Raw genomic sequence first — 72,089 nt, 5'->3', positions numbered from 1 at the left:
AAGACATGGAATGTATATCTGCATCTCCTGAGAATCCAACTTGACTGAAATATCCAAACACAGTCTAAGCTGGACAAGAAAAAACATTGAATAGTACTGAATTGTAATTCACACATCATGTGTGCTGTAGAAACAAAACCAGACACTTATCTTTGCTGATTTGGCAGCAGGGCAGGAGGAACCAGACAGAGATGCAAAATCTCCAAATCTCTTTTTGCTGACCGCATAAGTCCTCTTCCTATTTTCTGCTATTAATTAGTGGGCCTCTTTTTGCTAAATCTAGTTCATTCTTACGTTTGTCTTTTCTTCTTACCTCACCGTTATTATTTGTTGGGGGCTTGTATAATAACTTTGGGGTCTTTTCTCTGGAGGCAAGTGAGGTCTTATTTTCTCTGAAAGGGTTAGTTAGTTCTCCGGCTGGTGCGAGACGTCTAGAATCAACGTAGGTACGTTCCCCGGCTACTTCTAGTTGTTGTGGCAGGATCAGATATGCGGTCAGCCAAGTTACCACTTCCCTATGAGCTGGTTTTTGTGTTTGCGGACTTAGCTGGAACTCCTGAGATCCTCTACCACTAGGATCATAACAGTATTCCAGGACAAAAAAGAGAATATTTAATGCATTGCTGAAGCGGGATTAAAAGAAAAAAAAGTTCTGAGGTTTTTTTTTTCTCCTTCCCCTTTTTCTCTGAGTGGCTTGAAGCCCTGCTGCAGACATGAATGTTCAGACTCTGATTACTAGTGTGGATCAGCTTGCTGCAAGAGTGCAGGGCATTCAGGATTTTGTTACTTGTAGTCCTATGTCAGAGCCTAAGATACCTATTCCTGAGCTGTTCTCTGGAGATCGATTTAAATTTAGGAATTTTAGAAATAATTGTAAATTGTTTCTATCTTTGAGACCTCGTTCGTCTGGAGACTCAGCTCAGCAAGTTAAAATTGTTATCTCCTTCTTGCGTGGCGACCCTCAGGATTGGGCCTTCTCATTGGCGCCAGGAGATCCTGCATTGGCAAATATTGATGCATTTTTTCTGGTGCTCGGATTGCTTTATGAGGAGCCTAATCTTGAAATTCAGGCAGAAAAAGCGTTGCTGGCTATCTCTCAGGGCCAGGATGAAGCTGAAGTGTATTGCCAAAGATTTCGGAAATGGTCCGTGCTTACTCAATGGAATGAGTGTGCTCTAGCCGCAAATTTCAGAGATAGTCTTTCTGAGGCCATTAAGAATGTGATGGTGGGGTTTCCCATCCCTACAAGTCTGAATGATTCTATGACTCTTGCCATTCAGATTGATCGGTGTTTGCGGGAGCGCAAATCTGCTAATTCTCTGGCAGTATTGTCTGAACGGACACCTGACTCAATGCAATATTATAGAATTCAGACTAAAACTGAACGACAAAATCATAGACGTCAGAATGGGTTGTGTTTTTACTGCGGTGACTCTACACATGTTATCTCAGCATGCTCTAAACGCCTAACAAAGGTTGTTAGTCCTGTCGCCATTGGTAATTTGCAGCCTAAGTTTATTTTGTCTGTGACTTTAATTTGCTCATTGTCTTCCTACCCTGTTATGGCATTTGTGGATTCTGGTGCTGCCCTGAGTCTTATGGACTTGTCGTTTGCAAAGCGCTGTGGTTTTGTCCTGGAGCCTTTGGAAAATCCTATTCCTCTTAGAGGAATTGATGCTATGCCATTGGCGGAGAATAAACTGCAGTATTGGACACAAGTGACCATGTGTATGACTCCTGAACATCGGGAGGTGATTCGTTTTCTTGTTCTGCATAAAATGCATGATTTGGTCGTTTTGGGTCTGCCATGGTTACAGACCCATAATCCAGTTTTGGATTGGAAGGCTATGTCTGTGTCAAGTTGGGGTTGTCAGGGAATTCATTGCGATTCCCCGCCGGTCTCTACTGCCTCTTCTACTCCTTCTGAAGTTCCGGAGTATTTATTGGACTATCAGGATGTATTCAGTGAGTCCAGGTCCAGTGCCCTTCCTCCTCATAAGGACTGTGACTGCGCTATAGATTTGATTCCTGGTAGTAAATTTCCTAAGGGACGATTATTTAATCTATCTGTACCTGAGCATGCCGCAATGCGTTCTTATATAAAGGAGTCTTTGGAGAAGGGACATATTCGTCCATCTTCTTCCCCTCTTGGTGCGGGATTCTTTTTTGTGGCCAAGAAAGACGGGTCTTTGAGACCTTGTATAGACTATCGGCTTCTGAATAATATCACTGTCAAATTTCAGTATCCTTTGCCACTATTGTCGGACTTGTTTGCTCGGATTAAGGGTGCCAGTTGGTTCACCAAGATAGATCTTTGTGGTGCGTACAACCTTGTGCGCATTAAGCAGGGAGATGAATGGAAAACTGCGTTCAATACGCCCGAAGGTCATTTTGAGTACTTGGTGATGCCTTTTGGGCTCTCTAATGCTCCTTCAGTGTTTCAGTCCTTTATGCATGACATCTTCCGGAAGTATCTAGATAAATTTATGATTGTTTATCTGGATGATATTCTGTTTTTTTCTGATGATTGGGATTCTCATGTAAAGCAGGTCAGAATGGTGTTTCAGGTTTTGCGTGATAATGCTTTGTTTGTGAAGGGCTCAAAGTGTCTCTTTGGAGTGCAGAAGGTTTCCTTCTTGGGTTTTATTTTCTCCCCTTCTACTGTGGAGATGGACCCAGTCAAGGTCCGAGCTATTCATGATTGGACTCAACCCACGTCTGTTAAGAGTCTTCAGAAGTTCTTGGGTTTTGCTAATTTCTACCATCGTTTTATTGCTAATTTTTCTAGCGTTAAACCTTTGACGGATATGACCAAGAAAGGTTCTGATGTTGCTAATTGGGCTCCGGCAGCCGTGGAGGCTTTTCGGGAGCTGAAGCGCCGGTTTACTTCGGCGCCTGTTTTGTGCCAGCCTGATGTCTCACTTCCCTTTCAGGTTGAAGTGGATGCTTCTGAGATCGGTGCCGGAGCTGTTTTGTCGCAGAAAGGCCCTGGTTTGCTCTGTGATGAGACCATGTGCTTTTTCCTCTAGGAAATTTTCGCCTGCTGAGCGGAACTATGATGTTGGTAATCGGGAGTTATTGGCCATGAAGTGGGCATTTGAGGAGTGGCGTCATTGGCTCGAGGGAGCTAAGCATCGTGTGGTGGTCTTGACTGATCACAAAAATCTGATGTATCTCGAGTCTGCTAAGCGCCTGAATCCTAGACAGGCTCGTTGGTCATTGTTTTTCTCCCGTTTTGACTTTGTGGTCTCGTACCTGCCTGGTTCAAAGAATGTGAAGGCTGATGCTCTTTCTAGGAGCTTTGTGCCTGACTCTCCCGGCGTCTCAGAGCCAGTATTCTTAAAGGGGGAGTAATCTTGTCGGCCATTTCTCCTGATTTGCGACGTGTGTTGCAGAGATTTCAGGCTGGTAGACCTGACCCTTGCCCACCTGATAGATTGTTTGTTCCTGATAAATCGACCAGCAGAGTTATCTCTGAGGTTCATTCCTCGGTGCTGGCAGGGCATCCTGGGATTTTTGGTACCAGAGATTTGGTGGCTAGGACCTTTTGGTGGCCTTCCCTGTCACGGGATGTGCGTTCTTTTGTGCAGTCCTGTGGGATTTGTGCTCGGGCTAAGCCTTGCTGTTCTCGTGCCAGCGGGTTGCTTTTGCCCTTGCCCGTCCCGAAGAGGCCTTGGACGCACATTTCCATGGATTTCATTTCAGATCTTCCGGTGTCTCAAGGAATGTCTGTCATCTGGGTGGTGTGTGATCGTTTTTCCAAGATGGTCCATTTGGTGCCCTTGCCTAAGTTGCCTTCCTCTTCCGATCTGGTTCCTTTGTTCTTTCAGAATGTGGTTCGTTTGCACGGCATTCCTGAGAATATCGTGTCTGACAGAGGATCCCAGTTTGTGTCCAGATTCTGGCGATCTTTTTGTGCTAAGATGGGCATTGATTTGTCATTTTCATCTGCCTTTCATCCTCAGACTAATGGCCAAACGGAGCGAACTAATCAGACGCTGGAGGCTTATTTGAGATGTTTTGTTTCTGCGGATCAGGATGATTGGGTGACCTTCTTGCCATTGGCTGAGTTTGCCCTCAATAATCGGGCTAGTTCCGCTACTTTGGTTTCGCCATTTTTCTGCAACTCTGGTTTTCATCCACGTTTTTCCTCGGGTCATGTTGAACCTTCTGACTGTCCTGGGGTGGATTCCGTGGTGGATAGGTTGCAGCGGATTTGGAATCATGTGGTGGACAACTTAAAGTTGTCACAGGAGAAGGCTCAGCGTTTTGCCAACCGCCGCCGCGGTGTGGGTCCCCGACTTCGTATTGGGGATTTGGTTTGGTTGTCTTCTCGGTTTGTCCCTCTGAAGGTTTTCTCTCCTAAGTTTAAGCCTCGCTTTATTGCTCCTTATAAAATTTTGGAAGTCCTTAATCCGGTGTCTTTTCGTTTGGATCTTCCTGTGTCGTTTGCCATTCACAATGTGTTCCATAGGTCTTTGTTGCGGCGGTACGTTGTGTCTATGGTTCCTGCTGTTGAGCCTCCTGCTCCGGTGATGGTTGAGGGCAAGTTGGAGTACGTGGTGGAGAAGATCTTAGATTCTCGTCTCTCTAGATGGAGGCTTCAGTATCTGGTCAAATGGAAGGGCTATGGTCAGGAGGATAATTCCTGGGTGGCCGCCTCTGATGTTCATGCGGCCGATTTGGTTCGTGCCTTTCACGCTGCTCATCCTGATCGCCCTGGTGGTCTTGGTGAGGGTTCGGTGACCCCTCCTTAAAGGGGGGGTACTGTTGTGAACTATATTTGTTGGCTCCCTCTTGTGGTCACTAGCGGTATGGCACTTGGATTATCCTTCCCCAGGTTGGTACCCACCTGGTTCGTTAGGCCTTGGGTGTTCCTATTTAGATTTCCTGGAATCTCAGTCTAGTGCCTGGAATCGATGTAATCAGTCTATGTCTGTTTTCCTCCTGACTCCTGGTCCCTGAGTTTTGCAAGATAAGCTAAGTTCTGCTTTCTTATTTTTGTCCTTTTGCATTTGCTCTTATTTTGTTCCAGCTTGTCAAAATGTGATTTCTGTTTTTGCTGGAAGCTCTGGGGGGCTGATATTCTCCCCCCACACCGTTAGTCGGTGCGGGGGTTCTTGGATCTTCAGCGTGGATATTTTTATAGGGTTTTTTGCTGACCGCATAAGTCCTCTTCCTATTTTCTGCTATTAATTAGTGGGCCTCTCTTTGCTAAATCTAGTTCATTCTTACGTTTGTCTTTTCTTCTTACCTCACCGTTATTATTTGTTGGGGGCTTGTATAATAACTTTGGGGTCTTTTCTCTGGAGGCAAGTGAGGTCTTATTTTCTCTGAAAGGGTTAGTTAGTTCTCCGGCTGGTGCGAGACGTCTAGAATCAACGTAGGTACGTTCCCCAGCTACTTCTAGTTGTTGTGCCAGGATCAGATATGCGGTCAGCCAAGTTACCACTTCCCTATGAGCTGGTTTTTGTGTTTGCGGACTTAGCTGGAACTCCTGAGATCCTCTACCACTAGGATCATAACAGGGTGGGATCAGTGAGGCGCTTCAGTGTGGCCATGTTAAATACCACTAAAAGCGGCATTTAACATGTCAACAGCAGTGAGGGGATAGCGATTCCATCCTCAGCTGTTAGGGAGTTTTTTTATTATCCATAGCTGTTTATTATTTTTTGGGAAAAAAACAGAATGTTTGTAAATTTGGTAAATGCACTAAGGTACACCATAACAAATTATGTGAACTGAGCAAGCTGCACTAGATCACTCAGTGTACGTAGGCTGACATAATTCTTTACAGTTAGAGTCCTGTTAACACAGGATGATGCACTGCCACAAATTATAATAAAAATGGTTGCTGTCTGCAGAACCTGCAGGGTACACATCAGATTATCTAAAGATGACAATGAATTTAGGTTTGCAAGTGATGTCAAAAGCAATAAGAAATGATTTTGGGAGTATGTCAAATGTAAAAGAAAAGTCCAAGATGCTATAGGATTTTTACAGGAAGAAAATGGTTAAGAGGTAAAAAATTATGTTGAGAAGACCAAACTTTAAAATTCCTGTTTTGCGTCTGTGTTCTCTCAGAAAGTAAATGTAACATCAACTGATTTTCACTGTATTACTGAAGGAATTGAAATATCTACACTATCTGTAAACAGAGAGATATTGACGGAATACCTGACTAACATAAATTAATTACAGTCATGGGGCTGGCAATGCTTTGGTCCCAGGTGATCACTATGGGTAAGAGCAGAAGTTAGCTTTATTTGTGCAGTTCTTGCTTCCCTTAAAGGGATATACACCGCATTACTTAATTAGTGATTATATCCTTCTGATATCCTTGGTATGCAAACAATCAATTGAAGTAAAACCCGCTTTATCTCTAACTTGGAAATGAAAACTGTACTAGCACTTTATTAAAATTCCTTTGACTACTTCATAATCTTTCCCTACCCACTACATTATACTGGGGCCATTGCACTTTACATCTTGTGTAAATCATCTATTCACTTTGTCATTTATGTGATGTTTGATATCTGATTTTGTATGTAATATTTTGATAAATAAATTTTACATATATTTTTATGGGAAATATTTTGCTCTTTTTTCTTTAACGTTTTCACTATTTGGTATGGGATTTGATTATTTGATCAAAACTGTGTTCTGTTGTAAGGATTTTGATTATACCTAGATGAGAATGAAGTGGTTAACCAGAGCCAGCATGGGTTTGAAAGACTAACTTGTCAGACTAACTTAATTTTCTTCTTCACTGACTGAGTGGATGATGGAAATGCTGTAGATATAGTATATCTTGACTTTAGCAAAACATTTAACAAAGTATTTCATACCATCCTTACTGAACAAATTACCAAATATGGGATGGACAACACAACTGTTAGGTGGATTCATAACTGGATTAGTGATCGGACGCAAAGAGTGGTCATAAATGACAGCACATCCAGTTGGAAAAATTTCTCAAGTGGGGTACCACAGGGATCCATCCTGGGCCCTGTATTGTTCAACATCTTTATCAATAATTTAGATAAAGGAATTGAGGGTAAACTGAGTAAATATGCTGATGACACAAAATTAGGAGGGATAGCTAATACTAGAGAAGAGAGAAAGAGGATTCAAAAAGATCTAAACAAACTGGAACTGTGGGCAACTAAAAGAATGATTTTTAACAGGGAAAAAATCTGACATCTGGGCAAGAAAAATGAAAAAAGCATATACATATATGGGAGGAATAGGGTTAAGCAACAGCACATGTGAAATACTTGGGTATACTAATAGATCACAGACTGAACACTGTGGAAACTGTTTGGGTAAGAATACAAGGAGAGAACAACAAAAAGGACACCATTGTAGAAATTTACTACAGGCCGCCTGTGCAAACTGAAGATATGGATGAACTCTTAATTAGAGATGAGCCACCTCCCTAGTGTTCGGGTTCGGTTCGGTTCGTCGAACAGGGAGGTGTACAACGAACTGTTCGTCGAATGTTCGCCGAACACCGTCGAATTCCATTGAAACCAATGGAAGGCAAACACAAACACATGCAAACACATGGAAAACACCTTAAAAGGTGTCCAAAAGCTGACAAACTGCTCAGAAGACACAACAAACACATGGAAAAGTCACAACTACATACAGTCATGCGAAAAGAAAAGAGGTGGAGGAGTAAAAGGAGGAGGAGACACAGATATATGCATGTCATGCCCTTCTAAAATCAAGAAAGGCTGGAGTTAAAATCTAAACTCACTCTACCAACACCCAGACGTCTTGACAAAAAAAATAAAAAAATAAATATCTTTAGGTAGAATGGCGACGGGTCCATTCAGAACACTTTCCTTAGAAGACGTAGTGGTAACCCCGTTGGGAGTTGTGCCACAAAATGAACCCAATACATTCAGACTAATCCACCATTTGTCATATCCAAGGGACAGGTCAGTAAACGACAACATCAACGTGGAACCAAGTACAGTACTATGTACTGTACCTCCTTTGACGAGGCAATCAGGAGGGTCAAGAAGTTGGTAAGGGGCACCCTAATGGCCAAAACAGACATTGAGGGGGCGTTCCAGTTACTACCTGTGCCTCCGAATAGTGTCCTCTCATTGGGCTGCTTCTGTGAAGGAGCATACTACATAGATCGCTGTTTGCCCATGGGGTGCTCCATATCCTGCTCACTATTTGAGGTGTTTAGTTGCTTCCTCGAATGTGTCGTCATGGATGTTTGTATGGCGGCACATATTATCCATTACCTCGACGACTTCTTATGCCTGGGCCCAAAAGATTCGACACAGTGTGAAAACACGCGGTTGTCCACCTGTGAGAAGGAGAGAGCTGGAGGGAGAGTGGACACCCGAGAGCCGAGGTGTTAGATTGAGAAAGAAAGAAGGCGGAGTAGCTTGCTTCATGGGTGGGGTACTCTGCTGAGTAGCAGAAATTGCTACTAGGCCCAAAAGGATTTCCTGGGCCAGATGTTGTTACAAAATAGTAGTTAGGTAAACAGGCAGTGTAGCTTGCTTCATGGGTGGGGTAAGCTGCTGAGTAGCACCAAATTCTACTAGGCCCAAAAGGATTTCCTGTGCTAGATGCCGTTAAAAAATAGTACTTAGGTAAACAGGCGGTGCAGCTTGCTTCATGGGTGGGGTACACTGCTGAGTAGCACCAAATTCTACTAGGCCCAAATGGATTTCCTGGGTCAAATGCCATTACAAAATAGTAGTTAGGTAAGCAGGCGGTGTAGCTTGCTTCATGGGTGAAGTACGCTGGTGAGTAGCAGCAAATTCTACTAGGCCCAAAAGGATTTCCTGGGCCAGATGCCGTTAAAAAATTGTAGTTAGGTAAACAGGCGGTGTAGCTTGCTTCATGGGTGGGGTACGCTGCTGAGTAGCACTAAATTCTACTAGGCCCAAAAGGATTTCTTGGGCCAGATGCCGTTAAAAATAGTACTTAGGTAAACAGACGGTGGTTGACCCGGCCCACTAGGCCGCATTGTAGCACAGTGAGCTTTCCACTGCAACTTATGCCTCATATCCATGTGACGGTTCATGAATGAAGTACTCAAGCTAGTGATTTTTTGGCCTCTACTGAGATTTTGTTGACAAATCTTACAGACAACATGAGTTGGGTCATCCTTTGCGATGTCAAAAAATGCCCAGGCTATGCAAGGCTTAGAGCCCATGCGACCTGAAGAGCCACCACGACTTCTGGTCTGAGGCACAGTTGGGGTTGAGGATGCAGTTGTTGACGTGCTTCCAGTACTCCGTCTCTGTCCAGGAAGGCCCACCATTACCTCGTCGTCAGACTCGTAACTAGCATCCTCCTCCACCTCCTCTGCTGACCTCATGGACTGGCGGACTGGGGGTTGACAGTAAGTGGGGTCTACAACCTCGTCATCATTATCCTGTGTGTTCTCACACCCGTCATCCTCAGAGCCAACCTCTTCCTGCCTCGACCGAAAAGTCAAGTTTTCGTTCCAATCAGGTATCTCAGTCTCATCATCATCTTCCTCATTGTCTCCGCCAACAGGAGTTACAGTTTGGGAATGAGGGTCTACATTATTCTCAGAACCTTCTGCATCTGGGCCTGGATCCGACTCACAAAGATTCTGGGCATCAGTGCAGATCATTTCCTCGTCTGGATTCACAGAAGCTCTGGAGCAGACCTCTGATTCCCAGGATATAGTATGCGTAAACAGCTCTACAGACTCAACCATGTGTGTTACCCCATGCTCAGATGGGCATCTGGAGACTTGGGAGCTGTGAGGAAGCAAGTGCGATTGGGGTAACAACTCTGAGGACTGGAGTAGTTGTGATGTTGATGTTGACATGGAGGAGAGCCCACTTGAACGAGCACTTGATATCCGTTCAAGCACCTGCTGTTTTTATGCCTCATCTGGAATTTTTGGCGATGCTTGTAGCGATGGTCGTAAGAAAGGGATCATATCAGATTGTCCATGAAAAGAAGTAGACATCTTACTTTGGCTGGAAGATGGTCTTTCTTCTGCAGATGTTACTGTTGCTTTACCACCTACCCCACGGACACAACCTTTTTTCCCTTTCCAACACGCCTATTCTGCTTTCGACCAGTAGCAGGTCTTTTGCCACTCATTTTAGTGCTTAACTAATTGGCAACTCTGTATCTGTAGTTGATGAAAACCAAGCAGAACTGAGTGGCCAAACTGTGGTACTAGGCCCAAAACTATTAACTGGATTAGATGCAGTGAAAATTGAGATACACAGGCAGTATAGTTTGTTTCACAGGCTGGCTACTCTGCTGACGTGCAGACACTGCTCCCAGGCCCAAAACTATTAACTGGATTAGATGCAGTGAAAATTGAGATACACAGGCGGTATAATTTGTTTCACAAGCGGTCTACTCTGCTGACGTGCAGACACTGCTCCTAACCCCAAAACTATTAACTGGATTAGATGCAGTAAAAATTGAGATACACAGGCGGTATAGTTTGTTTCACAGGCTGGCTACTCTGCTGACGTGCAGACACTGCTCCTAGGCCCAAAACTATTAACTGGATTAGATGCAGTGAAAATTGAGATACACAGGCAGTATAGTTTGTTTCACAGGCTGGCTACTCTGCAGACATGCAGACACTGCTCCTAGGCCCTAAACTATTAACTGGATTGGATGCAGTAAAAATTGAGATACACAGGCAGTATAGTTTGTTTCACAGGCTGGCTACTCTGCTAATGTGCAGACACTGCTCCTAGGCCCAAAACTATTAACTGGATTAGATGCAGTGAAAATTGAGATACACAGGCGGTATAGTTTGTTTCACAGGCGGGCTACTCTGCTGATGTGCAGACACTGCTCCTGGGCCCTAAAGCATTAACTGGATTAGATGCAGTAAAAATTGAGATACACAGGCGGTATAGTTTGTTTCACAGGCTGGCTTCTCTGCTGACGTGCAGACACTGCTCCTAGGCTCAAAACTATTAACTGGATTAGATGCAGTAAAAATTGAGATACACAGGCGGTATAGTTTGTTTCACAGGCGGGCTACTCTGCTGATGTGCAGACACTGCTCCTAGGCCCTAAACTATTAACTGGATTAGATGCAGTAAAAATTGAGATACACAGGCGGTATAGTTTGTTTCACAGGCGGGCTACTCTGCTGATGTGCAGACACTGCTCCTAGGCCCTAAACTATTCACTGTATTAGATGCAGTAACAATTGAGATACACAGGCGGTATAGTTTGTTTCACAGGCTGGCTTCTCTGCTGACGTGCAGACACTGCTCCTAGGCTCAAAACTATTAACTGGATTAGATGCATTAAAAATTGAGATACACAGGCGGTATAGTTTGTTTCACAGGCGGGCTACTCTGCTGACATGCAGACACTGCTCCTAGGCCCTAAACTATTAACTGGATTAGACTAGTTTCACATTAGCATTTAAATCCGCAGCGTTTAAAACGCATCCGCAAGTGGTAGAAAAAACGCATATAAATGCGTACAAATGCGGTGTTTTTTAGACGCATGCGGTTAAAAAAAGCCGCGTTTGTATGCGTTTATATGCGGTTTTTTCTGCGTTTGCGTTTTTGGGAAATTTCACAAAAGAAAAATCAAGATAACCAGATACCGCCAATGGGACTACAGAGGGCGTGTATTATGGAATCTCTATACACTGTGTTCCAAATTATTATGCAAATAATATTTTCTCATATTTTTTCTAAATTACCTATCTGAATTGCAGTCATTGTTATTTTCCAGTCATCTACTATTCTAGTATAATTGCAATGTTTTGGAACAAACTGCCTATGAAAACAGTATCTTTTTTAAAAAAAATAAACACTCAAAATGCATGTTCCAAATTATTATGCACAGCAGAGTTTTTAACCTTTTTTTTTATTTTGAACAAAAAAATGGTCAATTGTGAAGTTATAAGCATTAACAGCTTATTACAAAATGAAATCAAACAGTTTTCATGTGAAAACTTTATTCTAGGTGATGTTACATTAGCACATAGGACCCCTTGTTGGAAAGAAGCTTCTGAACTCTCTCGTCCATTGAATTTGTCAGTTTTTGGATGGTTTCTGCTTCAATTGTTTTGCATGTGGACAGAATACCCTCCCAGAGCTGTTGCTTAGATGTGAACTGCCTCCCGCCATCATAGACACTCCTTTTGATGATGCTCCAGAGGTTCTCAATGGGGTTGAGGTAAGGGGAAGATGGTGGCCATGGAGCGCCCCCACACCACCGCAGGGCCGAGGGGATACCCGGAGCCGGGCCTCTGGGTCTCAGTCTCGGGGTTGTCACGGTGGCTAGACCCGGTCCGTGGCCCTGTCCGTCAGTGGGGGACGTCCGGTGTAATAGGTGGTAGTAATGGTAGCGATGTAGCGGTGCGGTTATGGGGTGTAAGTCGCGGTAAATAACGAGGACACCAGGTTGCAGTCTCTTTACCTCTTTACTGGAGATCTCTGAGTCCTCAGTCCAGAATACGGTTCACCAGGCTACGCAAGTCCGGCCGGTCCAATGGCACCTCCAGAGTTCTCCTCTCAGGTGGAAATCTGTGCCTTCCTTCTTAGCGCTATGTGTTGTAGTCCTTCCCTGCTGTGCTCACGGAAAGTGACCCCACAACGGTTGTGTCTGTTTCTTAAGTTCCCTCACAACTCGATTTGATGTTCCTCTGTAATCCACCCCTTCCCTGTATTCAGGTTGGAATGGCACCCGTTTGTCAGGTAGGCCTGGAGTTCTTCCGGGACCCTAGAGACGCCCCTCTCCCGCAATTGCCCCCCAAGACTTCATAGGTGATATGTGGTAGACAGCCTGCCTGAGACCGACTGTCCTGCCGCTGTTTGGAGTATGGCTTGAAGCTGTATTCTAATCCACTCCCTCGGCGTTCCGGCCACCGGTATTGCGCCTCAGCAAGGTGCTGCCTCTTTCAGCACAACCCCTGCTGGTATTCTCCTTCTGCTTGATCTCGTTTCTCACTCAGCACAATCTGTCTCGCTTCTAGTCCTTTCCTTGAGTCCCGCCGCTTCCAGGAGCCTGCGCGGACCCGTTACGTTCTTTCAATGCCAAGCCTCTGCCAGGATCCCACCCCTGGCAGAGACCCTACAGTCTCTCCCTTCACAACACCCCCTGCCACAGGGTGTTGCTCCGTTCAATCCCGTCAGCGTTCTCTCTAACTTTCTGCCTGACCCCCAGTTTACCCACTATGGTGGGGAGTGGCCTAATGAATAGCACCCTTAGCTCCCCCCGGAGGCCCTGCTGTGAAACATATTGGTGTCTGTGATACCTGATTGGAGGAACTCCTTCAGTGCCATCGAACGTACCATGGCTCCCCTTAGTGGCAGAGCCACAGTACTGCAACGACCAGAACTCTAGGGCGCTGCACTCCCCCCTGGTTAAACACAGTACTCCGGGACTGGGAAGAAAAACAACAATACAGATTAGCAAAAAGACATACAATTTTGTTGAGTGCAAAACAATAAGCATACTTGAACAGGCTTCCCTTTATGGGAGGTGAGGACACTTTTAACGTTACAAACATAGTCAACTTTATAAATTACAGGCTATACATAACTCCTGTTACCCAACCAGGTATTCTACTTAGTGCAAATACTGGAACAATAAATTAACATTGCCTTTAAGAAACATACACTCTTAGTTTACCAAAGGCCTTCCTATAATCACATTACAGGGTAAGGTAACTTCACATTCTCCTACTTTGAACCTGCAGGACCGCCTGTCCCTATGGCACCAGACCTACTGCCTCTCCTTTCTTTTACAGGACCGCCCTGTTCAGCCAGGGCCTACTGCCTTTCACTACTATACATAGTATAGACATAACATTCCTTTCATTTAAAGAACTCTGAGCCAGCTCTACTCGGCTCCTTTAAGGACTCACTCTCTAACCGCTACGGGTTCGCTTTCTGTCCTTAGCAACAAAGTAACTTTCTATGGGGACGCAGGGTTTACCTTCTATCCTCACCTTCATCATTACTTCTTTTACTTTCAACTATGCAGATCTCTATCTCTACCCCTACGGGCTCTCTGCATCTTTCTTTTCTGCAAAACATTATTTAGATTTCACATTTCAACAAATTCAACACATATAACTTAGCATGTAAAACAGTTACATTTCTTTTCAAGGCATCATTATGGCATTACTGTTCTGCAACAGTATCTCTCTCAAGTTCAGTTTCTCACATCCCCTTTAAGAGGAGACCAAGTCTTTCTAAGGTAGCTCGTCTTCTCAGCCTACCGGCCCATGCAAAGGTTCCGGTATGGTATCTTCGCAAAGTGTCTTTAACTAGAACCGGTAGGAAAGGTATCTTCACAAAGTGTCTTTGGCTCAAACAAATAGGGCAAATATCTTCGCAAAGTGTCTTTGGCTAAAACCAGTAGGGAGCACCTTTAAGAAGGTGCAAACTATTTACAAGGGAAGTTCGAATCATGCACAGTCCATGATTTCTGCAGTTCTTTAAACTTGTGCAAAAATTTTAGGAAAGGAAAACAAACAAAGAGGATCCCGGGTCAACAGAGGGATCCATTAACCCTGGGCGGGTTTAGCAGCAACTTCAAGGAATAAAAGACAAACAGTAACTATTTACATTTTCACAACATTGAAAGCAATATCTTACTGAGGTTCAGCGGAAGGTGATCTCTTTTCTGGCCTCACCAGACCAACAGATCGGCCCGGTGAGCCAGGACGCCGTTCTGGTCCCAGTAAGGATAGAATTCCCCGCCGAGAGGTCCTCCTTGCCGGCAGATGCACCCGTCCCTCTGGTGCGTGGCGAGGCTGGACTTCTTGCGGTTCCGCGGGGCCGGGTCCCGCTGCCTTTCCCCCGGGACTATCCTCTTCTGGTGTCCCAGCAGCAGCCTGGAGGGCGACACATCGTTGGACCCCCCGGGCAAACCAGCCCGTCTCACTGGCGTTCCTTCTCCACCTCGTATAGGTGACGGCGTCCCCCGGCTCCAGGTTACAATCGAACCGCCTGCCAGAAGGTTCCACCTCTTCTCGGTCCACCCGGACCTGGATCGGCTCCCCAATCTCCCGTATGATGACCCCTCTCCCTTGCTGGGGATGGAAGGCCACCACAACACCCCAGTGCGAGGACGGGATCTCGGGGACACCAACCAAGTCCACTTGTTCTGCAGGCTGGGGCCGGCTCCGCCACTCTGCCATAAGGCGCCGTAAGTGCTCTGCATCCGGCATAATCTTCAGACCCGGTGCAGGTGGGGTGCTTTCAGCCGGGCCCGGGTAAGGGGCAATGGGAGACAGCTTGATCTCGGTGGGTTGGCCTACCCGGGTGAGCGCGCGGGCATCGGCCCTCAGTCGGCGGGCCAGCTGGCGGGCCTCAGCCGCAGCCACACGTCCCTCCGATAACGGCGTCGGAGGTCGGCCCATCGGGGGCTCGGTAAGGGTCAGACCTCGCAGCAACGGCGTTTCGGGGCCTATCTCAGATGCTACGGCCTCAGACTGGGCCGATTCAGCTCCGCATGGTGCTTCTGGTGCCGCCATTTCTTGCTCTTTTCCCGCGTCTTCTTCCCGCGGTCTCTTCCGTGGGCGGCCCCGTCCCCATGGTCTCCACCCTCCGACCAAGATCAGGAGGCGTACCTCCGCTGTTGACGGGCACGTCCTCAGGACACAAAAATACTTAGACTGGGCGGCCATTATTCTTCGCGCTCTCCAGCTCGTCTACGCCCACTCCACGCCCCTCTTCTCTTCCTGCGCTCTCCTCAGCGCTGCAATGGCGGCGGATTTTGGCGGCAACTGGCGCAGCACAGTCTTTGTAATAAAGTACAGTCCAAGCACAACAAATCACAGTCTCTAGGCACACATGACCTGATTCTTCAGGCTTAAGTAGATCCTGTTCGTGACGCCAAGTTGGAGCGCCCCCACACCACCGCAGGGCCGAGGGGATACCCGGAGCCGGGCCTCTGGGTCTCAGTCTCGGGGTTGTCACGGTGGCTAGACCCGGTCCGTGGCCCTGTCCGTCAGTGGGGGACGTCCGGTGTAATAGGTGGTAGTAATGGTAGCGATGTAGCGGTGCGGTTATGGGGTGTAAGTCGCGGTAAATAACGAGGACACCAGGTTGCAGTCTCTTTACCTCTTTACTGGAGATCTCTGAGTCCTCAGTCCAGAATACGGTTCACCAGGCTACGCAAGTCCGGCCGGTCCAATGGCACCTCCAGAGTTCTCCTCTCAGGTGGAAATCTGTGCCTTCCTTCTTAGCGCTATGTGTTGTAGTCCTTCCCTGCTGTGCTCACGGAAAGTGACCCCACAACGGTTGTGTCTGTTTCTTAAGTTCCCTCACAACTCGATTTGATGTTCCTCTGTAATCCACCCCTTCCCTGTATTCAGGTTGGAATGGCACCCGTTTGTCAGGTAGGCCTGGAGTTCTTCCGGGACCCTAGAGACGCCCCTCTCCCGCAATTGCCCCCCAAGACTTCATAGGTGATATGTGGTAGACAGCCTGCCTGAGACCGACTGTCCTGCCGCTGTTTGGAGTATGGCTTGAAGCTGTATTCTAATCCACTCCCTCGGCGTTCCGGCCACCGGTATTGCGCCTCAGCAAGGTGCTGCCTCTTTCAGCACAACCCCTGCTGGTATTCTCCTTCTGCTTGATCTCGTTTCTCACTCAGCACAATCTGTCTCGCTTCTAGTCCTTTCCTTGAGTCCCGCCGCTTCCAGGAGCCTGCGCGGACCCGTTACGTTCTTTCAATGCCAAGCCTCTGCCAGGATCCCACCCCTGGCAGAGACCCTACAGTCTCTCCCTTCACAACACCCCCTGCCACAGGGTGTTGCTCCGTTCAATCCCGTCAGCGTTCTCTCTAACTTTCTGCCTGACCCCCAGTTTACCCACTATGGTGGGGAGTGGCCTAATGAATAGCACCCTTAGCTCCCCCCGGAGGCCCTGCTGTGAAACATATTGGTGTCTGTGATACCTGATTGGAGGAACTCCTTCAGTGCCATCGAACGTACCATGGCTCCCCTTAGTGGCAGAGCCACAGTACTGCAACGACCAGAACTCTAGGGCGCTGCAGCCACACCATAAGTTTGTCCTCTTTTGTGCCCATAGCAGCCAGAGATGCAGATGTGTTTTTTGCAGCATGAGACGGTGCATTATCATGCATGAAAATGATCTTGCTGCGGAAAGCACGGTTCTTCCTCTTGAACCATGGCAGGAAGTGTTGTTTTAGAAACTCCACATAGATTATGGAGTTCACCTTTACCCCTTCAGGGATCATAAAGGGGCTGACAATCTCTCTCCCCATGATTCCAGCCCAAAACATTACTCCACCTCCTTCTTGTTGGCGCCTTAGCCGTGTTTTCATGGGGTGTCCATCAACCAGCCATCCTCCACTCCATCCATCTGGACCATCGAGCGTTGCACGGCACTCATCGGTGAACAAAACAGTTTGGAAGTCAGTCGTCATGTATCGTTTGGCCCACTGGAGCCATTTCTGCTTGTGTGCAGTGGATAGAGGTGGTCGACAGGATGGCTTACGCACAGCTGCAAACCTCTGAAGGACCCTGCATCTTGTTGTTCTGGGGACGCTGGAGGCACCAGCAGCTTCAAAAACTTGTCTGCTGCTATGACAAGGCATTTTTGCAGCTGCTCTTTTAACCTTACGCAATTGCCTGTTGGAAAGAGTCCTCAATTTTTCCTTATCAGCACGCACACGTGTGTGCTGGGAATCAGCTACATACTTCTTGATTGTGCAATGATCACAATGAAGTGTCTTGGCAATGTTGATTGTAGTCATGCCTTGACCTAAATACTCCACAATTTGTTGCTTCTCAGCAGCCGACACATCCTTTTTCTTTCCCATTTTGGCAAAAAATGTAGGCTGCTTAATAATGTGGAACAGCCTTCTTAAGTAGTCTTGCCTTTATTTGGACACACCTGCCAAACTAATTTGCACAGGTATCTGCAATTGCTTTCAGTGATATAAAGAGCCCTGACACACATCACCATCAGTGAGTTTAAATGACAAACAAAAAAATTCTAACCTTATCACTCCTAAACTCTATGTGCATAATAATTTGGAACACAGTGTATATAGACCCTAGGGCTACTGAAATCTTAACAGTTTGCTACTGTATCCTGTGTCATGATGGATCTTCGCATGGAGAGCTTTTATTTCAACCTGGATTTAAGCATCAAGCTGTTTCTTGCCTGTGCTTTTGCTTGGGAGCAAGACAGAAATCGCGAAAGATGGAGAAGGAGACAACGTAGGCGTTTTTGGAGACACCCCATTATCGAACTACTTGAGAGCCGTGGAGCCTATCACACGCTGTATGGCGAGCTTAATGCCAAACCGGAGAAATTCCAGGGATACACAAGGATGTCGCAAGACTCGTCCCGGGATTTGCTTGCTTGTGTCCAAGGAGCCATACGGCGACAGGACACCCAGCTCATTAAGGTACGTTCCAAATCTAAACCAATGACAGTCCAAATTTTTTGTTTTCTGACATGTATGTTTTGGGTATTTTCCTTTCTTTCTTTAGCGTAACCACACCATAAGTAGAATAGATTGTAATGTTTCTTCGGTTTGTTTTACAGATTTCTGGCAACCGGAGAGAGTTTATCATCCCTCCACTTCCAATACCAGCTTGGAATATCCACCCTGTCTGGAATAGTTGTGGACACCTGTCGGGCTTTGTGGAATGTACTCTGGGATGAGTTTATACCCCTACCCAATGTCGACATGTGGGTGGCTTGAAATTGCGGAAAAATTCTGGAGTGTTTATGATTTCCCCAACTGTTTAGGAGCGGTGGATGGAAAGCACATCTGCATTATCAAACTTGCCAGAACAGGATCGGAGTATTTCAACTATAAAAAATATTTTTCTGTTGTGCTCATGGCAATAGCTGATGCGAACTGTTGCTTCATCGCCCTGGACATTGGAGCTTTTGGTCGTGACAATGATTCACAAACTTTCAAGAACTCGGATATGGGCCGCCGTGTGTATGGCAAAAATTTCAATTTTCCCCCGCCACAACCTCTCCCCAATACTCAAGGTCCACCGATGCCATTTGTTATGGTTGGGGATGAGGCCTTTCAGATGTGTGAAAACCTACTGAAGCCCTATTCCAGTCGGGACTTGAACCACACTAGAAGGATGTTTAACTACAGACTGACCAGGGCCCGAAGAACAGTAGAGTGTACCTTTGGCATTCTGGTCGCTAAATGGTGCATTCTTGCATCAGCCATAAGTCTAAAAGTGGAAACAGTTGACGAGGTGGTCAAAGCTTGTGTGGTTCTGCATAATTATATAATGGCTAAGGAGCAACCCATCATTGAACTGGATGAACCAGTTGCACACCCACTGCCCGATTTCCAGCATCACCCGCTGCGGTCAACTGCAGCAGTTGGTCACATGCGGGACCAATTTGCTGCCTTTTTTGATTCAGATATTGGACGTGTGTCATGGCAGGACAATGTTGTGTAAATGTCCTGTTGTAATTAGATCTGTACCCGTAATTTTCTGATATGAAAATAATATTTCTCATTAATAAACTTTAGTTTTGACTGTGTTGACCGTGTCTCCTATCTTTTTCCTCTGCAAACCAAGGCTGTCCTAAAACTGGCAGTATTTGATCTGTATTTAATATCAGTTTTTGTAATCCAAAACCAGGAGTGGGTGATAAAGGCAGAGGTGCTAGTTATTATGTTAATATCATAATTTACCTCTAATTGTTCCACTCCTTGTTTTGGCTTACAAATATTGATATAAAACACTGGCCACATACTGCTAGTGTTATGGCAGCCATGTTGCTTTATTGATAAGCTTGTTGACGTCATTGCATCCTGATTCTGTTCTTCTGTATCCATTGGACACAAACTGAAGACACAATGACTGTCACACTATCGATTTGGATCGCCCCCAGGTGCAGGGCAGTGGGGTACTCGGTACCGGGTCCCTCTATCTCGGTTCTGGGGATGTCACGGTGGCCCTGCTAAGGGGTGCCCAATAAAAGGTAGTAGTTGAAAGTTTGTCAAGTGTTCGTGACGCCACCTGTGGTGTTCGGTCAGGGTGACCGACGCTGCCTAGGGGTCCGCTGGGGTGATGTTATGGCAGCTAGATGGAATACCTTCCCACAGGTGAAGTATGTCCCCAGGGCTTCCCAGTAAAGTAGATGATGATGGTGTAGGTCGCAATAAATAACGAGGACACAGGGTTGCAGTCTCTTTACCTTTTACTGTAGACTTCAGCATCCACAATCCAGAGCACTGCTAACAGGGCTGGCTGAATCTGGCCAGTCCGAAGGCACATCCAGAGTTCCCTTTGCAGGTGGAAATCAGTAGCCTTCCTACTAGCGCCTGTGTGTTGTAGTACCTCCCTGCTGAGCACCACGGGATAGTCCTCTGTTGTGAATTAGACTTTTTTGGCTCCCTCTTGTGGTCACTAGTGGTATGACTCTGAGATTGTCTTTCCCTAGTTTGGCACCCACCTGGGTCGTTAGTCCAGGGGTGTTGCTATATGAACTTCCTGAATTCTTAGTCGGGTGCCTGGCATCGTTGTAATCAGTCCTTTCTGTTTGCTCCTGTCTGCTGGTCCTGGTTCATGCAAAATTAAGCTAAGTCCTGCTTCCTTGTTTTTTGGTTATTTGTATTGCTCTTATTTTTTGTCCAGCTTGTACTAAATGTGATTCCTGATTTTGCTGGAAGCTCTAGGGGGCTGGTATTCTCCCCCCGGGCCGTTAGACGGTTTGGGGGTTCTTGAATATCCAGCGTGGATATTTTTGATAGGGTTTTTGCTGACCGTATAAGTCATCTTACTATATTCTGCTATTAGTCAGTGGGCCTCTCTTTGCTAAATACCTAGTTCATTCTTACGTTGTCTTTTCTTCTTACCTCACCGTTATTATTTGTTGGGGGCATGTATCCAACTTTTGAGGTCTTTTCTCTGGAGGCAAGAAAGGTCTATCTTTTCCCTTCTAGGGTTAGTTAGTTCTCCGGCTGGCCCGAGACATCTAGAACCAACGTAGGCACGTTCCCCGGCTGCTGCTATTTGTGGTGCTAGGATTCGCTATACGGTCAGCCCAGTTACCACTGCCCTATGAGCTGGTTTTTTGTGTTTGCAGACTTGGTATTTATTGCAGAGACCCTCTGCCATTGGGGTCATAACAGTATGCCAGGCCCAAGTTGAATGTTTAATGCATTGCAGAAGTGGGATAATAAGAAAGGAAATTCTGAGTTTTTTTTTTTTCCCTCTCTTTCTTCCTCCCCTTTACCTCTGAGTGGCTTAAGCTTGCTGCAGACATGAATGTCCAGACTCTGATTACAAGTGTGGATCAGCTTGCTGCTCGTGTGCAGGGCATACAAGATTTTGTTACCAGTAGTCCTATGTCTGAACCTAAAATACCTATTCCTGAACTGTTCTCTGGAGATCGATTTAAGTTTAGGAATTTCAGGAATAATTGTAAATTGTTTCTTTCTCTGAGACCCCGTTCATCTGGAGACTCAGCTCAGCAAGTTAAAATTGTTATCTCTTTCTTGCGGGGCGACCCTCAGGATTGGGCTTTCTCGCTAGCGCCAGGAGATCCGGCGTTGGCGAATATTGATGCGTTTTTTCTGGCGCTCGGATTGCTTTACGAGGAACCCAATCTTGAAATTCAGGCAGAAAAAGCCTTGCTGGCTATTTCTCAGGGCCAGGATGAAGCTGAAGTGTATTGCCAAAAATTTCGGAAATGGTCCGTGCTTACTCAGTGGAATGAGTGTGCTCTGGCCGCAAATTTCAGAAATGGCCTTTCTGAAGCCATTAAGAATGTGATGGTGGGTTTCTCCATTCCTACAAGTCTGAATGATTCCATGGCGCTGGCTATTCAAATTGACCGGCGTTTGCGGGAGCGCAAAACTGCTAATCCTCTGGTGGTGTTGTCTGAACAAACACCTGATTTAATGCAATGTGATAGAATTCAGACTAGAAATGAACGGAAAAATCATAGACGGCAGAATGGGTTATGTTTTTACTGTGGTGATTCTACACATGTTATATCAGCATGCTCTAAACGCCTTACAAGGGTTGTTAGCCCTGTCGCCATTGGTAATTTGCAACCTAAATTTATTTTGTCTGTGACTTTAATTTGCTCATTGTCTTCCTACCCTGTTATGGCGTTTGTGGATTCAGGTGCTGCCCTGAGTCTTATGGATCTGTCGTTTGCCAAGCGCTGTGGTTTTGTTCTTGAGCCATTGGTAAATCCTATCCCTCTTAGAGGTATTGATGCTACGCCATTGGCGGAAAATAAACCGCAGTTTTGGACACAGGTAACCATGTGCATGACTCCTGAACATCGGGAGGTGATTTGTTTTCTTGTTCTGCATAAAATGCATGATTTGGTCGTTTTGGGTCTGCCATGGTTACAGACCCATAATCCAGTCTTGGATTGGAAGGCAATGTCTGTGTCAAGTTGGGGCTGTCAGGGAATTCATGGTGATTCCCCACCGGTGTCTATTGCTTCCTCTACTCCTTCGGAAGTTCCTGAGTATTTGTCTGATTATCAGGATGTATTCAGCGAGTCCAGGTCCAGTGCTCTTCCTCCTCATAGGGACTGTGACTGCGCTATAGATTTGATTCCGGGTAGTAAATTTCCTAAGGGAAGATTATTTAATCTGTCTGTACCTCAGCATACCGCAATGCGTTCGTATATCAAGGAATCTCTGGAGAAGGGGCATATCCGTCCATCCTCTTCCCCTCTTGGTGCGGGATTCTTTTTTGTGGCCAAGAAGGACGGATCTTTGAGACCTTGTATTGACTATCGGCTTCTGAATAAAATCACTATTAAATTTCAGTATCCTTTGCCTCTGTTGTCGGACTTGTTTGCCCGGATTAAAGGTGCCAAGTGGTTCACCAAGATAGATCTTCGTGGTGCGTACAACCTTGTGTGCATTAAGCAAGGAGATGACTGGAAAACTGCATTTAATACGCCCGAAGGTCATTTTGAGTACTTGGTGATGCCTTTTGGGCTCTCTAATGCTCCTTCAGTGTTTCAGTCCTTGGTGGTTATACAAGGCAGTTCTCTACTCACCAGGTCAGGTGTCATAACTAATGAGTTTTATGACACCTGACCTGTTCAGTAGAGGTCTGCACTGTGTTTCCACCATTTTCTCTTCAGACTGCCACACTAGTAACAGACAAGAAGAGATTATGGAGATAATACATCTAATATTTTTGGGCCCACCTCATATTTGTAAACTAAAGACACACAAAGCTGCAGTCTTTTTTTATAACTACTGGAGATATGATGTGGGCCAAAAAGTAAGTGTGTGGCGAAGTTTCTTGGTGCATGGTGTGTGTTGCCGGCGGCGGAAGACACAATAAACCAAACATAATTGTGGCATACCTAATTGTTTTTATTTTTTAACAACCCAAAAATGTATTTACTGCGCCGGCTTGGGGTAGAGTGATGTAAATGCGGGGTGTGAAGCACTGAGGCCTGGATAACCGTGGACGACGCAGAGGTGGCAGGAGAAGGGGCAATGAAACTAGAAGGGTCTGGAAGTTCGGGGATGGAGCTTGACACATGAGAGGCTTGAGACGCACTGGAAGGGTGAGACAAACCTGACATTACAGACACATTGGGAGGTGAAGGGGAGGAATGCTAAGAGTCCTCTGTTTTGTTTTTTTGTGTGTTTTTTTTTGTTTGCCTGGTTGTGGGAGGTCTTGGTGGGGCTCATATGGCATGGCGTGGTGGTGGGTGACCTGTCAGGGTCCGGCTGCACTGTGTCAGAGTCCATAGTGCTCGTAGATCGTGCAGCCATGCCAGAGTCCATAGTGCTCGTAGAGCATGCAGCCATTCCAGAGTCCATAGTGCTCGTAGAGCGTGCAGCCATGCCAGAGTCCATAGTGCTCGTAGAGTGTGCAGCCATGCCAGAGTGCATAGCGCTTGTAGAGCGGAAGGCCATGCCAGGGTCCTGCTGCATCGTGGTGGTGGCGGTACGGAAGGCCATGCCAGGGTCCTGCTGCATCGTGGTGGTGGCGGTACGGAAGGCCATGCCAGGGTCCTGCTGCATCGTGGTGGTGGCGGTACGGAAGGCCATGCCAGGATCCTGCTGCATCGTGGTGTCAGTGGAGGAGGTCCAAACAGGAGCAGCGGATGTAATGGTGGTGGAGGTGGGATGTCCAACTGCACTCGGCATGGTGGTGGTGCTGTAGTGGTGTCCGGCTGTGGAAGGAATTGAGGTGGCCGTGCAGTGGGATGCAGCAGAGGTCGGCATTGAGGTCAACGTGACAGTGAAGGCACAGGTGGATATGCTGCCACTGTCTGCTGGAAATACCGACTCTGCTGCATAGCCTGCACGTAAGCAGCAATGCAGGCCTGCATGACACTCAGCTGGAGATCAGGAGTAAGGTGTTCCGACATGCCCTGCTCAATTTGGTTAAAAAAATAATGTGCTGGCCTCTGGAGGTCGGCTTTTACTTGATCAAGGCTTTTGCTGACCTCCTGGATATGTGCATTCAAGAGGCTATGTGAAACATCCATTCGGCCACCCAAAGCCTTGATTTCTTCGTGTAAAACCGAGCTCAAGTGCAAAAACTCGGGCATGAGTGACCTGTCCAAAGCCCTCTGCCACTGCCGGGAGGAGCTCAAAAAAAAGGAGCAGTGGAAGAGGACTGGGAAAGGAGAACACCTGATGGACCAGCTCCCTGGTCTCCAGTTAGTGTGGAAGGCCCACTTGCTGCTGCGCTGCTGGATGGCTGGGACGGGTCCGTGGCTGTCGGATGAAGGACCGCTCCAGAACCTGGGCCAACAGTAGTGCTGTATGTGCTGTGAAAAAAGGAAAAAGAAAATTAATATAAAAAAATTTACCAGACGCAAAATCCTGTGGAATATAAAAATACAGATTATGGCAATACAATACAACCTAATGCACGTGATAAATACTTACATTCTCTGGGCAAGGACTGGTCTTAAAAATGCCAGAACTCGATGGTATTTGTATCGTCTGATCCTTGCTCCTGAACCACTGGGAACACGGCTCTCTTGACGCAGGTCCTTGTTGAAGCGGTCCTTCATCGAACGCCAACGTGTTTTGACTTTGGCTACTGTTAAAAAAATAAATTGTGGTCAGAAAAAGGACTTTTGGCAATGATCACACAACTGTGTTTGATGAGAGAAACTCCTGAGAGTTTCTTTCATCACACACAGTCGAGTGAGCACGGCCAAGATCTCTGCTGCTTCACACTGCAGTGCAATACTTACCAAATGCATTTCGGACCCGTGTCGGGGCATTGTCCCAGCCATCCCACATTGCTTGGGCCACCTCATTCCATAAGCGCCGGATCATGATGTTGTTTGAGTGCAGTGGATCCCGGGTGTCCCACAACGGGACTCGTTCCTGGACCAGGGAGATGAGGAGGTAATTCTCGATTAGATCATCCTCCCGTTGTGAAACCTAAAAATTAAATAAAGTCATTAAAGTTTGCTCAATTAGCATAAGGAAAAGAAAGAAAAAAGATGCTGAGAAATGGCATGAATAGGAAAGTCAACTTACAAAAGAATTCCAGAAGAAAAAAGTAAAGAAATACGAATAGAAAGAAAGAAAGATTCAAGAATATTCAACTGAGGATACAATAAACAGTCAGCCTTGTATACGTACCCGCTGCCGTCTTTCCACCGGACCTTGACTCCGCTGCTCCTGCCCTGTCTCTGCCGCAGTAGAAGAGCTCTAAAAAAATGAAAAAATCAAATTGTCACATGTGTCGATGTGACAGTGAATACTTACCAATCTGACGAGGCAAGTACTCACCTCACTGACATGCTCCATTTCCGACTGTCCTGGACGAAACTCCTCATCAGAAGAAGAAGCAGAAGACATTCTGATGCATGTAGAAAGAAAGAAATGGCAGAAATTAGGACATGTAGAGAGAGAAAATAGAAAATAAAGGCATTGGCGAGGATATACTCACATTGTTCAGAAGCTTGTTTGCTCCAAGGTGCTGGGGTCTGTCTGCTCTGCTTGGCTGTCCGCTGTGGTCCATCTGCTCTGCTTGACTGTCTGCTGAGAAGTGATCTGCAACTGTCCACACCCTCCCTTTATCACCTTGATGGTGGGGGGTGGCTTATCAGTGTCTAGACTTGTTTTTCTCTATTGAAACGCATGCGTTCACGAACGCAACCAAACGCATGTGCTTGTAAACGCATGCGTTCATATAGACAGGAATGCGTTTTTTTGTCGCAGTCCTTGCACAATCGACCAAATGCGTTTCCAGGCGGCAAATTGACGCTTCTAAAAATTACTACATGTTGCATTTCCGCGCCAAGCCGCAAACGACGAGACGTCCCTAATGTTAAATATAGGAAGACACAACGCATGCGGATATATGCGGTACAAATGCTGCGGACACAACCGCAAAAGTGAAATCAGCCTTAGATGCAGTAAAAATTGAGATATGCAGGCGGTATAGTTTGTTTCACAGGCGGGCTACTCTGCTGACGTGCAGACACTGCTCCTAGGCCCTAAACTATTAACTCGATTAGATGCAGTAAAAATTGAGATACACAGGCGGTATAGTTTGTTTCACAGGTTGGCTACTCTGCTGACATGCAGACATTGTTCCTAGGCCCAAAACTATTAACTGGATTAGACGCTGTAAAAATTGAGATACACAGGCGGTATAGTTTGTTTCACAGGCGGGCTACTCTGCTGATGTGCAGACACTGCTCCTAGGCCCAAAACTATTAACTGGATTAGATGCAGTGAAAATAGAGATACACAGGCGGTGTAGTTAGTTTCACATGTGGGCTACTCTGCTGACGTGCAGACACTGCTACTAAGCCAAAAAACCCCAAACAATTTACTGGGTTAGATGTAGTAAAAATTGAGATACACAGGCAGTGTAGCTAGCTTCACAGGCGGGCTACTCAGATGACTATCAGACAATGTTACTAGCCCATAAGGATTGGCTGAGCTAGATTACACCAAATGCTGTGTCAAACACTTGCACAGCACTGGCTCAGACCTGCCTGGCAAACAGTGCTATGAACTGCTGTAACCTATCCTGAAAAGTGCTGATATTACAACTAGTCCCGACTCCTCCCGACTCCCTAAACCTATCTCTCTGACAATTCACTCCAAAAAAACACTCTTAGTCTGTATAGCGCCCACAGCAGCAGCGGTGCCGTCTAACACTAAGCTGCAGCAGTGAGGAAATGGTGGCAACGGGGCAAATGGCTGGTTCTTATAGGGCGAGGACATGTGACATACACAGCCAATGACACATGCCCTTGCTTGTGTGCATCACATGCACATTGCTGTGTGTCTGCACTGCTGATAGGCTGAGAGACTGCACCGCCCCTCTGTAAATGCGGGAAAGAAAAAAAAATGGAGATTGGCGTTATTTCAGCACAGATCTATCCCCTGCCCCCCACGCCCACTATACACTGAAACAGTCCATTAACAATGATAAAAGTTTTAATGTGCAAATCAAGCTAGGCTTTTGGTGAACGAACAGTTATCGAACAGAAACTCGAACAGCCGAATTTTAAGCAAATTGTTTGGGTTCATCGAAAGACTTGAACACCACAAAAACAGCTCAAATTTGAAATTGGCGAACAGTTCGACTCGAACACTGCTCATCTCTACTCTTAATGCATCAAATGGCCAAGTTCTCCCCAAAAAAATGACATAGTGATCATGGGAGATTTCAACCATACAGACATTTGTTGGAAATATCTCTCAGGCAAAACTAACAGGTCAAGCAAATTCTTATCCTCTCTTGCTGACAACTTTATCTTCCAAAAGGTAGGGGAGAAAACAAGGGGATCTGCTACCTTGGATCTATTCCTTATAAACAGGGAGGAAATGGTTGAGGAGGTAAGAGTGGCTGGGACCCTAGAAGGTAGCGACCATGCTATTTTAGAATTTTGGTTAACTAGAGGAGGAAGACTTGTGAAGGCTTAGACTTCAAGGTTAGATTTCAGAAAGGCAGATTTTAAGGGACTCAGAAAGAGAATCGGTGGGATCCAATGGCTGGATATCCTTAAGGACAAAAATGTCCAGGAAGGTTGGGAAATCTTGAAAAATGAGATTGTGAAAGCACAATCATTAACAATTCCAAAAAGAGGGAAGAATATAAAGCATTTACGGAAACCAGGATGGATGAACACAGAACTTAAACACAAGCTGAAAAGGAAGAAAGAAATGTTTCTCAAATTGAAAGAGGGAGGCATATCTAAAAAAGAATAAAATGCTTTCTGCAGACTCTGCAGGGCACAAATCAGATCATTAAAGCTCGCAAGAAACATCAAAAGCAATAAAAAAGTTTTTTAGGGATATGTCAAAAGTAAAAGAAAAGTCAAAGATGCTATAGGATTTTTATAGGATGAAAATGATGAAATGGTAAGAAAGGATGTGGTGTTAGGTGTCGAGTTCCTGCCGCTGTACAGGGGGAATCTCGAACCACGTCCGCTGTGGTCTCCCATTCTTCTCCAGCTGCAATGGAACCTGCTCAGTGGAGACATTGGTCCCAGCGGTGGTGAGCAGGCGCTCCTGGGACTAAGTTCTGCTTTTCTCCTTCTGAGCATGCCCAAGGGAAGACCTCTCATTGGAGGTCGGGGGTCACACACTCAGGTCCTGTAGCAACTCCTATTGGTCCACTAGGAAGGTCCTGGAGAGCTACAACTATAAAAGATTTGCATGGCCACACGGCCATGCGTTAGTATCATTTGTGTTTGGCTGTTGCCATTGGATACTCTACCACTCAGTTTATATGTGGTGTGAGTCTGTTTAGCTTTGGGGCTGTACACTCAGGCAGGCAGCTAGCGAATGTGGGGGCAATTAGCCTTGGCTTAGCATCTGGTTCCTTCATGTGTGCGGTTAGCACAGAAGAGTTCCAGAGCAAGCACAACTATTTGGCTATTCTTCCGCACCTAGGTATCACCAACACTTTTCATGTATCCCTCTTAAAGCCCATCTATATGTCCCAGTTTTCCGAGTCATCTGCAGGGACATCGGGTTCATCCACAGATGAGTACGAGGTGAACTCTTTCTCGGGGTGCAAGGTGGTACGTGGCAAAAAATACTATCTGATGTACTGGAAGGGCCACGGCTGAGAACCTGTGGAGAACATTTGGGCTCCGATGCTCATTGCAGCCTTTGAATGTAGCGAAGCCCAAGGAGGGGGACCCTAGGAGGGGGGTAATGTTAGGTGTCGAGTTCCTGCTGCTGCACAGAGGGAACCTGCTCAGCGGAGACGTCGGTCCCAGCGCCTGGCTCGGACAGATACTGCATGTTTGGTTACTGCTGATCTTCCAGGTTCAGCCATTATAACCAGTACTGTTAGTCCCAGGAGCGCCTGCTCACCGCCGAAGTCCTGCTTTTCTCCTTCTGAGCATGCCCAAGGGAAGACCTCTCATTGGAGGTCAAGGGTCACACACTCAGGTTCTGTAGCAGCTCCTATTGGTCCACTAGGAAGGTCCTGGAGAGATACAACTATAAAAGGTTTGCATGGCTGCATGGCCATGTACTAGTATCATTTGTGTTTGGCTGTTACCAGTGGATACTCTACCACTCAGTTTATATGTGGTGTGAGTCTGTTTAGCTTTGGGGCTGTACACTCAGGCAGGCAGCTAGCGAATGTGGTGGCAATTAGCCTTGGCTTAGCATCTGGTTCCTTCATGTGTGCGGTTAGCACAGAAGAGTTCCAGAGCAAGCACAACCCTAGTTAGGGTATTATCCTCTGTGTACAGTGTGACTCTGTGAGGCAACAGAGCTTGCTTTCATTTCACACGGGGTGAAGTTTAACCCACGTGTGAGCTCAGTGTCCATCTGCCATTACTTTGCAGCAGATATCTCTGCACGGTGGACCCCAGGCTGCGAACGCACCTCATATCATTCTCTCTATTACTTGGTGCATTCTGCTAGCCCTAACATGTTGAGAAGGCCAAACTTTTAAATTCCTATTTTGCATCTGTTTTCTCTCAGAAAGGAAATGTAACATCAACTGATCTTCACTGTCATATTAAAAGGAATAGAAGAATCCAGGATATCTATAAACAGAAAGATAATGAAGAAACACTTAGCTAACATAAATGAATTCAAGTCTCCAGGTCCAGATGCATTACACCCCAGAGTACTAAAGAAATAGCAGAATAAATTTTTGAACCACTATCCATAATTTTTGAAAATTCTTGGAGAACTGGAGAAGTCCCAGAAGACTGGAGAAGAGCAAATGTTGTTCCTATCTTCACATAGGGGAAGAAGGTGGACCCAGGGAACTGTTGTGAATTTGGTTTCTGGGCTCCCCCGGTGGTTTCTGGTGGTACTGCACTTGCGTGCTTCATCTCCTCTGTTCACCTGTTTCCATCAGGATGTGGGAGTTTTCTATTTAACCTTGCTCCTCAGTCATTTCTATGCCGGCCAACAATGTTACCAGAAGCCTTTCTGTTGCATGTTCCTGCTCCTAGACTACTATCAGCTAAGTTGGACTTGTAGTCCTAAGTTTGTTTTGCATTTTTGTTCCAGTTCTCTGCGATTGATTATTTCTGAGGCTGGAAGCTCTTGTGAGCTGAAATTGCCACTCTGGTGTCATGAGTTGATATTAGAGTCTTAAAGTAATTTCAGGATGGTTTTGAAAGGGTTTTCAGCTGACTGTGAAGTTCCCTTTTCTGTCTTCCTACTATCTAGTAAGCGGACCTCAATTTGCTAAACCTATCTTCATACTTTGTATGTCAATTTCCTCTGAAATCACCGACAATATATGTGGGGGCTACTGTCTGCCTTTTGGGGAAAATTTCTCTAGAGGTAAGCCAGGTCTGTATTTTCCTCTGCTAGGGTCAGTCAGTTCTCCGGCTGGCGCTGGGCGTCTAGGGATAAAACATAGGCACGCTACCCGGCCACTGTTAGTTGTGCGGTAGGTTTAGCTCACAGTCAGCTCGAGTTCCCATCTTCCAAGAGCTAGTCCTTTTTGTATGCTTTACTATGTTCTCTTGCCATTGAGAACCATGACAGTTTGGCCGGCCAAGGGTTAAAATAATTGGCAGAAGAAAGGAGAGAAAAGAACTCTGCAGAGAATTTTTTTTTTTTTTTCCCTGAGTTTGCTCATTAGTTGATTCACTTGCATCTCTGCTTACTGCAGCCTTCGTCTCTCTCTCCTTCTAATCCTTGAATGGTTCTGATTTCACCTGATTAATATGGATCCTCAGAGTTTAGCTACTGGTTTGGATAATCTCGCTGTGAAGGTTCAAAGTTTACAGGATTTTGTTATTCATGCTCCTATATCTGAACCTAGAATTCCTTTACCTGAATTTTTCTCCGGGGATAGATCTCGCTTCCAGAATTTCAAACATAATTGTAAATTATTTTTGTCTCTGAGATCTCGCTCCGCTGGAGATCCTGCACAGCAGGTCAGGATTGTAATTTCCTTGCTCCGGGGTGACCCTCAGGACTGGGCATTTGCTTTGGCACCAGGGGATCCTGCGTTGCTCAATGTGGATGCGTTTTTCCTGGCTTTGGGGTTGCTTTATGAGGAACCTCATTTAGAGATTCAGGCTGAAAAAGCCTTAATGGCCCTGTCTCAAGGGCAAGATGAGGCTGAAATATACTGCCAAAAATTTCGTAAGTGGTCTGTGCTTACTCAGTGGAATGAGTGCGCCCTGGCGGCGAATTTCAGAGAGGGTCTCTCTGATGCCATTAAGGATGTTATGGTGGGGTTCCCTGTGCCTGCGGGTCTGAATGAGTCCATGACAATGGCTATTCAGATTGATCGGCGTTTGCGGGAGCGCAAACCTGTGCACCATTTGGCGGTGTCTACTGAGAAGGCACCAGAGATTATGCAATGTGATAGAATTCTGTCCAGAAGCGAACGACAGAATTTTAGGCGAAAAAATGGGTTATGCTTCTACTGTGGTGATTCAACTCATGTTATATCAGCATGCTCTAAACGTACTAAGAAGGTTGATAAGTCTGTTTCAATTGGCACTTTACAGTCTAAGTTTATTCTATCTGTGACCCTGATTTGCTCTTTATCGTCTATTACCGCGGACGCCTATGTCGACTCTGGCGCCGCTTTGAGTCTTATGGATTGGTCCTTTGCCAAACGCTGTGGGTTTGATTTAGAGCCTCTGGAAGTTCCTATACCTCTGAAGGGTATTGACTCCACGCCATTGGCTAGTAATAAACCACAATACTGGACACAAGTAAATATGCGTATTAATCCGGATCACCAGGAGATTATTCGCTTCCTTGTGTTGTATAATCTACATGATGTGTTGGTGCTTGGATTGCCATGGCTGCAATCTCATAACCCAGTCCTCGACTGGAAAGCAATGTCTGTGTTAAGCTGGGGATGTCAGGGGACTCATGGGGACGTACCTTTGGTTTCCATTTCGTCATCTATTCCCTCTGAGATTCCGGAATTTTTATCTGATTATCGTGACGTTTTTGAGGAGCCTAAAATTGGTTCACTACCTCCGCACAGAGAGTGCGATTGTACTATAGATCTGATTCCGGGCAGTAAGTTTCCAAAGGGTCGTTTATTTAATCTATCTGTGCCTGAACATGCTGCTATGCGGGAATATATTAAGGAGTCCTTGGAAAAGGGACATATTCGTCCTTCGTCATCTCCCTTAGGAGCCGGTTTTTTCTTTGTATCTAAAAAAGATGGCTCTTTGAGGCCGTGTATTGATTATCGGCTTTTGAATAAAATCACGGTTAAATATCAGTATCCTTTGCCACTGCTTACTGATTTGTTTGCTCGAATAAAGGGGGCCAAGTGGTTCTCTAAGATTGATCTTCGTGGGGCGTATAATTTAGTGCGAATTAAGCAGGGGGATGAGTGGAAAACCGCATTTAATACGCCTGAGGGCCATTTTGAGTATTTAGTAATGCCTTTTGGTCTTTCAAATGCCCCTTCAGTCTTTCAGTCCTTTATGCATGACATTTTCCGTGAATATTTGGATAAATTTTTGATTGTGTATCTGGATGATATTTTGATTTTTTCGGTGGACTGGGACTCTCATGTCCAACAGGTCAGGAGAGTTTTCAGGTTTTGCGCTCTAATTCCTTGTGTGTAAAGGGTTCTAAGTGCGTTTTTGGGGTTCAAAAGATTTCGTTTTTGGGGTACATTTTTTCCCCCTCTTCCATTGAGATGGACCCTGTCAAGGTTCAGGCTATTTGTGATTGGACGCAAGCCTCTTCTCTTAAGAGCCTTCAGAAGTTTTTGGGCTTTGCTAATTTTTATCGTCGATTTATAACTGGTTTTTCTGATGTCGCTAAACCGTTGACTGATTTGACTAAGAAGGGTGCTGATGTTGCTGAGTGGTCCCCTGCTGCTGTGGAGGCCTTTCGGGAGCTTAAGCGCCGCTTTTCTTCCGCCCCTGTATTGCGTCAGCCTGATGTTACTCTTCCTTTTCAGGTTGAGGTCGACGCTTCAGAAATTGGAGCTGGGGCGGTTTTGTCGCAGAAAAGTTCCGACTGCTCCGTGATGAGACCTTGTGCGTTCTTTTCTCGTAAGTTTTCGCCCGCTGAGCGAAATTATGATATTGGTAATCGGGAGCTCTTGGCTATGAAGTGGGCTTTTGAGGAGTGGCGTCATTGGCTTGAGGGGGCTAGACATCAGGTGGTGGTATTGACCGACCACAAGAATTTGATTTATCTTGAGTCCGCCAGGCGCCTGAATCCTAGACAGGCGCGCTGGTCGTTATTTTTCTCTCGGTTTAATTTTGTGGTTTCTTACCTACCGAGTTCTAAAAATGTGAAGGCGGATGCCCTTTCTAGGAGTTTTGAGCCTGATTCCCCTGGTAATTCTGAACCTACAGGTATCCTTAAGGATGGAGTGATATTATCTGCTGTTTCCCCAGATTTGCGACGGGTCTTGCAGGAGTTTCAGGCGGATAGACCTGATCGTTGCCCGCCTGGTAGATTGTTTGTTCCTGATGATTGGACCAGTAGAGTCATCTCGGAGGTCCATTCTTCTGCGTTAGCGGGTCATCCTGGAATCTTCGGTACCAGGGATTTGGTGGCTAGGTCCTTCTGGTGGCCTTCCCTGTCGCGAGATGTGCGAGGTTTTGTGCAGTCTTGTGATGTTTGTGCTCGGGCCAAGCCTTGTTGTTCTCGGGCTAGTGGATTGTTGTTATCCTTGCCTATTCCGAAGAGGCCTTGGACTCACATCTCCATGGATTTTATTTCTGATCTCCCTGTTTCTCAGAAGATGTCTGTCATCTGGGTGGTATGTGACCGTTTCTCTAAGATGGTCCATTTGGTTCCCTTGCCTAAATTGCCTTCTTCATCCGAGCTGGTTCCTCTGTTTTTTCAAAATGTGGTGCGCTTGCATGGTATTCCGGAGAATATCGTTTCTGACAGGGGAACCCAATTCGTGTCTAGATTTTGGCGAGCGTTCTGTGCTAGGATGGGCATTGATTTGTCTTTTTCGTCTGCTTTCCACCCTCAGACTAATGGCCAGACCGAGAGAACTAATCAGACCTTGGAGACTTAGTTGAGGTGTTTTGTGTCTGCGGATCAGGATGATTGGGTTGCCTTTTTGCCCTTGGCGGAGTTTGCCCTCAATAATCGGGCTAGTTCTGCCACCTTGGTTTCTCCTTTCTTCTGTAATTCGGGGTTTCATCCTCGTTTCTCTTCCGGTCAGGTGGAGTCTTCGGATTGTCCTGGAGTGGATGCTGTGGTGGAGAGGTTGCATCAGATTTGGGGGCATGTGGTGGACAATTTGAAGTTGTCCCAGGAGAAGACTCAGCATTTTGCCAACCGCCGTCGTCGTGTTGGTCCTCGTCTTTGTGTTGGGGACTTGGTGTGGTTATCTTCTCGTTTTGTCCCTATGAAGGTTTCTTCTCCTAAGTTTAAGCCTCGGTTCATCGGCCCGTACAAGATATTGGAGATTCTTAACCCTGTGTCCTTTCGTTTGGACCTCCCTGCTTCTTTTTCTATTCATAATGTCTTCCATCGGTCATTGTTGTGCAGGTATGAGGTACCGGTTGTGCCTTCCGTTGAGCCTCCTGCTCCGGTGTTGGTTGAGGGTGAGTTGGAGTACGTTGTCGAGAAGATCTTGGACTCCCATGTTTCCAGACGGAGACTTCAGTATCTGGTCAAGTGGAAGGGCTACGGTCAGGAGGATAACTCTTGGGTGACAGCCTCTGATGTTCATGCCTCCGATTTGGTCCGTGCCTTTCATAGGGCTCATCCTGATCGCCCTGGTGGTTCTGGTGAGGGTTCGGTGCCCCCTCCTTGAGGGGGGGGGTACTGTTGTGAATTTGGTTTCTGGGCTCCCCCGGTGGTTTCTGGTGGTACTGCACTTGCGTGCTTCATCTCCTCTGTTCACCTGTTTCCATCAGGATGTGGGAGTTTTCTATTTAACCTTGCTCCTCAGTCATTTCTATGCCGGCCAACAATGTTACCAGAAGCCTTTCTGTTGCATGTTCCTGCTCCTAGACTACTATCAGCTAAGTTGGACTTGTAGTCCTAAGTTTGTTTTGCATTTTTGTTCCAGTTCTCTGCAATTGATTATTTCTGAGGCTGGAAGCTCTTGTGAGCTGAAATTGCCACTCTGGTGTCATGAGTTGATATTAGAGTCTTAAAGTAATTTCAGGATGGTTTTGAAAGGGTTTTCAGCTGACTGTGAAGTTCCCTTTTCTGTCTTCCTACTATCTAGTAAGCGGACCTCAATTTGCTAAACCTATCTTCATACTTTGTATGTCAATTTCCTCTGAAATCACCGACAATATATGTGGGGGCTACTGTCTGCCTTTTGGGGAAAATTTCTCTAGAGGTAAGCCAGGTCTGTATTTTCCTCTGCTAGGGTCAGTCAGTTCTCCGGCTGGCGCTGGGCGTCTAGGGATAAAACGTAGGCACGCTACCCGGCCACTGTTAGTTGTGCGGTAGGTTTAGCTCACAGTCAGCTCGAGTTCCCATCTTCCAAGAGCTAGTCCTTTTTGTATGCTTTACTATGTTCTCTTGCCATTGAGAACCATGACAGGGAACTGTAGGATGGTGAGTGTGGCTTCCATACCAGGAAAGATCATTGAACAAATTATTAAACAACATGTATGTAAGTACCTGGATAAGAATGAAGTGACTAACCAGAGTCAGCATGGGTTGGTAACTAATAAGTCATGTCAGACTAACTTAATTTACTTCTATGACAGAATCACTGAAAGGGTGGATCAGGAAAATGCTATATAGATATAGTATATCTTGACTTCAGCAAAGCATTTGACAAAGTATATCACAACATCCTTATTAAAAAAATGACTAAGTATGGAATGGACAAGGCAACTGTTAGTTGGATTCATAACTGGCTTAGTGATTGGACTCAAAAAGTGGTCGTAAATGGCTGCACATCCAGTTGGAAGAATGTCTCAAGTGGGGTACCACAGGGTTATGTCCTGGGCCCTGTATTGTTCAACATCTTTACCAATGATTTAGATGAAGGAATTGAGGGTACATTGATTAAATTTGCTGATGACACAAAGCTAGGAGGGATAGCTAATACTAGAGAAAAGAGAAAGAGGATTCAAAAAGATGTAAATAAACTGGAGCACTGGGCAGCAAGTAACAGAATGGTTTATAACAAGGAAAAATGCAAAGTACTACATCTGGGCAATAAAAATTAAAAAAGCATATACAGAATGTGTCACGGGAGACCTAGGTAGGAAAGAGCTAATAACCCGGGCCCCTGCGATTTCCCTCAGACTAGGGAAACCCTGACTGACCCTCTCCCAGAGTTTACACTGATGGTGTGCATGTCTGGGCCTCCACCCTCGCCCTATCTCCTGTTTCAACCCTAGGCTGAAACCACCACCCACCACCCAGTGAAGAGACCACACTCCAATACCCACAGTAAGCACAGACAAGGATAACGGAAAAATAAGCACCACGCCGTAGTCACTCAGGAATACACTATAAGTGCAAAGGGCGAAACAAATACAAATATGGGAAGGAGAAAATAAGACAAAGGGAAATACACCACCAGCAACATTACTCCAACTACTAGCTCACCACTCCAGACCGAGACAACCACGCACAAGACAGAAGCTATAATTGGCGACGCCCAATATTCAGGAGAACTATTTAAAAGCAGTGGGCATGGCCCAGCTTCCAATCCGAGCACCAGGTAAATTAACCCCGGACCAGCTAGATAAAATCTAGCCGACGCCAATGAGCGCATAGTGGACAAAAGCAGAATTACCGCTGTCTGTCGAACGACCTGGTCTGAACAGCATCCGACATGACAGAATGGGAGGAATAGGGCTAAGCAACAGCACATGTGAAAAAGACTTGGGTATACTAATAGATCATAAACTGAACATGAGTCAACAGTGTGATGCAGCAGCAAAAAAAGGCAAATGCAATTCTGGGATGTATTAAGAGAAGCATACAGTCTAGATCATATAAAGTCATTATTGCCCCCTACTCCTCTTTGGTCAGATCTCATCTGGGATACTGTGCACAGTTTTGGGCACCAGATTTAAAAAAAGAGAAGAGTGACCAGTATGTTGACCGGTCAGCAAACCATGTCCTATGAGGAACGGTTACAGGATTTGGGAATGTTTAGATTGCAAAAAATAAGACTGAGAGGAGACTTAATAGCTGTCTACAAATATCTCAAGGCTGTCACATTATAGAAGGATCATTTTTATTCTCATTTGCACTAGGAAAAACTAGAAGCAATGTGACAAAACTGAATGGGGGGGAGATAGATTAGATATTAGAAAATACTTTTTGACAGGGTGATCAATGAGTGGAACAGGCTGCCACGAGAGGTGGTGACTCTGAGTTTTCCTTCCATGGATGTTTTCAAATAGAGGCTGGACAGCCATTTGTCTGGGATGATTTAATGAATCCTGCTTTGAGTGGGGGGTTGAACTAGATGATGCAGGAGGTCCCTTCCAACTCTCCCATTCTATGATTCTATGAACAGGAGTCAACAGTATGATGCAGCAGCAAAAAAAGGAAACACAATTCTGGGTTGCATTAACAGAACCATAAAGTCTAGATCACGTGAAGTAATTATCCCCCTCTACTCCTCTTTCGTCAGACCTCATCTGGAATACTATGCCCAGTTCTGGGCACCACATTTTAAAAAAGACATGAACAAACTGGAGCAAGTTCAGAGAAGAGCGACCAAAATGGTGGCTGGTCTGCAAACAATGTTCTATGAGAAACAGTTAGAGAATTTGGAAATGTTTAGCTTACAAAATAGAAGACTGACTGGAGACTTAATAGCTGTCTACAAATATCTGAAGAGCTGTCACAGAAGTAATGGGATGAAACTAAATGGGAGAAGTTACAGATTAGATATTAGAAAAAACTTTTTGACAGTGACTGGAACAGGCTGCCATGAGAGGTGGTGAGTTCTCATTCATTGGAAGTCTGCAAATAGAGGCTGGACAAACATCTGTTTGGGATGATTTAGTGAATCTTGCATTGAGCAGGAGGTTGGACCCGATGACCCAGGAGGTCAATTCCATCAATTCCATCAATTCCATCTCTAACATTCTAGGATTCTATGATGATCTTTTTTGCTGCATCAAACATCACTTCACCACATGAATGAGCAGCATCCAGCTTAAACATCAAGATAATGTGAAATATGTATTGTTAACAACGCTTGATAATGATTATCTTGCAGTGTAAATACTCTGATACTACATGTATTTTTTATATTTTCCAGGTAAAGCATAAAAATATTGTGGAACAAATATAGCAATAAATTTGTCCTAAAATCTGTATATGTCACTGGTGCATTTTTTCTACAATCCACTAAAATATAGAAGTCAGCACTCTATGTGCACCATAATACACAATACCTCTATAATAGGGCACCTGAAAGAACAATTATTTTTCGGCATCATGCTGATTTCACAGAATTCCAAACTGAAACATAGTATGTATCTATTGATTCCAATGGGCTTTGTGCTATAGCTCTTTATTAAACTTGTACAATTGACTAACTGACAATTGACTAATACAGTAGTGTTCATGAGACCTGAGCACTTAAATACATGAAAAAAAATGTTATCATTCAGCAGTTGTCTGGTCTTGCAGGTGTAAGATCACATGTATTTAACTTTCATTTTTTTTCTCTGCTGGGATTTCTATACTTATTTTGTTATTTAAATATTTTAACTTGATATCCTTTCTCAAGAGTATTTTAAATGGTAAAATATTCATATCAGCCCATTCTCCTTCATCAGCTTCAGTTATGAGAATAAATGTCCTCTGAGCAGCTGATTGCAGAAGCAAAAAAGTCAAATTACTCCACATGGTTTATAATTTGCTTTCGCTGTGTCATGAAATATACCATGCTTCATCTTCCTACATCGAAAGGAAAAATAACACCTGCTATCATTTGTTGCTGGGTGTGTAAATTATTTATTATTTGCTTATGAGACAGTACTTTAAAAAGCCTCCGGTGAGAGATATTTGTACTGGTAATATATCAGAATGATTGGGAGCTGCTAAGCATTCTTTAGCAGCGACATAATGGAAATGTGTCTTAAGCGTTCTGGCTATTCACTAGAAAAATGACAATAGCAAGTAAGATAACACTCATTTTTGTATGAGACCACTTAACCAGGTGCAAAACACTTTCCCTGAGTTTTAATAGCCTAGAGCAAATTTATAGACAAGAAACATGGGATTCACTTAGTAAACAATAATATAAAAGTATAGCTCTTTACAAGGAACATACAAAAATTCATTAAAATTCGGAGACATGTTGTCAGAAGTTTATAGAATAAAAGAACTGTTTACATTTTTCTCAAAAATATACCTATAAAGAAAAAAATCTGACAAACTGAACATTTTGTAGTGGTCTCTTAATTTTTGCCAGAGCTGTATGTATGCTGGTGCTGACTTTGAGTAGCCTGCGGGAGGAGAAAGTGGTCCCAGAAGAAGAGGAGGAAGCAGAAGAGGATGCGGAAGGGATAACATTATCAAAGTTCCAGACTGTCATCACACAGGCGAGATGGTGGATTACTGCGATCGAGGGGGGCTGGTGATAACGGACAAACTATTATCAAAGGTGCAAGATCCGAGGAACAAATGGAGGAGGAAGAGATGATGGGCAAGCAACTGTCAGATGAAGAGGATAATACTCCCCTCTCTGTTGTTTGTGGTTGGAGGGAGGGGACGTAGGAAACAAGCATCATTGTTACCCAGCCACACACACACCATGGGCTTGGACCTCGTGGCAGAACCCGACATACTGTATGTGCGCCTTCTTGTTGCACTACCTGCAACATGATCACCGTATAGTTATGATTAGGAATACTGCTTACTACTGGATTGCCACTGTTAGATTCACATTTTAAAACCAAATTTTGCGCCAGATACTTCCCACTCTGTAAAGGGACCTGCGAATGCTGGAGTATAAAAACAAGCTTTTACACAAACTTAAGAGAGCTTTTCCCCAAGACATCAGCGAAGTACACAGTTCGCATCGCAGCCCTAGACTTCCAACCTCTGGCACAGCAATTCTTCAATGCCAAAACATTATCAGCAGCAGCAGTGGTGTAAGTGGAAGAAGCAATTTCTCTGAGTCCTTTGACACTTTTTAGACCAGCTCATGCACCAGAACAACAGAGTCCAAGTCTTACACGTGGTGAACGAATAGAGATGATGATGCAGGAGTATCTAGAGCTGAATATCAACACCATCAGGAAGGGTTTGGACCCTTTCACATTGTGGTTTCCAAAAATGGATGAGTGGCCTGAGCTCGCCTCACACACCTTGGAGGTTTTATCATGCCCAACAGCCAGCGTTCTCTCAGAAAGTGTCTTCCGCGATGCTGATGGTGTCCTGATGGATAAGCACAGCCGGCTGTTCCCTGAAAGTGTAGACCGCCTAACTTTCATCAAGATAAACAAATCATGGCTCTCCAAGGACTTTTGCACCACAATCACAGACTGTACAGACTGATATTGCATTTTTTTAGTGTGATTAATTAATGTCACGCAACTACACTCTGTGATATCTTTAGTGCGGCTTCTTGTGCCTGCTGTGGCTGCTGCTGATGATATTAACACAAATTTGTGGAAATGTGAACAGTCATGGTTGATCTGCATCTGCTGGGTTAGCTGTAGTAGAAGACGTGTTAGTCTCTATTATACTATTTCTATTCTCGTCACATTTATTCCACTTCGGTGGTGTCAGGCCCTCAGTATTTAAAATGTGAACACTCCTGGTTGGGTGTCCAACTGCTAGATTGGTTGTAGTGGATGAACTGTCGGTCCCTATTATACTATTTCTACTGTGGTGAAATTGATGCCACTTTGGTATTGTCTGCCAATAATTTTTGGAAATGTGAACACTCCTGGTTGAGTGTCCATCTGCTGGGTTGACTGTAGTGGAAGAGATGTCGATCCCCATTACACTATTTCTACTGTGGTGAAATTGATGCCAATTTGGTGGTGTCTGCCCTTTATTATTTTAAATTTGATGACTCCTGATTGGGTCTCCATCTGCTGGTTTGGCTGTAGTAGAAGAGGTGTTGGTCCCCATTATAATAATTCTTCTCTGGTGAAATTGATGCCACTCATTTTTTTGAAATGTGGAAACTTCTGATTTCATCTCTCCATCTGTTAATTCGGCTGTTTTGGAAGAAATGTCACTCCCCATTATACTATTTCTACTCTGGTGAAATTGATGCCACTTTGATGGTGTCTGTTACTAATGTTTGGGAATTTGGAGACTCTTGATTGGGTCTCTCCATCTGCTGGGTTGGCAGTAGTGGAAGAGATGTCGCTCCCCACTGTACTATTTTTACTCTGGTGAAATGGATGCCACTTTGGTGGTGTCTGCCACTAATTTTTGGAAATGTGGAGACTCCTGATTGGATCTCTCCATCTGCTGGGTTGGCTGTAGAGGAAGAGATGTCGCTCCCCATTATACTATTTCTAATCTGGTGAAATTGATGCCACTTTATTAGTGTCTACTGCTAATTTTTTTAAATAACCCACTTATAGGCCTAGACATTTGTGGCACTTCTGCAAGACAATATAAACCTACAAAAATGGGGGAAGCAACTGAGGCCACTTTCTTGCTCTCTTCCCCTAATTTGATGTGTTTTGGCAGCTTTTAGGCCCGTTTGGTGAATATTGCAAAATCGGCAATCATAATCTGAACTGAACATTGAAATATTCGCTCATCTCTAGTTACATTCACATGTCGAAAATGTTTTAGAAAATCTTCTACATACATCAGATGAAATGGACAGTCATAGTAGCTTAAATTTCTGCAATAAATCTGCCACTTGTGAGTATGTGCTTATTAAATATCACACTGGAAAATCTCTACACATTTACCGTCTGAATTTGATCCATTCATCTGCCTTGTTTGTCATGGAAAATGAAAACAAATATTTAATTAATTGCTATGTAAATAAATAATAAATGAAGGATAAAATATTTTATGCATGAAAATGTTACCATATTTTTTTCTATATATCTGAGATCTCCCATATTTCAGTTATGTGACATATGCCTACTTGATTATCACATGATGATTAGCTGGCTACACTACACCACTGAATAGTCGACTATACACAGTAATGAAATTCTGAAATACAGTAATTTCAGGCAAAAGCTGTTCCTGTGTCCCATTAGTGGCAGAAAAATGCATACTGAAGCTACAACCATAGGAAGAGCGGAAATTATCATAATCGTAAGAAGACAGCTTAGTGTCACAGTGAATTTAACACGCTAACATTTCACCTCTGGAGAACTTGGTTCAATTCTCCAGTTAAATGAGCTAAGTTTCCGCAAAGCAATTTACAACATGCTATGCATGTTTCCAACAGATTGCAACCGGTGCTCAGAAGAGCAGTTTGTTGCTTGTAAGATTTCAGCTGAAACAAATACACAGTTTTGATAGAAAAAATATGGCAAATATCCATATTTATGTGCCCTAATGGCCACAAATGACATAATCATTAAAAGCCTCATTAGAGACACAAATATGTGATATATTAGGACATTTTATGCATTGGAACAGAAAAAGATAATTTTGTAAAACAGGACTGTATAATCGGCCACCATTGCTCTTTTGACTACCTCAATTTCATAAAGAAGTTTATTTTTAAATCAAGTTTGGGTGACATTGATGACAGGCTCTACTTAAGGAAACAAGGTGAGCAGAGTCTTTCGAGTCTTAAGTAGGGATGAGCAAATAAATTTGAGTGGAATTGAATTCTACTTTAATTTTACAAAAATCAACATTTGGCAAAATGCAGATTTTTTGTAATTCATTTTCTCGTGGATTCAGCCACTTATTTTTCTGAACCATAAAGGGCCATCAAAAGGTAAAAAAAATCCATATACTCACTTTATCACTCAACTCTCAAGGCATCCGCTACTCACCACCACCAGCCCAGTCCTCTTTATATCTTCCCCAGCTACTCTTGTTAAACCCTGACTTCTGACTTTCATGAGGTCCTAGAGAATCCTGTGCATGGAATGTCACATTACGCATCATGATGTCATGATTAGAGGTGAGCGAATATGTTTGGAAAACGATCGCCAAACATAAATTCAGCACGAATATGAAACATTCGTATTCATGAACAGTAACACAAGCATTTTTGTTAAAATTGGAAAAAGTTGTTACAATTTGGTAAAAGTGCAGGAAAATAATTGTGTTGCCACTAAAGTATTTTAACACCTTAACGACCAATGACGGATCTATCCGTCATTGGATGCCTCCCCCAGAGAAGTTTTTCAGATACGTGCAAATGAAAGCGGAAAACTTTGACTTGTTGGTGGAGTGGATTGGACACCTCATAGCAAGAAGTGACACATATTGCCGCTTCACAGTTTCACCGGCGGAGTGTCTAATGGTGACTCTTCGGTAAGCCATTTTTATTGTATCTCCTCCTGTTAAAGCACACATAACTGAAATGTTGTAGCTGGTAGTGTTTAATAATTATTTTTATTGTATCTCCAACTGTTAAAGCTGACTTATAACTGTAATGTTATTGCTGGTATTTTGTATTGATTTTTGTCTTCCTTTTATTTTCAGATTTCTTGCAACTGGTGAATCCCTTTCGTCACTACATTTTAAAGGGAACCTGTCACCCCCTCAGGCGTTTGTAACTAAAAGAGCCACCTTGTGCAGCACAAATGCTGCATTCTGACAAGGTGACTCTTTTAGTTATGATGCCTGCACACGCTGAAATAATCACTTATAAAATGGGCCCCCTCTTACCCTGAATCCGCCAGGGAGGCGGGTCTTGCCTTCCTAATCAGACGCAGCACAGCCGTCACTCCGGGCCTGTGCGCGCCGGGCGCCGCCTCCTCTTGCTTCATTATCGTCCCCGGCGCCTGCACATTAAGTTTTTTTTTCAGGCGTGCGCAGTTGCACTGCCCTTTGTACTTACAGCGCAGGCGCCGGGGACAATAATGAAGCAAGAGGAGGCAGCGCCCGGCGCGCACAGGCCCTGAGTGACGGCTGAGCTGCGTCTGATTAGGAAGGCAAGACCCACCTCCCTGGTGGATTCAGGGTAAGAGGGGGCCCATTTTATAAGTGATTATTTCAGCGTGTGCAGGCATCATAACTAAGAGTCACCTTGTCAGAATGCAGCATTTGTGCTGCACAAGGTGGCTCTTTTAGTTACAAACACCTGAGGGGGTGACAGGTTCCCTTTAAGTTTAGACTTGAGATGTCTACAATATTGGGAATTGTGAAGCACACTTGCCATGCATTGTGGGACTCTTTACATGGCGAGTTTATACCACATCCCACAACGGAGAGTTGGCTGGAGATTGCCGAAAAATTCAAAAAAAATTGTCAGTTTCCCCATTGCTTGAGTGCTGTGGACAGGAAACATATCCACATTGTGAAACCTGCTACATCTGGATCGGAATATTTTATCTGCAAGAAATATTTTTCAATTGTGCTCATGGCCATTTCCGATGCAGAATACAAATTCATAGCGGTCGATATTGGTGCCTATGGCTGCTCCAATGATTCCCAAATCTCTAAAGTATCTGCAATGGGGCGTCATCTCTATGGAAACACATTCCAATTTCCACCACCAAGACCACTGCTTGAAACCTCTGGGCCACCAATGCCATTTGTTTGTGTTGGGAATGAAGCCTTTCAACTCTTGGAACACCTGCTTAAGCCTTACTCAAGTAGTGGATTGACACCAACAAAAATATTTTTTAACTACCGACTTACACGAGCACGGAAAATGGTGGAGTGCGCTTTTGGGATTCTAACAGCAAAATGGCGAGTTCTGTTAACCGTGATAAACCTGATGACTGACACTGTTGACGAGGTGGTTTAAGCTTGTGTGGTCCTTCACAATTTTGTTTTATGCAAGGAACAGATTTCCATTGATGACAACTTAGAAGAAACCACCTTGCCTGATTATCAGAACATTACTTATAGAAGTTCTGTGTCAGTTTTCAGAATGAGGGACATATTTGCTGAATACTTAATTTCACCTCAAGAAAGAGTAGACTGGCAGGATGAGAGAGTTGAAAAAATTTTCTTGGACCTTCTTACCCAAAGTATTTTACTTTTTTTTACCCTAAGTATTGTACCTGGTTGGGATTTACCCAAAGTTTTTTTTCCATGTTTTACCCAATGTATTGTACCTGTTTGGTTGTATTGTACCTTTTAACACAAAGTATTGTACCTGGTTGGGTTTTACCCAAAGTATTGTATGTTCTTTTACCCAAAGTATTTAACCTTATAATGTAATAAATGAAAGACAAAAATTTTAAACCAAAAAAACTGTACTACTTACAAATTAACAAAAGTATCATAAATTTAAAAAGTGTTGGGTGGAGATAATACTGGAGGGGCTGTCAGATTGGGATACTTCGACAATGGGAGTGTGGAGAGGGGAATGTGGTGGTGGTGGTGGTGATGGATCAGTAGGTAAAGGTGAAGGGGTGGATAAAGAAATAGAACATGTGGAAATAAAAGCGGGAGTAGTGTTGGGATTTTGGAAGGTTTGAGTGGTGGAGTGGAGGGATTGGGAGGCAGAAGAGGTGGTGAGTGGAGAATAGGGTTGTGTTAGGGGCATGATGGATGTGGAAGGAGACTGCTGGTAGTGGCCAGGGAGTACATGTTGGGCAGGGAGTGGAGGCGCAGGTGAAGTGGTTGTGAACTGGTATGGGGCAGAATGATGGAAAGGGGAAGGATGCTGGTATGGGGCAGGATGCTGGTATGGGGCAGGATGCTGGTATTGTATAGCAGGGGGAGGAGAGACAGTGGCTGGAGGTGGGGAAGGTGCGGGAGGAACTACCGGGGTGGGTGGAGGGGCTTGGGAGCTAACAGGCACTAGAGCAAACTGGCACGATTGCATTACATGCATCTGTTGATCAGGAGATAGCTTGTCCATGCGCTCGAGTACTGACTGGAAAAAGGTGTGGTTTGGAGATTTACTTGCATCTGAATGCATCCTATCCAAACATGTGTGCAACTCAAGAATACTGTTGCTGAGCAAATTAAATCCTGCAGTCATTTGCTCAGACAACAGTTTGAGACAGTTCTGGAAGGATGCATTTAGATGCAAGAACTCAGGCGCATAGCTCTTCTCCTGACCCCTCTGGCGCTGCTGCCCAGAACTCACAGGTGTTGTAGAGGTGGCAGCATCAGAGGGGTGGGGTAAAGGAAAAGCTATATCGTCACCAGCAGCTTCATGTAGCCCAGTCGGCCATGATGCTCCAGCGCTGGTGGATGGGACCGAGGGATCAGATGTGAAGGAAGGCTGTTAAGGTGCAGAGGGGTTGGGTCTGTCGAAGTGTCCCTCGGTGGCGGACTCCTGAGGGATCGCTTCAGAAGGGTTCAAGTCTGCAGACTCTCGAGTGCTGCAGACGGTGCATATATTGATATTGCTTGGCCCTGGCTGAAACCCAAAAAAAGTGTTTGATAAGTAAACATTTTTTATTAAATGGGGTGGGTAATATTTACCTTCTGCTCACCATTGTTGACCGGAGAACGACAGGGCCCTTGCATACTTGTACTTGCTCCTTCGTCCTACAGATCCACTCGGGACTTGCATCTCCTTGTTAAACTCCTTCTTGAAGCGATCCCTGATTGGCCGCCTCTCCTTGACAACTCTTTCGCCTGAAAAGTGAAAGCACAAATTGGTTTGTATACAACACATTACAATCAGCAACATAACTGAACTGTAAATACTTGCGCCCTTGATTTTGGGCCCGAACATCGAGGTCCTCCCAGTAGTCCACAAGTTGTTGGCATACTTGCTCCCAGAGCCGCCGGGTAACACCCAGATCTGCGTGGAGGCGGTCCGCCATGTTCCACAGCGGCTCCCGCTCTAAGATTAGATCGATGAGGAGGTCAATATCTAGCCCGACTTCCTCGCCGTCTGAGTCAGGAGCATGCTGTGAAGCCTGTTAAAAAAGACAAAAAACAAAGACATTAGACTCAAAACAACATAAAGTGGAAATTTAAAAAAATAGAAAGATACTTACTCTATGGCGCCCGCCGTGACTCTCACGCCGACGACCCTGGGAGGTGCTTTGAGGACCTCTAGATTGAGCCGCAGAATCAGAAGACTAAAAGAAAAAAATGTGCTTGGATGTAGGCTATGTGTTGTGCGTACGGTCATGTATATAATAATCTGTTTCTGTGTATACTGTGATGGGTGTGATGTGGTTCTGCGATGCATGTAAACTTACCAATTGCAAGCCCGCTCCGGGTATCTCTCCACCCCTTACGTCTCCTTCTGGAAGCACCTCTTCTGCAGCTCCCTGTTATACAAAAATCATATATTAATTATATGTGTGTGTGTATATATATATATATATTATTATTACGTTAACTTCGCCCAGGAAAAACCTTAAAAAATAAAAAAAATAAAAAAGTACTTTCATTTACCTCACAGCACTGACAACATGGGGGAGGGCTCCCAGAAGAAGACATGTCTTCCTACTGCTGGCTGTGGCTGTAGCTGGTGCTGGTTGTAGCTGTGGCTGGAGCTGGATGTGGCTGGAGCTGGCTGCTGGCTGGAGCTGTGGCTGGAGCTGGCTGTGGCTGTAGCTGATGCTGGCTGTAGCTGCGGCTGGAGCTGGCTGGAGTTGTGGCTGTGGCTGTAGCTGGCTGTGGCAGGTTCAGCTCTGGCTCTGGTGGCAGGTTCAGCTCTTCAGGCAGGTGTTCTCCATTGTCTTGCTGGCTGGTAAATGGATGAGTGAAGGCCTACTTGGCTGACTTTATAACTGTTTACTAATTGGGGGCTGGCCAATTGTATCGAAGCATACTCAGTTAAAAAAAATTGGAATCCAGTGCCGGATCCGTCTTTTGCCAGATCCGGCGCCTTCCGGCGCCCATAGGCTTCCATTGAGGCAAAAAGCTGGTGCTGTCAGTTTTTTTGCCGGAGACAAAAAACGTAACTTTGTATGTTTTTTCCAGACACCGGAAAACCCCATTTCGCCATATCCGGCAAAGGATGGATGAAACGTGAGGCCATCCCGCGCAATCAAGCGCTAATACAAGCCAGATCCCTTTTTTTAAAAAAATAATAGATTTAGGCTGACAGCGAAAGCCTGATGTGTGAAAGGGGCCTTACAGTGCATATCGGAGTGATCAGAGAGTACAATAAGTGACACATTAATTTAATCTCCTGGTTAAAAACAACGCTTAACCCCTTCATGAACTTGGGATTTTCCGTTTTTCCATGTTCGTTTTTCGCTCCCTTCCTTCCCAGAGCCATAACTTTTTATTTTTCCATCAATTTGGTCATGTGAGGGCTTATTTTTTGCGACACGAGTTGTACTTTTGAACAACATCATTGGTTTTACCATGTTGTGTACTAGAAAACAGGAACAAAATTCCAAGTGCAATCCCACACTTGTTTTTTGTTTGGCTTTTTTAGTAGGTTCACTAAATGCTAAAACTGAGCTGTCATTATGATTCTCAGGTCATTATGAGTTCATAAACATCAAACATGTCTAGGTTCTCTTTTATCGAAGTGGTGAAAAAAAGTGGTGAAAAAAAATTCTAAACTTTGCTAAAAAACAAAATTGTGCCATTTTCCGATACCCGTAGTATCCCCATTTTTTGTGATCTGGGGTCGGTTGAGGTCTTATTTTTTGCGATCCAAGCTGACGTTTTTATTGATACCACATTTGTGCAGATGCATTCTTTTGATCGCCCGTTATTGCATTTTAATGCAATGTCACGGTGACCAAAAAAACGTAATTCTGGTGTTTCAAATTTTTTTCTCGCCACGCCATTTAGCGATCAGGTTAATCCTTTTTTTATTGATAGATCGGGCGATTCTGAACGAGGTGATACTAAATATGTGTAGGTTTGATTTTTTTATTGTTTTATTTTGAATGGGGTTGAGGGGGGTGATTTAACCCCTTCCCGACATGTGACGGTATAGTACGTCACATGTCGGGACCCCCGCTTTGATGTGCGCTCCGGCGGTGAGCGCACATCAAAGCCGGGACATGTCAGCTGTTTTGAACAGCTGACATGTGCCCGCAATAGGCGGGAGCAGAATCGCGATCTGCGCGCGCCTATTAACTAGTTAAATGCCGCTGTCAAACGCAGACAGCGGCATTTAACTACCGCATCCGGCCGTGCGGCCGGATATGAGCGCATCGCCGACCCCCGTCACATGATCGGGGGTCGGCGATGCTCCTCCATTGTAACCATAGAGGTCCTTGAGACCTCTATGGTTACTGATTGCCGGTGGCTGTGAGCGCCCCCCTGTGGTCGGCGCTCACAGCACACCTGCAAATCTGCTGTGTAGCAGCGATCTTATGATCACTGCTGCATAGCAGAGCCGATCGGGCTGTGCCTGCTTCTAGCCTCCCATGGAGGCTATAGAAGCATGGCAAAAGTAAAAAAAAAAAGTTTTTAAAAATGTGAAAAAAATAAAAAAAATATAAAAGTTTAAATCACCCCCCTTTCGCCCCAATCAAAATAAATCAATAAAAAAAACCCCCCAACCTACACATATTTGGTATTGCCGCGTTCAGAATCGCCCGATCTATCAATAAAAAAAAGCATTAACCTGATCGCTAAATGGCGTAATGAGAAAAAAATTCGAAACGCCAGATTTACGTTTTTTTGGTCGCCACAACATTGCATTAAAATGCAATAACGGGCGATCAAAAGAACGTATCTGCACCAAAATGCTATCATTAAAAACGCCAGCTCGGCACGCAAAAAATAAGCCCTCACCTGACCCCAGATCACGAAAAATGGAGACGCTACGAGTATCAGAAAATGGCGCAATTTTGTTTTGTTTTGTTTTTTGCAAAGTTTGGAATTTTTTTTCACCACTTAGGTGAAAAATAACCTAGTCATGTTAGGTGTCTATGAACTCGTAGTGACCTGGAGAATCATCAGTTTTAGCATTTAGTGAACCTAGCAAAATAGGCAAGCAAAAAACAAGTGTGGGATTGCACTTTTTTTGCAATTTCACTGCACTTGGAATTTTTTTCCCGTTTTCTAGTACATGACATGCTAAAACCAATGATGTCGTTCAAAAGTACAACTCATCCCACAAAAAATAAGCCCTCACATGGCAAAATTGACGGAAAAATAAAAAAGTTATGGCTCTGGGAAGGAGGGGAGCGAAAAACGAAAACGGAAAAACGGAAAAAGCTCCGGGGGTGAAGGGGTTAAACTTTTATATATTTTTATTTTTTTCACTTTTTTTAACTGTTTTTTTTAACTTTTGCCATGCTTCAATAGCCTCCATGGGAGGCTAGAAGCTGGCACAACTCGATTGGCTCAGCTACCTGGGAGCGATCATCAGATTGCTTCTATGTAGCTGAATTCCTGCATTGCCATGAGCGCCGACCACAGGGTATCACTCACAGCAATCCGGCATCAGCAACCATAGAGGTCTCAAGGACCTCTATGGTTACTATGCAGAGGCATTGTTGACCCCCGATCATGTGACGGGGTCGGCGATGCGCTCATTTCCGGCCCGATGGCCGGAAACGCAGTTTAAATGCCGCTTTCAGCATTTGACAGAGGCATTTAACTAGTTAATAGTGGCGGGTGGATCGCGATTCCACCCGTCGCTATTGCGGGCACATGTCAGCTGTTCAAAACAGCTGACATGTCCCGGCTTTGATGCGGGCTCACCGCTGGAGCCCGCATCAAGGCGGGGGTTCTGACCTTGGACGTACTATCCCGTCCGAGGTCAGAAAGGGGTTAAGGAGGCAAATTTGAATTTTGCCTGATCTAGTAATCTCTGGTTTTAGGTAAGTTTCACATGTCCAAGCTTCAAAGTCCATGTGAAAGACTAGAAGCAATGGGATGAAATAGAATGGGAGGAGACACAGATTAGATATTAGAAAAAAACTTTTTGACAGTTAGGGTGATCAATGAGTGGAACAGGCTGCCATGAGAGGTGGTGAGTTCTCCTTCCATGGGAGTTTTCAAACAGAGGCTGGACAGACATCTGTCTGGGATGATTTAGTGGATCCTACTTTGAGCCGAGGGTTGGACCAGATGACCCTTCCAACTCTACCAAAGATGTTCCTTCCAACTCTACCATTCTATGATTATATGTACAGACTATGGTTTCTAAACAGACTAAAGGTCTCTTGACTCTAACTAATCATCCTCATAGGAATATATGAGACTAATGAATTTGATGCAGGAGACACACGGCCAGTCTGAAATTCTTTGGCATTCATGAATCATGAAACATGGAAATGTAGAGCTGACCTTATTGGGGAAAAAGTATGCAAGTGGCTCTTTCGAAGATAGCACCCTATAGATCAATGTCCATCACTAGGGTTGAGCAAAACGGGTCGGCCATTTTCAGAAGTCGCCGACTTTTGGCAAAGTCGGGTTTCATGAAACCCGACCCGACCCCTGTGTGGGGTCAGCCATGAGGTCGGCGATCTTCTGAATCTGGTATCGGAATTCCGATACCGAGTTCCGATATGTTTGCGATATCGGAAATCGGTATCGGAATCCACATTTAAGTGTAAAATAAAGAATTAAAATAAAAAATATTAATATACTCACCTCTCCGGAGGCCCCTGGACATCGCCGCTGGTAACCGGCAGCCTTCTTTGCTTAAAATGAGCGCGTTTAGCGCCTTCCATGACATCACGGCTTGTGATTGGTCACGGCCGCCCATGTGACCGCCACGCGACCAATAAGAAGGAAGGCTGCCGGAAAGAAGGAGGGCGCGTCCGAGGGTGAGTATATACCTAATAGGAATATACTCACCCTCGGCTTCTTTCCGGCAGCCTTCCTTCCTAAGAATGAGCGCGTGAAGGGCCTTAGATGATGTCACGGCTTGTGATTGGTCGCGGCCGCTCATGTGACCGCCACGCGACCAATCACAAGCCGTGACGTAATTCTCAGGTCCTAAATTCCTAGAATTAGGAATTTAGGACCTGAGAATTACGTCACGGCTTGTGATTGGTCGCGTGAGCGGTCACATGGGCGGCCGCGACCAATCACAAGCCGTGACGTCATGAAAGGCGCTAAACGCGCTCATTTTAAGCAAAGAAGGCTGCCGGTTACCAGCGGCGATGTCCAGGGGCCTCCGGAGAGGTGAGTATATTAATATTTTTTATTTTAATTCTTTATTTTACACTTAAATATGGATCCCAGGGCCTGAAGGAGAGTTTCCTCTCCTTCAGACCCTGGGAACCATAGTATCCCTTTGCACTGCATTGGGTTTCGTGTTTCGGCCGACCCCGACTTTTTTATAGGATCGGCCGATTTCACTCGACCCGACTTTTGAGAAAGTCGGGTTTCGTGAAACCCGACCCGATCCTATAAAAATAAAAGTCGCTCAACCCTATCCATCACTTCAAAAGTTTTTCAATGTGGTTAGTATAGATATTGACTTAAAAGAGAGCTACTTCCCATTGGAAGCACCAACAAAATTGTTTCTTTGTTATGGAAAGATGCAAATTTGCATACAAATCATGGCATAGAAAAGTCTATTTCATTTAAAAAAAAACAAGTAGTCTCCTACAGTAGCTATTCTGAATTGTAGCTATACTGTTTATCAACATTCAGGGCCATTGTATAATCCCTTATATGGATTGGATTTTAATCCATTATAATTAATTTGGGTGAAGACTAGTGATAAGCGAACATGCTTGCCAATACTTGTTACTCGCCTGAGTATTACTGTATTTGGTGTACTCAGCGAGCACTGAGCATTTCCGGGATTACTTGGTGGGAACTTGGGTCTCCACCCTGCATTTTTGGTGGTCTTTAGAGACCCAATAAACATGCAGGGATTGTCTGCCTGGCACTGTAATGTGGCAGCCAACTTTGTTGTGTCCTTGCGGTGATTGTCTGGCCTCACAGCATCATCAGGGGTATAAGGTCGGCGTCACACTAGCGAGTTTTATGACGTATGAGAGGCGCTGAAAATACGGATTGCATACGGTACAATGATTCTCTATGGCCCAGCTCCTATCTGCCGTATTTTACGGATCCATATTATACGATCTTGTACGGCCGTAGAACATCGCAGCATGCTGCGTTTGTCACTTAAAGTCTATGGGGGCGAGAAAAATACGGATTACACACGGACCAGCAGTGTGACTTGCGAGAAATACGCCAGACATCTCCAGACATCTCCAGGTGCCAGGAATTGTGCCAAACCCTCAATCAGGAAGTTCAGACATGCTAATTAGCTGAAAAAGCCAGACAGACATCCCGGAAGTCTGGCGCTCGCCTCCACAGAGTTCCAAGCAGCATGGCCAGCATAATCAATGTGGATATGCTCCTCATCCTGGTCCAAGAAAGGCCAGAAATCTGGGACCAGCGGGATCCAAGTTATGCCAACCGGTCCAGGAAAGAGGCAGCTTGGAGGACCATCTGTGGGATCCTATTCCCAGATTATGCCCAACGGCCACGTGCGGAGCAGACACAACTTTGTAAGTACACTCATGTTGAGACATTAATTAACCTTGAAAAATACTTTACCAACATGATTACAGGAAGAATATTTTTTTGCCTTAGTATGGTATTTTTTGATTTGTTTAGGAAAAAACAAAGATGATTAACATGATAAAGTGTTTACGTACATAGCTAATATTGATGTTGCGTTGGTTAATATTTTGGTTTACGCCAAACTGGTACAGAGGGGTGTGGACCCTGTCCTTTTTTTTATATTTTGTTTGTTTTTTAAGCAATTGTAACTTTACGCAAATCATTTAAGAAGTCATTTTATTATCATCATTCAAATATGATCTATCAATGCCAACTGGTTTAAGCAATGTGCAGAATGAGCTTAAACAATATTTGTTACCATGTCATTGCAGTGGATGATGTTATGACATGATGGCGCAGCATCAGGGACCAGTACCGGCGGGAAAGGCAGCAGCGGGCAAGAAGTGGGTCAGCAGCACCACCCAAAAAAAGGAAATACATTTACTACGATCGTCTGTCCTTTTTGGATGCCAGTATGGATCTAAGGCAGTAAGGAAAAACAACACAACACATTTTTGTTTGAAAATATGATTATTAATATTATTTGTTCTGGTTATTCCATGGCACTTTACATGTAAGGAGGGGTAAATATTTGATAAAAAATATTATAAAAAAAAATTAACAAAAAAAAGGTCCAGGAGGAGAGATGACCCTGCCCGCAAAGCCTCACAAGCTCCAACAAGGGATGGGTGAGAATACAGTAGGCGAGGGTAGAGCTGTTCATGCAGTGGTTTGGTTGATCGGTGGTTACAGCAGGTTATCTGATTGTTGGAAGAGGTGGGTCTTCATGCTCTTTTTGTAGCTTTCAATGGTAGGCAACAGTATGATGTGTTGTGGTAGTGGTTTCCACAGTAGGGGTGATACACGAGATAAATCTTGTATCCGATTGTGGGAAGAGGAGATAAGAGGGGAGTAGAGAAGTAGATCTTGTGAGGATCGGAGGTTGTGTGTTTGTAATTATCAGGAGACGAGGTCACAGATGGCTAATAAAATTATGTTACCAAATGACTCAACTATTAATGGGTTTTTTTTTGCTTTATTGTTTAACAACAGAACTCAGTCCAACCTCACAGAGAGGGAGACCGGGTCTGATTTGGAGGCTGTAATTGATCCCGTTAGTGTGGAAGAAGAGGTGGCAGGCCCATCTTTGGCCTCTTCTACCTCCATCCTTCAAGGTCCATCGGCTTCGGCATCACTACAGACAGCAGCAAGTGTCGAAGATGCAGCACCACCACCCTCAGCAGCACCTGATCATGTAAGCCAGGAAGAGCATGGCCACAGCAGCAGCCCTACTGGCCCACTGGTGTCCCCCCCACAGGCAGCTGGGGCTTTACGCAGAGGCCGCAGAAGGAGAGAGCTGTAAGCCACTAGGAGGGATGTGGATGCTGGGGTCCTCAATTATTTGGCCAGGGCAGCCACGGATGATGGAGAGGAGGCCTTTGCTCGCAGCCTTGCCCGCTACCTTCGTCCCCTTCCCCATGAGGTGAGGCTACGTGTGAGAGGGTGTATTCAAATCCTGATTGATTTAAGCACCCATCCAAATAACCCCTATGAGGTGTTTGAATTTATTGAGAGAAGGCAGCTTTCACAAACTAACCTCTTGCGCCTTCAAATACTCAACAGGTGCATGATCAATCAGGATTTGAAGCACCTCCTCCACGTATGCCTACACCTCAACCCCTCCCAACCCAAAATCTACAAAGGCCAGCTCTGTACCAAATGGCACCCTACAACCCACATTCCCAATATGGCCACTTTTCCAGACCCAGTGATGTAGGCTGGTCCCAAACTGGGTTTGGACAACATGGCCATTTTGGGGTTGTGTATGAGTCCAGCCAAAATGTCTGTCAGCATGAGGGCCAGAGACAATTCCCTTATGGCCAACACCAAACTGGCCAATATGGACAAGGCCTGTATTTGGCTCAGCAACCCACAGCATCTTCACAGGGTGAAGGACAATTGGCCCAACAAAGGCCCCCTGAACAGGACCCTGAGCTGCCGCCATCTCCACCGCCAACTTACAGGGATCTGTAAGGCAATTATTTTTTGTTTTTTATTCTTTTTGTTTGTTATGCAAAACCATGATTTTGGTTCTTTTGTGCAGTATTTGTACTTTGTTGTGTTTTGTTGTTGGTAAAAAATACCAAAAAGAGAAAAAAAAAACATATGCCAAAAATATGGTTAAAAGTTAACAACAAAAGGCTTTTGCTCTTATTAAAAAATGTTGTCAAAAGCCAAATGATGTTTGTGGACCAATCATTATTACATCACACATATGCTCTGTTCATAATCATATGGTAGTTAAGGACATTCAGCATGCAGAGTACTGTTTCTTTGGCAACAAAATTTATATTTTGATAATATATTTATAAAAGAAGGAAATCACAACTGAGAAACAGCATAATCTTGCCAGGAGTAGCACCCTGAGGAGAAATGAAATAATTTGTGAAAACATCCCTAACTTTTATGCCAGAAAGGGGATGGCGCGGAGGAGGGCCATATGGTGTAGGCCTAATCACATTGCTCAACATGTGTTCAGCAATATCAGTTGAGGAGCAATCATGTATGCGGGTATAATTGTGCAAAATAACACAGGCTTTTATCACTTCATTCACTGTATCCTCACTGAGCTGAATGGCAGACTGGAGGACATGCCATTTGGCCACCAGAATACCAAAGGTGCACTCAACCAGTCTCCGTGCCCTAGAAAGCCACAAATTAAATATCCTCCACCGGTGGTCGAGGTTGCGCCGGGGATAAGGCCTCATGACGTGTCTCGTCAGTTGGAACGCCTCATCTCCAACAAGAACAAAAGGCACTGCTTCCGCATTGGAGCCTGGGAGTTGTTGTGGTGGTGGGAGGTCTATCTGGTTGTCACGTAGCCCATAATGGACGAATTGAAGACCCTAGAGTCTCCAGTTCGGCCATAGGCCCCAATGTCTACAATTATAAACCTGTAGTTACTGTCAACTACAGCTAACAGAACTACAGAGAAAAACTGCTTATAATTGTAGAATTGGGAGCCAGAGTTCGGCGGCTTACGTACCCTGATATGTTTCCCATCCACGGCTCCAATGCAGTTTGGGAAGTCACAATTGTCCTGGAACCCAAGGGGTATTTTGAGCCAATCAGCCTGTTTTGGCTCAGGCATCACAAGTTCCTTGAGTTTATCCCATATTTGACTACAGGTTGACCGCACAATGCCCGAAATTGTCGACCAGCCAATCAGAAACTCCAGGTGTAGTCCGCATATGACAAGCCAGTGGACAGGAAGCTGAAAGTGTAAACAAAGGAATATTAGGTAGGTTACAAGAGTTGACACAAAACATGAAGAAGCACAACTAGATTGTATATTTTAAAATACATGCTTAACGCTGTAAAATGAAAAATGTACCAAGGGTACTTAACTATAACATTAAACACACTTTTTAAGATCTGCTTGTGACCTAATATACACATATACATGAATAAACCTGATACAACACAACACAGAAAAAAAATCATCAACATACAGTATGTGAGGATGTTGAATACATACCGTAAGGTAAGGAGAAGACGCTTCTCTGCGGATATGGCTTTGTGCATCCTTTTGTCCTGATAGGTGATACCTGGATGTAATATCTCCAACAATATATCAAAGGTTCTGATTGTCATGCGACAGTACAGATAGAACTTGTCAGGATGTGCCCGTAGAGCTGTATAGAGCCTCTGAAAATGGCCTTTAGTGAGGCGTTTAGTCAAAAGAGGATGCACCCACATTCTTCTTCTCCTCCTTCGCGGATCTACAATCACAGGGTATGGCCGGCCAAACCGATGCGACAAGACCAAGTTAAACAAAACCCGCTGAGTTGGTGTGAAGTGCAGTAGGTCAGACATGATGCAAACGTTACACACCAACAGATGCACAACCACAAAATGGCCATATGGGAGGGTGCCACCTGTTGTAGAGGCCTTAAATAGGGTTGCTGATGGTGATTTAAATCAATTTCAGCCTCAAAATCCGTTAAATGTCCATTTTGTCAGATTACGTAAAAATACGCATGACGGATGTCATACGGATTACATACGCAGCATTACATGCGCAAAATACGCGACCACACCTTGCCTACGGATTACATACGGATCACCATTTCAGGAATTTTGTGGCATATTACGGATGTATAATACGGACCGTATTTCCATACACTGAGTGTGACGCCGGCCTAAGAGACCGGACGCCGTCCTGCTCGGTGCATTCAGCTCCAGAATCAGACAGTGTAGGGAGAGCTGCTGCTGAGATAGGGTCAGATTTGGGGATTTCTTAGTTGAAGTGGGGTCTACCATCCTAAACTACTCAAATCCAGCTAAACGAACAGTCCTTCTATGGACTAATTCCGGAGTATATACTGTAGGTTGCAATGTTCGGTAGGCAGGGGAGTGTACTTTGCTCTATACATATCAGTGCAAGGCCTGCAGGCACTGTATGTGTGTATATAGATATCATTGCATACATCAAGAGGGTACATTCCACTACTGTCTGCTGCTGCTACCTATAGCATACAGTGGGGCAAAAAAGTATTTAGTCAGTCAGCAATAGTGCAAGTTCCACCACTTAAAAAGATGAGAGGCGTCTGTAATTTACCTCATAGGTAGACCTCAACTATGGGAGACAAACTGAGAAAAAAAAATCCAGAAAATCACATTGTCTGTTTTTTTATCATTTTATTTGCATATTATGGTGGAAAATAAGTATTTGGTCAGAAACAAAATTTCATCTCAATACTTTGTAATATATCCTTTGTTGGCAATGACAGAGGTCAAACGTTTTCTGTAAGTCTTCACAAGGTTGCCACACACTGTTGTTGGTATGTTGGCCCATTCCTCCATGCAGATCTCCTCTAGAGCAGTGATGGTTTTGGCTTTTTGTTTGGCAACACGGACTTTCAACTCCCTCCAAAGGTTTTCTATAGGGTTGAGATCTGGAGAGTGGCTAGGCCACTCCAGGACCTTGAAATGCTTCTTACGAAGCCACTCCTTTGTTGCCCTGGGGGTGTGCTTTGGATCATTGTCATGTTGAAAGACCCAGTCACGTTTCATCTTCAATGCCCTTGCTGATGGAAGGAGGTTTGCACTCAAAATCTCACGATACATGGCCCCATTCATTCTTTCATGTACCCGGATCAGTCGTCCTGGCCCCTTTGCAGAGAAACAGCCCCAAAGCATGATGTTTCCACCACCATGCTTTACAGTAGGTATGGTGTTTGATGCATGCAACTCAGTATTCTTTTTCCTCCAAACACGACAAGTTGTGTTTCTACCAAACAGTTCCAGTTTGGTTTCATCAGACCATAGGACATTCTCCCAAAACTCCTCTGGATCATCCAAATGCTCTCTAGCAAACTTCAGACGGGCCCGGACATGTACTGGCTTAAGCAGTGGGACACGTCTGGCACTGCAGGATCTGAGTCCATGGTGGCGTAGTGTGTTACTTATGGTAGGCCTTGTTACATTGGTCCCAGCTCTCTGCAGTTCATTCACTAGGTCCCCCCGCGTGGTTCTGGGATTTTTGCTCACTGTTCTTGTGATCATTCTGACCCCACGGGGTGGGATTTTGCGTGGAGCCCCAGATCGAGGGAGATTATCAGTGGTCTTGAATGTCTTCCATTTTCTAATTATTGCTCCCACTGTTGATTTCTTCACTCCAAGCTGGTTGGCTATTGCAGATTCAGTCTTCCCTGCCTGGTGCAGGGCTACAATTTTGTTTCTGGTGTCCTTTGACAGCTCTTTGGTCTTCACCATAGTGGAGTTTGGAGTCAGACTGTTTGAGGGTGTGCACAGGTGTCTTTTTATACTGATAACAAGTTTAAACAGGTGCCATTACTACAGGTAATGAGTGGAGGAAAGAGGAGACTCTTAAAGAAGAAGTTACAGGTCTGTGAGAGCCAGAAATCTTGATTGTTTGTTTCTGACCAAATACTTATTTTCCACCATAATATGCAAATAAAATGATAAAAAAACAGACAATGTGATTTTCTGGATTTTTTTTTCTCAGTTTGTCTCCCATAGTTGAGGTCTACCTATGATGTAAATTACAGACGCTTCTCATCTTTTTAAGTGGTGGAACTTGCACTATTGCTGACTGACTAAATACTTTTTTGCCCCACTGTATATTGACCGTATATACCTAGCCCCAGGTATAATTGGCTAGGAATATTTTTCGTGCCAGGTTAATAGAAATTATTTTATTGCAAAGCAATCCAGACACCTTTTTTTTCTCCATTTGCTTTTTGACACTCACAGCACAGCCAGATCCTTTTCTTAGCCTAGCATGAAAATCCAGCAATTTCAAAGGGGACACAAAAATCACTTATGAGTGTGCAGAAAAATCTTTGATTTTATTGTGGTACGGTAGAGTAGAATTTTTTGGAGTATCTTACACAATTTCTTGACACCATTGTGCTGAACCCCCCCAAAAAATACATACAGGTCACATATTTTTACAGTGTGCTATATCTGTGACAAGCCTCGTACATCTGTGTGCTAAAAAAGTGGGCATTTTAGACCTAAATTCTATTTTTTGGCTGTCTGTTACTCTAGTTATATACAACACTATTTTGCACACCCCCCAAAAATACAGGCCACATATTTGGCAGTGTGGTACCTCCGTGACAGGCCTCATATATCTGCGTGCTCCAAGTTTGGGCATTTTAAGGCCGGTATTCCAGTTTTTTTCCTGTCTTTTATGCTAGTTACATACAGCACTATTTTGCATTAAAAAAAATAAAAAATACTGGCCACATATTTGGCAGTGTGGTATATCCATGACAGGGCTCATATATCTGTGTGATCCAAGTTTGGGCATTTTGGGCCGGTATTCCAGTCTTTTTCCTGTCTGTTACTCTAGTTATATACAGCACTATTTTGCATTAAAAAATAAAGAATACAGGCCACATATTTGGCAGTGTGGTATCTCCTTGACAGGCCTCCAAGTTTGAGCATTTTAGGCTGGTATTCCAGTGTTTTTCAGGTCTGTTACTCTGGTTCTATACAGCACTATTTAGCAGACCCTCCAAAAAATACAGGCCACATAATTGGCAGTGAGGTATCTCCGTGACAGGCCTCATATATCTGTGTGCTCCAAGTTTGGATATTTTAGGCTGGTATTCCAGTCTTTTTCCTGTCTTTTACTCTAGTTATATACAGCACTATTTTGCAATAAAGAAATAAAAAATATAGGCCACATATTTGGCAGTGTGGTATTTCCGTGACAGTCTTCATATATCTGTGTGCTCCAAGTTTGGGCATTTTAGGCCAGTATTCTAGTGTTTTTCCTGTCTATTATTTTAGTTACACACTGCACAATTTTGCATAAAAAAAAAAATACAGGCCACATATTTGGCAGTGTGGTATCTCTGACAGGCCTCATATATCTGTGTGCTCCAAGTTTGGGCATTTTAGACTGGTATTCCAGTGTTTTTCCTGCCTGTTACGCTAGTTCTATACAGCACTATTTAGTAGACCACCCAAAAAATACAGGCCACATATTTGGCAGTGTGGTATCTCCGTGACAGGCCTCATATATCTGCATGCTCCAAGTTTGGGCATTTTAGGCTGGTATTCCAGTGTTTCTCCTGTCTGTTACTCTAATTATATACAGCACTATTTTGCATAAAAAAATATAAAAAATACAGGCCACATATTTGGCAGTGTGGTATTTTCGTGACAGGCCTCATATATCTGTCTGCTCCAAGTTTGGGCATTTTAGGCCGGCATTTCAGTGTTTTTCCTGTCTGCTACTTTAGATATATACAGTGCTATTTAGCAGACCTCCAAAAATACAGGCCACATATTTGGCAGTGTGGTATCTCCGTGATAGGCCTCATATATCTGGGTGCTCCAAGTTCTGGCATTTCAGTCCGGTATTCCAGTCTTTTTCCTGTCTGTTTCTCTAGTTATATACAGCACTATTTTGCAATAAAAAAAAATACAGGCCACACATTGGCAGTGTGGTATCTTTGTGACAGGCCTCATATATCTGTGTGCTCCAAGTTTGGGCATTTTAGGCCAATATTCCAGTGTTTTTCCTGTCTGTCACTAATTAGCAGACCTAAAAAAAATACAGGCCACATATTTGGCAGTGTGGTATCTCTGTGATAGGACTCACATATCTGCGTGCTCCAAGTTTGGGAATTTTAAGCCGGTATTCCATTTTTTTCCTGTCTGTTACTATTCTTATATACAGCACTATTTAGCAAACCTAAAAAAAATACAACCCACAGATTTGGCAGTGTTGTATTTCCGTGACAGGCCTCATATATTTGCGTGCTCCAATTTTCAGCATCTTAGGCCACTATTACAGTTTTTTTCTTGTCTGTTACTCTACTTATATACAGCACTATTGAGCAAACCTCAAAAAAAAAGGCCACATATTTGGCAGTGTGGTATTTCTATGACAGGCCTCATCTATCTGTGCTAAAAATTTTGACGATTTTAGGCCTCAATATTCTAGTGTTTCTGCTGTCTGTTACCCTACTTATTGACACCAATTTGATAACTGAAAAACAGTTTTAACTACAGGCCAGATAAAGTTTGGTTTTCCCATACATGTATCACATACACACAAGTTTGCTCCCAATTCAGCCATTTGTAGTGAACGTGTAAAATATTCTAGTCCATTTACAATGGGCAAAGTGCGTGGCAAGGGATAGGGAAGTGGATGTGATGGTGGTGTTGCATGCCAAGGCCGTGGTCAAGCTGAGATTGGGCCACAAAAAGCACCCACATCTTCTCCATGGACTTTAGTGTCCAAAGTACTAGGGGACCGCAGCAAGACAGCACTATTGAAGCCAGAGCAGTTTGAAAAGGTTGTTGGTTGGATAGCAGATAATACTTCCAGTTACTTTGCCACCACTACCAGCACTGTGTCTTCCACACCGTCAAGTCTGAGTAGCCGTGAATCTAGACCACATATTACTCACCCTGATCCTCCTTCCTACTACCATGCTGAGTGCCCTGAGACAACTAATCCCACACTCGGACACTACGAAGAGCTGTTCACTTTTCCATTTATAGATTTGGCCCTCTCGCCTGGTCTACTTGAAGCGGGGCAAGATGAGATTCCATGCAGTGATGGCCAAATATTTGAGCAGCCATGGTCAGAAGAGGTGGTTGATGATGAGACACAATTGCCAGGAAGTCAGGAGGAGGACTAGGGTGAGGTAGTGGAAGATGAGGTGGTGGATGATATAGTAACTGACCCAACCTGGCAGGAGGACATGCAGAGCAAGGACAGCAGCACACAGGGGGAGGGAGGCGTAGCACTCCTTTATGCAGGAAGAAGCAGTGTGGGGGCTGCAGACAGAAGGTGGGCAACCGTTCCCTGGAACACCAACATGACGGAAGTTGCCAGTCCAACTGTTAGGTCTTCCCGAGTCTGGTTATTTTTTTAAGTCTGACGATAACCCCAAACAGGCCATTTGCAACACATGTCATGTCAGCATCAGCAGGGGTAGCAAAACTACTAACCTTATCAGAACCAGCATGATCAGGCACATGGAAGCAAATCACTCAACTTTGTGGGCCCAACTCCAGGCTACAGGAACAGTGTCTGCAGGTGACACCACTGCTTCTTCCACAGTTGTGCATGCAAGCCAATCCCCTGTCCATGGTGCATGCGAAGATGCCTTCTTCCCTGCACCTGCCATTGCCCACACTCAAATAGCACCATTATCAAGCACGTCCACATCCTTGTCCCAGCGCAGCCTTCAGTTGTCCATACCCCAGTCATTGGAACGCAAGCGGAAATACGCAGCCAACGCCCCACAGGCCACATTACTAAATTCAAACATTTCTCATCTGCTTACGCTGGAAATGTTGCCTTTTAGGCTCATGGAGACAGAATCTTTCCACAACCTGATGGCGGTGGCTGTCCCAAGGTACTCGGTCTCCAGCCATCACTATTTCTCCTGGTGTGCCGTACCGGTATTACATGAGCACGTGTCCCACAAGATTACCCATGCCCTCAAAAAAGCAGTTACTGGGAAAGTACACCACACCACGGACACATAGACAAGTGCTTGTGGCCAGGGACGGTACATCTCTCTGACAGCACAGTGGGTAAACATAGTGGAAGCCGGGACCCAGTTAGACCTTGGCATGGAACATGTCCTCCCGAAGCCAAGGATTGCAGGCCCTACATCAATCAGGGTTGCCCCCACAGTCTACAGCTCCTGCACATCCTCCTCCTCCTCTTCAGCCTCCATCTCTGAAATGAGCACATCAGTCCCAAGCTGAAACCACTGCAGCACTGCCAAATCCAAGCGGCAACAGGCTGTGCTGAAGTTAATATGCTTAGGTGACAAACCACACAATGCTGAAGAGTTGTGGACAGCGCTGAAAGAGCAGTCAGATATATAATTGATTTTTTGGATGTCACTGTGTGGAGGAGCAAGGATGGAGTGTTGATTGCCGATGCCTTCTGTAAGGACACGGCGGTCAATTCTGTACTGCATGCGTCGTCTTCCCATCCTCCCCATGTGATTAATTCTGTCCCTATTGGCCAATTTCTTTGTATCAAAAGGATTTGTTGAAGATTTTGAGGCACAAGCCAAGGAGATGACGAGCCGTTTTTGGGACAGGGGCTATAGTAGGAGGAGTTTAAAAAGAGCCTACAATAGAGCTAGAAACACGAGAGGCATCAACTACTGTATTCTTCTGGTAGGACCAAGGAAAAATTCACAGGTAAGACTGGTGACCCAGTACCATTCTCAGTGGAACAATATGCAAGATGTATTGACTAAGTATTGTCCGATTCTTCTTGCTGACCCAATTTTGAAGCAATATCTACCGTCACAAACTTCTATAAAAGCTAGGAGGTCTCGAAATTTGGGTGATCATTTGGTGAAGAGTTATTTTGCACCACTTTCCCCATCTCCTATTTTTTCCTCTGAGTCTTCCCCTCGGGTTAATGCCTGGGGATGTAAACCCTGTGGAAAATGCATGGCATGCATGGACTAACATTGTCCAGGCCAATGATTTTTCATCTCCGGACGATTGTAGTTTTGTCATCACGCAGACTATTACATGCACTACTTCAATGGTTGTTTATTATGCATCATTTCCATGTAATAAAGCCTACGTAGGTCCTACCACGCGGGCACTAAAGGTTCGAACGCGTGAGCATGTTCGTGACATTATAGCTGCAGCCAAGGAGGATAATGTAGAGTCCTTGAAATCTATCCCATGCCATTTTAAGAAATATAATTCATGCGATTCATCTGGGCTTAAAGTAAAAGGGATTGACCGTATTGTTTCCAATCTTCGTGGGGGTAATTTAAGTCATCTATTGGCACAGAGTGAGTCATATTGGATCTGGAGGCTTCGCACTGTACATCCTCAGGGCTTAATGAGATTTTAAGTGTTGCCCCTTTTCTTTAAATTCTCTGGTGCTGTATGGTTTTTAATTGTCATTCTTTTTCCTTTTTCTTTATTTTATATTTATGGTGTATATATTATTAACTGCTTTTTTATATTTTCAGTATCCTCTCTTGTTTATGTCTGGCTACTCCTTTTACTTGTGACGAAATAGTATTCATTTGGACATCGTGTGGATTTGCTTTGGACTCTATTAATTCTACTGAATAGCTTTTCTATTGGGATGCTATTATGTAGGGATTTCACTGAATTGTTATATTGCATTTTTTACATTATGATATTTTTAATGTTTGTATAATCTATTCCTCACTATTAACTTGTCAATTGCATATTTGCTATTTATATGCTTGTATAGACCTCCACATTTGGGGTCTTATTATAACAGCCAAGTAATGTTCTCTTCACTATTTATCAATTGTATATTTGGTATTTATATGCTTGTATATACCTCCATATTTGGGGTCTTATTATAATAGTCAAGTATTGTTTTTTGTATATCACTGTAATTCCACTTATAGTATCGCACAGCTCTCTTTTGTATGCCATCTTAAAATGGTGTCACTAATGTTCCCTCATTTTTGTAATAATAATAATAATAATCTTTATTTATATAGCGCCAACATATTCCGCAACCCTTTACAGTTTAACAGTTTCAAACACAACAGTCATAGGTAACAATGTTAACAACACAATAATAAAGCAAAATAAGACGACCCTGCTAGTGAGAGCTTACAATCTACAATGAGGTGGGGGAGATACAAAGTACAGGTGTGTATTTACAATGATGTATTTACAATGATGGTCCAGCCATCTTCAGGGGGTGGGGGATAGATGGAGATAGTGAATGGGCTACACAAACCCAAACATAAAATGACTTTGATTAGTTAATGTGGTAGGCAGCTCTGAACAAATGTGTTTTGAGCGAGCGCCTAAAACTATGTAAATTGTGGATGGTCCTAATTTCTTGGGGTAGAGCATTCCAGAGGATTGGCGCAGCACGGGAGAAGTCTTGGAGTCGGGAGTGGGAGGTACGGATTAGTGCAGAGGTTAGTCGAAAGTCATTTGCAGAGCTAGGCCGATAGACCGAAATGAGGGAGGAGATGTATGGGGGTGCTGCACTGTGGAGAGCTTTGTGGGTGAGAACAAGTACTTTGAATTGTATCCTGTAATGAATGGGCAGCCAGTGTAATGACTGGCGAAGAGCGGATGCATCTGAGTAACGATTAGCCAGATGGACAACCCTGGCTGCTGCATTAAGGATAGACTGGAGAGGGGAAAGTCGAGTAAGGGGGAGGCCAATTAATAGAGTATTGCAGTAGTCAAGGCGGGAGTGGATCAGGGAGACAGTGAGGGGTTTTGTTGTCTCCATGGTGAGAAAAGGGCAGATTCTAGAGATGTTCTTTAGGTGTAAGCGGCAATAGCGGGCAAGAGATTGTATATGGGATGTGAAGGAGAGATCGGAGTCAAACAAAACACCCAGACAGTGCGCCTGCTGCCGGGGTGTTATTATGGTGCCACCCACAGAGAGGGTTGTATTTGTATATCCATACTACTGATATTATCCATATACTTCTCCACCATATACTTACACTCGATATGCTGGTGCGCATGTGTGCTTGCACCTGGATGCTTGGTGCCACTGATGCTTTGGTCACATGATCTTGTGTTAGCGGTGCCTCAGGCACGGACCAGCCTGCACGGTGATTCCCTCATCGGCCCTTGCTTCCGGGTGTGTCGGCATCACATGCACCATACATATGCAGTGCTTTTATGATTCTGATCTTGAGATAGGGTGGTCTGGCGTGTATAAGGTCCTGGTAATCTCTGGATGCCATCCCCAGGAAGAAGGCATAGTGCCGAAATGTGCATTGAGGACGGTGGCACAACAGAGCTCCAGGTACCTATCAGTTAATGTTTACATGTTATCTTAGTTTCTTGTTACTCTTTGCTCCTTTTCTAGTTGTAGCACACAGCCCTCCTGGGGCTACCCGGAGCTGCCAGATCTGCTTGTGAAAGTATGCCACCTGTGTGCCATTTTAGAAAGGCAGCTACAGCTTCAGCCGCCCTTGCCATGCTTCAGCAGCAATTGCAGCTTCCGGCTCACCGACTGGTGTGTGATGTCCCCTCGCGTTGGAACTCTACACTGCAGATGTTTTAAAGGATTTGTGAGCAAAAGAGGACAGTTGTTGAATACCAGCATCAACAAAGCCATAGTTATTCAGGTCAGACTCAAAACATAAGACCTCAGGAGTGGATATGGTTATCAGACATGTAACATCCTCCAAAAGTTTGAGGAGTCCACCAAGATGGTGAGCGGCGATGACGCCATAATTAGCGTCACCATCCCACTTCTCTGCATTCTGAAAAGCTCTCTGCTCACAATGAAATAGAATGCATTGCAGGTGGAGCAGGAGGACATAGAGCAAGGAACCATACAGGGTGATTACACACAGCCTAGCCTCATGTCATCCGAACGTGGATTGTTTGACAATGAGGAAAAGGAGGAGGAGGATGAACAGGAGCTACTTTTATGTGCTGTAGATGGTGCTACAAGCACAACTGTCATACTGTCTGTTCAGTGTGGATGGCCTGAGGACAGGGAGGAAGAGGAGGAAGAGGAGGAGTAGGAAAGCATCTTGGTCAGCCATCCTGTTGGTGAGGACACGGAAGGCTTGGCTGTTACTAGTCTAGCATGCTTGGCTGATTTTATGTTGCGCTGCCTTTCCCATGACCCTCATATTGTAAAAATTTTGGGTGACAGTCATTGATGGGTAGTGACACTTTTAGACCCACACTACAAGGAGAACTTTAAATCTCTTCTTCCAGAGGCAGACAGGTGTACTAAAATAGTGCATTACAAGAGGGCCATTGTTGCAGAACTAGTAAAAAAAATTCAAATCTCAAAACTCTGGCGGCAGACATAACAGTTTGTTGGACAACCAAGGAGTACAGGCGAGAGAGACACAACTCCAATCCAGCAGAGGTAGGGGAACACTGGCAAAGTTCTGGGACAGTTTTATCAGACCCTCCCATCACCCTGGCCCTCAGGCACGGGGTAGTGTCACAAGGAATGTAATGTCTTCTAAGATGCTGAGGGAGTACCTTGCTTACCGTACCAACATCCTCCATGATTCTTCTGTACCTTTAATTATTGGGTATCCAAGCTGGACACGTGGCATGAACTGTTTTTCTACACCTTGCCCTGCCGCTAGCATTTTGTCAGAGCAGGTTTTTAGTGACGTGGGTGGAATTATCACAGATAAACGCATTCACCTGTCAATGGAAAATGAAGACAGGCTGACACTTATAAAAATGAACAAGGGCTGGATTGGGCCAGACTTCTCTACACCACCAAATGACAGTGAAACATAACCTCCAATACAGTGTCTTTTTGGGAGGTGTATTCCCATGCACCTCTTCACACCCACACATGGGTATATGCTTCCTGATTTGGCTATTTGGTGTACTCCTACTTGTCCTCACCCTCATCATCCACCACCACTAGAACACCAGGGTGAACATGTTTTATGCTGCTACAGCCAGTCAATGTTTTGGCAAGGGTGTCTATGATCCCCTTAAAAAAAAAATTAAAATGTACCCCCCATGGGGAGATGTTTTTCAGCCCATGCACTTAGTGTATGGGCATTACAAGTATAGGAGACCCGCTCCTTTAAACTGGGAAGATCTTTTTCACAGTCCATACTCCACATCTCTTCCTTCACCACCCCTACATCACGAGGGTGACCATGTTCCATGATGAAACAGCCACTACATTGTTTTACAAGGGTGTTTAGGATGTCCGTAACAACAATTATTTACACAGTAGGTTGATGTGTCCCTCCAGAGGAAAATGTTTTTCAGTCTATGCACTTTTTGTATGGGCATTACAAGTCTATCAGACCCGCTCCTTTAAATTTGGCCTGTTTTTAATGATGCCTTCCTCCACATCTCATCATCCACCGCCACTAGATCACCAGGGTTAACGTGTTCCGTGCTGCTACAGCCACTTTAGTTTTTTGCAAGGGTGTTTATGATGCCCGTAAACAATTTTTTTTAAAAACGTACCTCCCCCATGGAGAAATGTTTATCAGCCTATACACTTAGTGTATGGGCATTACCAGTCTCAAAGACCTGCTCCTTTGTAATGGGACAGTTTTTCTTATGAGGCCCTTCTCCATGTTTCTTCCAAGGTGGGATTGGGGTCAAGGCGGCCCTTGCATTCAATGCATATGAAAACAATATGTCAGGCCAACTGACGAATGTGAAGTGGGTTTTCCTGTGGCCATCCAATACCTGAGTTCAAAGGCGTCTTGGAGTGCATATGACTTGGTAGCAGGGCAGGCCTTGCAGTCATTGCATAAGAAAATGGTATGGGAGTACAAAATGAATAATGTGATGTGGATTTTACTGTGGCCATCCAGTATGTGTTTGCAAAGGCTTAATGGGGTGCATATGACTTGGCAGCAGGGCAGGCCTTGCAGTCAATGTATAATAAAACAGTATGGGAACACACAATGAATAATGTGAAGTGAGTTTTCCTGTGGCCATACAGTACCTGGGTTCAGAGGCTTATTGGGGTGCATATGACTTGGCAGCAGGGCAGGCGTTGCAGTCAATGAATAATAAAACAGTATGGGAGTACAAAATGAATAATGTGAAGTGGATTTTCTTGTGGCCATCCAGTATTTGGTTTCAAAGGCTAATTGAGGTGTATATGACTTTGTAGCAGGGCAGGCCCTGCAGTCAATGCATAGGAAAACAGTATGGGATTACAAAATGAATAATGTGAAGTGGATTTTCCAGTGGCCATCCAGTACCTGGGTTCAAAGGTTTCTTGGGGTTCATATGACTATGAATATTCAGAACAATTCCCATGATAGAGTTCATATGAGTTTATGCCACCAGGGGGCGCATCACCGCAAGTCTACGAAGCTACGTTCCCCTGCATTCCACTCATTCCCAAGTTTTTACAGCCAGGGGCAGATGCATTAGCAGGCTCCTGATTGTAAAATTATTTAACCCCTTCAGATGGATTTACATCGTGGAACATGACTGTATGGTGGACAGGTATGGGATATTTTTGCTTTTTTATTTTCCATTTTTTTCAGATGACAAGGGTCATCAGTTGGATTGAAAGTACAATAAAGATGTTAAAACCCCATGTGTATTTATTTCATTAAAATACTTTATTCATAATGTGTGTGTTTTTTTAACCCTTTATTACTATTGGATTAATAATTGATAGGTGTCTTATTGTCACCTTACATTAGCAAGGTGACATTAACCCTTTATTACCCCATATCCCACCGCTACTCGGGAGTGGGAAGAATGAGGCTAAGTGCCAGATTAGGCGCATCTTCCAGATGTGCCTTTTCTGGGGTGACTGGGGGCAGATGTTTTTAGCCATGGGGGGCCAATAACCATGGTCCCTCTCTAGGCTATTAATATCTGCCCTCAGGCACTGGCTTTTCCACTCTGGCGGAGAAAATTGCGTTGGAGCCCACAACAGTTTTTCCACGATTTAACCCTTTATTTTAACACCTAGAGCTCCCAAATTTTGCACACAGACTCTTATAACATTAGTAGTGAGGAATATGTAAAAAAATAAGGGATATGATATAGTTTCCTGTATGTAAACCATGTCTCATATCCTATCGGGTTTGATAAGGAGGTAGCAAAAGCCGGCAATTGAATTACCGACTTTTTTGCTATCTAGCTCTGTATTAAATATATAATTAAATATATATATATATATATATATATATATATATATGTATATGTGTGTGTGTGTCAATGACATATATATATATATATATATATATATATATATATATACCTATTCTATGTGTAGACATTTATTTTTTCTATTCTATTCTAACTTATCAGTGTTATTTTACTGTACACGGCACTGAATTACCGGCTTTTCTATAGAACACCGGTGTGTATTTCTCGCAAGTCACATGCATGGGCCGTGTGTAATCTGTATTTTTCTTGCCTCCATAGACTTTAATTGGCGGGTTTTTTCTGCAATACGCTGACAAACGCAGTATGCTGCGTTTTTCTAAGCCCATAAAATACGGCTGAGAAATATATGGCAGATAGGAGCTGCCCCATAGAGAAACATTGGTCCGTGTGCAATGCGTTTTTGCGCCTCTCATACGTCCGTATTCCTCTCTAATGTGACCCCGGCCTTAGGTTACTATTAATGTAGGCCTTTGTGCAGGTTTGTAAGAGTGACATATCATCAGAGTTAAGTTTAGTCCATACAAATGTTGGGGCCTGTAAACAGTAGATTCCATTTTGTAACTTGTATATGAGAAGTAACTTTTTTCCACATATGCCACTTGCACATTTTTCGGATATATAGTTTTATTTTCTTCTCATGTGGATATTCTTATGCTAACTGATATTACAGTGAAAAAAATCGTGAAATAATGGCTAACATTGAAATCTTTCTGTGTATACCGTAAATTGTGCACCACAATAAATTGCTAATGTAGTTTTCAATATTTAGGCTTAGATGAAATTCTCAAGAAAATTGTATGAGTTGCACAAGTATTAATGAGCTTACAGCAAAATTGATAGATGAATTCTCACTCTGTCATCAAAACATGTGCTAAGAATATCATACAGTACTTATTTAAGAAACTGCAACACTCTTGGTGGAGACAGATCTACATTTATTATTCAGTTTCAACACAAAGGGTATGTGCACACATTACGGATTTTGCTGTGGATCCACAGCGGATTGGCCGCTGCGGATTCGCAGTAGTTTTCCCTGAGTTTATAGTATCATGTAAACCTATGGAAAACAAAATCCGCAG

This window comes from Ranitomeya variabilis, chromosome 5 (genome assembly GCF_051348905.1).
Source record: "Ranitomeya variabilis isolate aRanVar5 chromosome 5, aRanVar5.hap1, whole genome shotgun sequence".
NCBI lineage: Eukaryota > Metazoa > Chordata > Amphibia > Anura > Dendrobatidae > Ranitomeya > Ranitomeya variabilis.
Note: the sequence above shows the minus strand (reverse complement) of the source record.